Source organism: Xenopus laevis, chromosome 4L (genome assembly GCF_017654675.1).
Source record: "Xenopus laevis strain J_2021 chromosome 4L, Xenopus_laevis_v10.1, whole genome shotgun sequence".
NCBI classification, from domain to species: Eukaryota; Metazoa; Chordata; class Amphibia; order Anura; family Pipidae; genus Xenopus; species Xenopus laevis.
The window spans coordinates 63436372-63497319 of record NC_054377.1 but is presented as its reverse complement, the minus strand read 5'-3'; the positions used below and the strand labels follow the sequence as shown (position 1 = coordinate 63497319).

The window sequence follows — 60948 nt, the reverse complement described above, 5'->3', positions numbered from 1 at the left end:
GATCAAACCCCCAGCCCCTGCTTTTACAATAAAATGTTAGCATGTACCTTTGTATACGTCTGTAGTTGTCATTGGGAAGACATAACATAAACTACACAGACCTGAACACACACTTACAATAAGTGTGCTATATATTTAGGAAGTGGTTGCCAAGCAAGATCCCATTCACACTGTACCAGACCCCACCCAATTTTATTCTTGAACCAACAAGTCTATTTTTTAGCTGTAATATTGATGTGGAGGCAGCCATCTCCGTGTATTTTGCCTGATCCTGAGCTCTGAGAAGGAGCCAGCACTTTTGAGACAGCTATTGTTTCTCCTCTTCCCATTTTATTATACCACAACCCGAGGTAGTGTTTGCATTGCCCCACCAAGTTGTACACATCGGAATAGCACCCATGCAGGAAAAAGCAGCGATTTTGCACTTTTAGCAATGCAAAAAAATCCTTCAGCACAGGTTTCAGATAGCTATCTGGATAACTACCCATTTTTCTGCAGATGCGCTGCTATGGAGGGGGGTTATATCACTCCAACTTGCAGTAAAGAGTGACTGAAGTGTGTCAGAGCACAAGTTACATGACCTGAGGACACCTGGGAAACTGACAATATGTCTAGCCACATTTCAAAATTAAAAGGATTTCAGTGCAGAATTCTGCTCGAGCAGCACTGTTAAAGGCAGTGTAAAGGCAAAAAAATAAAATCTGATTTTTCATTTTCTTTAATGAAAAAGAAACCTATCTCCAAAATGTCTATTGTTTTTATGAGAAACCTGACTGTATGAAGTGAGATTCTCCCTTGATTTACTTGCTCTGACTGTTGTTGATAAGAAATTTCAGGTCCCTAGCTGCATGGAAAGGATCATACTTTCAAACAGCAGGGGAGCCCCCACCTTACTTCCCAGCCTTGCAGAACTCAGCAGCTTTGTTTGTTTCCCTGTAGAGCAGCCGGCTACTGTGTAGAGATTTGTATCCACAGAAGTCAGAGCAGAGAAATGAAGGAGGAATTTCACTGCATACAGTCAGGTTTCTCATAAAAATGTATGGATTTATTATTGGGGATCAGTTTCTTTTTCAGTTAATAAAGTAAAAATATTTTATTTTTGCCTTTACATCCTCTTTAATGTTTCCAACTCCAGCTGCAGGGTCAAAGATCATGGAGCTAGATTTGGGATTCAGTTTGGAGTATTATTTTACTGCAACCACTGGTTCTACAGCAGGGCTGGAACTAGGGGTAGGCAGCGTAGGGACGTGCCTAGGGCGCAAAGCTTAGGGGGCGCCCAGCACGTACCTTTAACTGCTGCCTACCCCCGTCCGGTCTTCATTACTGTTCTTTCTGCGCATGCGCACACTCCTTTGAGACAGGAATGTGGCATGTGCGCACCTAAGTGAGAGTGGCGTGCGCTGTGACGCTTTTGTCAGCGTGCCTGCGCGCGCTCAGTGTGGGGGGCGACGTGGCAGGTCGGGTTGCCTGGGGCACCTGCCCAGGCTGGCAGGCCCTGTTCTGCAGAGTTGGAGAAAGCTTGTATTAAACAATACAAAAACGATAAAATCCACATTAGATTACATGACCACACAGGACCCAGTGCAGTCTGCATATTCAAATCTCGGATGTTCTCAAACAGCACACAATCCAAAACCTCAATTTATAATTATCAAAGCAAAGTTAAATGGTAAACCTAGGTTGAAAGGATGTTCATCCAAAAATAATAATCTTGGCATACTAGAGAAAAATTTATTTTTAAACAACTGTCCAGTATATATTACATTTTCAAGGATTTTAAAATGTATTTGTAAATGAAACTGTAATTGAAAGCTGTTATTCTCTGTCCTTAACTATTCACTTTTTGGTTTACCACACTAAAGAAACCATATCCGAAAAAAGCTGAACTCCAGGCATTTTCCACAATACCGTGCATGTTCTGTAATTCTCAGTGCTGCAAAGGAGAGTAACAAAAGCATGCTAGGCATTGAAGGACCTTTGTCTTGAATGGCAGACAACTGCTTTATGGTATTTTAGGGAGAATGAAGGGTGTAAACCACCTTGTGAACTTTTCAGCCCTGTTCCACACTTTACACCCAAAGTGCTAGTCACTCATGAGTGCATTGCCACCATGAGTACAAGTAGGGTTGCCCCCTGGCCGGTATTTTACCGGCCTGGCCAGTAAAAATGATGGTTGATCCCAATGTTATTAGTAGGAAGGCCGGTATTTTTTCCCAGAAAAGGTGGCAACCTTAAGTACAAGTGATATACTGTATTCATAACAGGCACATAAAAAAAAATACTGAAATGTTCCTTTCCTGAGACATAACATGGCAGTGGTCACTAATGGGTTAATACCCCATTGTCATGTGAGGACAGAATATCAAGCTTGATTATAAAACCACCACCCCTTGACTCCCACCTTGTCTTTGCTATCCTGTTGCTCCAAAATAATCTAAAATACACGAGAGGGATCGTGACCACTGCCATGTTACGTCTCAGGAAAATTTCGGTAAGTATTTTGCATAAAAATTTTCTCTTTTCCTGATTCTCAACAAAATAGATACCAAAACTTTGCAACCAAAATTAGCTTGAGCCGCTGAGAACACATCTATTTTGTAATGCTTGATAAAAGTATTAACGGAAGACCATGTAGCTGCATTGCGAATCTCTTCCGGAGTAGCCTGAGCATGGAATGCTCAAGACGCTGCAAAAGCTTTTGTAGAATGGGCCCTTATGGTTAATGGACTAGCCAATGCACTTAATGAGTAAGGCTTCTTGATGCATTCTTTGAGCCAATGAGCAAGAATGTTTTTAGATGCTTTCTTTCCTTTCTTTACACCTTCTGGGCAAATGAACAGTGTGTCTGATTTCATTAGAGCTTCTGTTCTGTTCAGATAACACTTCAGACACCTTACCACATCCAGATTCTGCCAAAGAGCTTGTTTCTCATTATGAGCTTCTTGAAAAAACATGGGCAACACTATAGATTGGTTAATATGAAATTCCGAAACTACTTTGGGTAAAAACTTGTCACTTCAGTTTCAACACTTTTCAGGAAAGATCGATATAAACCCTGTGGTCACCGATTATGCTTGTAATTCACTGATTCTTCTGGCTGATGTTACTGCCAATAAGAAAACAGTCTTAAATGGCACTTGTTGGGTTATCCCCAACCAAAGGTGCGGGCTAATAGAGGCAGGGAGGGAGCTCCCGGTGCAGGTAGTGTAGTGCTGGCGGGGGGCTTTTTTTTTTCTTTTTTAAAACTACTGTTATCCCCAACCAGAATGCGGGCTCTATTGGCCTGCACCTTTGGTTGGGGATAACATTTTTACCCAACAGGTGCCCTTTAAGCGTTAACATTTTTAGGGTAATTTCTTAAATGGGTTCAAATGGAGAATTCATTAAGCAATTTAAAACCAAAGGTAAATCCCATGGTGGAACCTTCTCTCTAATTTTAGGTTTTAGGACGGTGATTGACTGCTTGGCAGAATCTGATTACAAGAGGATCCATAGTCCACCGTATGCCTGGAAGTGCTGATAAGGCTGAGATTTGATTGTTTTAGAGTACTAGTTCCAAGCCTTGCTGTAAGAATTCCACTATCGTTTCTGCATTAGGTCTGAGAAAATCTTTGTCTTTATCTTTACACCAGTTATGGAACGTTTGCCATATTCTGTAGTAGGATTTTGAAGTGGACTCTTTCCTTGATGCCAGCAAAGTATCAATAGTGTTTTCTGAAAGCCCTCTTTCCGTCATTATCTGCCTTTCAACCACCATGCCGTCAAAGCTAGTTTTTGAAGTTGCGGTGATGACGTGGCCCCTGTGTCAGATGAAGAGCCAGAGGCAGCTTGAAAGGTTTCTCTAGGGCAGGGATCCCCAACCTTTTGAAGCCGTGAGCAACATTCAGAAGTAAAAGGAGTTGGGGAGCAACACTAGCATGAAAAATGTTCTTGGGGTACCAAATAAGTGCTGTGATTGGCCATTTGGTAGCCCCTATGTGGATTGTCAGCCTACATTGAGGCTCTGTTTGGCAGTGCACCTGGTTTTTATACAACCAAAACTTGCCTCCAAGCCCAGAATACAAAAATAAACACCTGCTTTGAGGCCACTGAGAGCAACATCCAAGGGGTTGGAGAGCAACATGTTGCTCACGAGCTACTGGTTGGGGACCACTGCTCTAGGGCCATAAGCTATGATCACATCCACACAATCCAACTGTATTTTTTTGATCACCTGAATTATGGCTAGCGGAGGGAACACGTAAGCAAGGGTAAAATCCAATTTCTTTAAAAAAACATCCAGAAAAAGAGCTCCCTTCTGAGGAAATCGGGAGCAGGAAGTTTCCAGTTTCTTGTTTTTTTTTTCTTCTGTAGCCATCAAATCTATTTGTGGCATACCCCATTTCTTGACTAATAGAAAAATATCTCTTGATCCAGTTCCCATTCACCTAGGTGAACTACCTGATGACTGAGAAAATGCTCAATCACATTCTGTTGACCTGGGATATAGACTGCAGTAATGTCGTTCAAGTGTCTTTCTTCCCAGTAAAGGATCTTCAACGTAAACTTGAGTAGTGTCTGGCTCCTTGTTCCTCCTTGTTTGGAAATATACTTCACCACTGTCTGATTGTCTGAAACTATTTTGACTGACTGCTGTGCCAGTTGACCTTGAAAGCAAAGAAGAGCTTGCCAAACTGCAGTTCTTTCCTGTTGGAGGACCATTTCCTCATGTCTTCCGTCCATACTCCCTGAGTGTAATGTCCCTCAAGGTGAGCTCCCCAGCCTTTTCCACTTGCATCGGTCGTAATCATTCTCCAGGCTGTTTCTTTTAGAGAAGGAAATCTAGTTGGAGAGTTCTGACATGGCTCCTTGCCCATTTGACAGCTTCCATGGTGGTCTGTATTCCCCTGAAGGTTTTTCGTGGAGGAATAGGATAGAGTAGATGCCTTGAAATCTTTCTTGTTTCTTCACTTTCTTGGTGATGTTTTTTTTCCAGCAATTCTATCAGTATATGTTTGAGTTGGTTTCTAATGGATGTAGTGACAGGGGATTTTGATCTGATATTTTTGAACACATTTTTTCAAACTTTTGCAAGATTCTTCTTCACCCATTGGTCTGAAATAGTTGTGGCCCATGCCTCTTGAAATGAGGACAACCTTCCTCCTATCACTGGAGGCAGGACCTGTGTACCTTCATGCTTGCTTCTTATCCCCTTTTTCGCCTCTTTTGGGGTTACGAAAGGAAGACCCCTGTCAAGAAGACTGGGTAAAGTTTATTCTTCCAGGTTTGTATTGTCTAGCTTCTTTAAAAGACTGTTTGTCTCTGAAAGATCTAAAAGCCCTCTTTCCCCTTTTTTCTTGTGGTAAGAAGCTTTTTCCAGCTGAAGCTTTGGAAATTATGTAATCTAATTTAGCTCCAAAAAGCAATTCCCCTAAGAAAGGAAGTTTGCTTATGTTTAGAAAGATTATCTGCCTGCCAATGTTTAAGCCATGGAGCTCTGTGGGCTGCAACTGTCAGACCCATGCTTTTAGCTGACCACTTTATTGCATCAAAAGATGCTTTCACAATGTATTTTGTAGCCACTTTAATTAATTGTAAATCTTCCAGCATAACTTCTCTGCTAGTTTTGTTGACCAGATTATCTAAATTATTCAGCCGTAGATTCATAGCTCTTGTCACAGAAGTAATGGCTACTGCTTGTATGCAAATAGCTCCCCCTACTGAATAGGCTTTTTTCAAGGTGTTGTCTTGCCTTCTCTCCATTATATTTTTGAGGGAAATACCTTCATCCACCGGTAAAGTTGTTTTCCGTGCTACTTGAGTATTGGCTTCACCCACCTTGGGGGCTTCCTCCCAACTCCTGCTTTCCTCCAGGTCAAACGGATAAATTTTGTTAATTTTTTTGGTGAAAAAGAATTTTTGATTGGGTTGCCCCACTCAGCTTTTTATCTCGTCTTTGACCACCGAATGGATTGGAGTGCCGCATTCAAAGGTTCCACCTTTTCCAAATCAAAATCATTATCCTTGTCAGGGACCTCTATAACTTCATCATCACTGTCAAACTCAGATCTCATTTCCCCGGAGCCAAGTCAGAGAGTACAGCACATACTTTTGCGGGTTTAGTTGAACTGAGTTATGCAGCCTTCATGGCACTTTCTGTTCCCTTAGAACAGTGATCCCCAACAATAGCTCGTGAGCAACATGTTGCTCTCCAACCCCTTGGATGTTGCTCCCAGTGGCCTCAAAGCAGGAGCTTATTTTTGAATTCCAGGCTTTGGGGCAAGATTTGGTTGTATAAAAACCAGGTGTGCTGCCAAACAGTGCTTTAATGTAGGTTAACAATCCACAAAGAGGCTACCAAATGGCCAATCACAACACTTATTTGGCACCCCAAGAACATTTTTCATGCTTGTGTTGCTCCCCAACTCCTTTTACTTCTGAATGTTGCTTACAGCTTCAAAAGGTTGGGGATCACTGCCATAGAAATAGCCTTTTGTACCCTGCCATCCATTTACCCCAAAATCACAGACATGCCCATTTGACCAATGGGATTGTGCTATCTCATAGTATTGGAGAACTACTTAGCAGTGCATTGTTGCAATAGAGATAAAGAATACCTAGTAAATGCTCCCCTTAGTTTTTTAGAACTAGCAGAGCAAATAGTTTTTAAGTGCATTTTTACATTTTGAAATAATTATGTTAAAAATGTATTTCTTTTGTGTATGTATAGTGGGACGTTCAGCCATATTGAATATAGAAAAAATTATTTCCAGACTGGCACACACTATAAAAAATGGACGGTCTGGAAATAATTTATAAACATGTTTCAGTGGATCATATGGCTTAAATTTATAAGGTTATAATTGAGAGACTATTCGTAGATTAGTGTATTATATAGTTAGCTAATGAAATGCCCAGTAGCACAGATTTTTTGTTGTTGGGGGTAGGCAGAAAGAATCGGAGGCTATGGACTGTGCAGCTGGTAAACTGTAAGACAAGAGAATAGTGTACAATGATGGGGGTTGGCATATAGTGATGGACAAGTAGGCGGAACCAAGAGCTGCAAGAGAGAGAGAGAGAGAATGATTTGCTTATTGTGGAGTAGGAGGGAGGGAGGGAGTTAGGGATAGAGGGCAAATTGACTCACAATTTTGTCAAAATAAAATAAAAAGGGGAACAAAACCTTGCTTGCTGAAAGTATTACTAAATGTGGAATCCAGATTACCTGTCTTTGCCAGGCGTCCGTCTCTGACAAGCAGAGAAAATCCTTCTGTTTCCACATTAAAGGAGTACTTACTGGGAATACAACCCCCCTTTTCAGGTCTGGGCCTGGCATGGTTGCCAGGGTGACTAGACAGCAGCGCAGTCATCACACACATTTTCTCTGAGCAGGATTCAGGAAATCAGACGGTGAGTAGGCCAGCATTGTGTCGTCCCTGCATCACATTGTCACCCACACTGCTTACATTCTCTTGTGTTATTCCAAGCACTGTCATTTGATTATTAGGAATGTGAAGGGGGTTTCATAGATTCCCTTTAATTGAACCTCTAAGTGCATGTGCTATTGTTAATGCTGCTCTCTGTAATAGCTTCTGAGCTACTCTGTGGTGTGTGCAGCTGAACTAATCACTAATCAGCACTAGATCATGTGCACTTTATAGGTGTCTCTTCTTAAGCGATAATCTGCTTGGGTTGGAAATGTAAATATAGACACATAACGTAAATATTTCAACTGCATCTTCAGCCCTGTTTATGTGTCCCATGCAGCTGGCAAGCAGGGCCTATGGAGAACTGGCAAATATAAGTGTGAGTGCTTGTGTTCTCACTCTTTTTGTGTGAGTGGTTGTGAGCTGTTTGATAACCATTTTCTGTACAGGTTGTCCCTAGGTTTGCAGTTTATGCACCTGGATAGTAACCATGATATCTGATGCAGTTTTTTAGTAAAAAGGACAAAAAGGCCCAAGATTTTTCTAGAAAAGTTGACAACCCAAAAGTCGTTATGGCTATAAAGGTGAAATTAGATTTAGAGTGTTGTACTATGCTTGCATCGGTGTACTAAATACAGATGTGCTCTACATCACGGAGCTTTCATTTGCACTTGGTGCACTAGACATACTGTATGGTAATGTGAGGTGTTTTTCCTTTTTACTTTATGCTGGTTCAGAGAAGTCAACTAACCCCATGTCTTTAGGGTAATGACTGATTGGACTGGGTGTCCTAGGCCCAACTTCAAGTGCCCCCTCCTGATGTCCAGCCCTGCATAGCATAATCTTTACCTCCTCCTGAACTTACAGCTGTGATTGGGCAAGAAGGGGTGAGGGAGGAGACCTGAGTCAGTAGGCCCATGAGGGCCAGGGCCAACCAGGTTTTTTTTTCCTGGTGATCTGCCAGCCCACTAGCCCAACCCTGCATTTCTGATGCCTCTGGGTTTATTTACTAACAGTGCAAAGGACTAAATTCGGCACAGAACTGAGCATGCATCAGCACTATTCAAAAAGGTACATACCCACATATATGCTCCTATATGCACCACTTTATGCTGCTCTAATGCCTGAACTGACGCAACAAAGCACTGCGTATCTTGACAGCGCTATATAAATAAATGATGATGATAACAAAGCCCAAGAATTACCATCAGCCTGGAGTCTGGACGTAGCAGTAATTCCAGCAGGAGTTCGCTTAGGTTTGGTTAATAGCTACTCAGGCCCGGATTTGTGGGAAGGTCACAAAAGGCCTAGGGTGGCAAGATTTTAGGAAGGCCGGTATTTTTTTCCAGAAAAGGTGGCAACCCTAGTCCCAGGACTGTTTGGCTTAGGAGCTCCCACATCATAAATCCAAGCCTGCTGACATACATATTAAAAGTCTGTGCAGGATAAGTGGCACTGTTTGTCCCAAATGCAGTAGAAAAAAACTTTACACAGATGGAGAATTCTATAAATAATAATTACCAAAATCAGATCCTAATTTTTATAAATTGGTGCATCTTGCTTGACGCTGCTTAGTGGCTGCTCCCCTGCTTATACTGGAATACATTGGAAAATATACTGAAGTTTAAAAAAAACGTTTATTTTGCACATTGTACTGTGTCTCTAAATGAGCACCAGGCCCGGACTGGCAATCTGTGGGTTGTGGCAAATGGCAGAGGTGCTGCTATAAGGTGCCATAGAAAGTCACTATTTAGTGAGCTGGTGTGACCTGATTAGGCCGTTATGTGACCTGATTAGGCCTATTTTAATTCTCAGTCCAGACCTGATGAGCACTCTTACATCATAATCCTACATAGACTGAAAAGTAATTTATTATGCTTTACACTCATTATCACAGTAATGACATGGAATTAATGGGCGTGTCTATTTTTGTATTGCAAAATCCTATTGCCCTAGCAGCTGTTACTAACAGACTGTTTGAATGGGAAAGCAGAATAGCAGGTCTACAAGCTAGAAGCACCGGCCCCCAGTTTCGTCTTTGGTTTGAAAGAGACTCCTCCATTCAGTTAACGTAAAAACTAAGAATTTCCCCTCCATCCCTAGCTACTGCAGCTTCCTCTATTCCTGGTGTTGTGAGCCAATCACACTCCCTCTAGTAGCTTTCGGTCCCGCCCACTATCTGCCTCGGCAAATCACAGTTTGTCTTGGAATGTACTGATCTGTAGTCGTTCTGTGTTCCGTTGCTGGGATGTAAAATTCATGTTCGCAGACTCCACTGCCCTTAATATTAGCCTATGCCGAATGTGTGATATGCGTCACAAAGAGTCCCGTAATTCTCTGTGTGTGCTCTTTTGCTCTCTTGTGTGCGTTACGGTAATAAACATGCAAATACATGGGGTGTTTGTGTTACAACTTCCTGGGCCCCCTTACAGCTATTGCTTGGTTTGTAGATGGCAAATAGCAGCTTCTCATGATAATAGAATTAAAGCAGAAAAGTTAATTAAATGTGCTTAGTAATCAGGATGGTGTATTTAGATCTGGTCACTTGCTGTGGAACTTGCATCAGCTTTTAACAGAAAAAGGATGAATTCCACCTCAGGAAGCGAATTTTAACAGTGTAAAAAAGTTGTTGCTCACAATGAAAGGAAATGTGATTCCATTCCAAGCAGCTTTCTTTTTTTACCCTAGAATTCTTTCTGTCTTAAAGTTATTTGTAAATGACATGTCAGTTGAAAGCCCTAAATCCTGTCTCTGGTTCTGACTGTTCAAACAGTGTAGCAGAAGTCAGTTCTCCTGGGTCAGGTGGCTTTTGCTGCATTGTTTCAGGAGTCAGAACCAGTAATGCAGATATTGTAAACAGAGATACTTCTTTTATTAGCAATTACATTTACAAAAAACTTTTAAAGCCACTGAAACACTTTAAGGGTCTGGCCACAGAAGCAGATTCGGGGAGATTAGTCGCCCCAGCGAAAAATCTCCTCTTCTTCGGGGCGACAATTTCCCCAAACTGCCTTCCCCCTGCCGGCTAAAATGAAAATTGCCTGCAGCAATGCACACACGGCGCTTCGTTTTCCAAAGTCGCCCGAAGTGCATTGCCGCAGGCAATTTTAATTTTAGCAGGGGGAAGGTAGTTCGGGGAGATTGTCGCCCCAAAGAAGAGGAGATTTGCCGCTGGGGCAACTAATCTCCCCGAATCTGCTCATGTGGCCAGACCCTAATGTATATTGGACCTGAACAGTAATACTATTCCAGTTGCTAAAAATAATAAAGGTGGTTTCAGCCTTAGTACAAACAGTAGGGTTCACACATCATTAATACTTGCTTTCCTTCTTATTAAATGCACTGCCAGGTACCCACTGGATCAGAAGGCTCCCAAAAATTCTAAATAAACAGGGACTCTATGGAAATGTATATTTTAAGCACAATATATTGCAGTCTTTCATAGCGACTGTGAGTTTCCTTCTTAATTAGTCATCAAGGAAAAAGCTGTGCAAACTTTGGCTGTATTTTAATAGCACAAGGGAAAAGATTCAATGGAAAAAGTTTTTAAAGGGGTGGCATATCCCCTGTCAACATCAATTCAATAAATAGGGCTTGAATAGGGCTTGCGTTGAACATACTTTTGCCTATTGTTATAATCATGAAAAATCTATGGTTTATGTTAAGCTAAACATAACACTGTAAAAGCTACTCCATGGTTGGTCCTTGCGAGGTAGATAATTAGATTACCAGCGTACAAATAATACACCTGTATAATAGACACTGCAAACAAAACAGTCATGACAAAGGTTGATCGGGGGGGAGGGGTAGTTTACTGGTAATCAAATTATTTAGCTTGCAATGACCAGATGTGGAGTAGCTTCAGTTTCCCTGTTTTCTTCAAGGACTAACAAATAAACATTTTTTTTACATGATTTGTATGCAAAACATATGTTTGGCAGAAGCCCTGTTCATTGACTCAAGTTGCAAAGGGGTAAAATGCACTTTTAAAAGCTGTTTCTGTTAACAGTTTTCCAGCATTCGTTTCGTGAGTTCAAGAATTTCCTGCCCTCTGCCTCAACCTAGGTCTCCTGCCTCCTGGGACCAAAGTATCTGAATATTTTATAGACAAGCATCTGACCCTCTGTTGATGTCATAGACAGACAGGGACATTGTTTGATGTCACCAGCAGGGCAAGACCATGCATGATGTTAGGCCTGAAACCTGTCTGTGACCCACTGCTAATTTTTTGTCAGCCCAGAATCACCCAACCATTGCGTTCCAATAAAAGGTAGCTATGGGCAACGCATAAGCCAGACTTAGAAGAACAAACTATCCACATCAAGGATGTCACCCTGTTGCTTTTAGGCTTGCAGTTCTACAACAGTTGTAGGGCCAGTGACTAGAAACCCTTGATTTGAACACTTCACATTTGTAACAGTCACTACAAAGTGTATTAATATGCAATTATTTTAGAATCAGAAAAAGTCTCTACCTTCTAGCAGAATGTGGTGATATGTTTGTTTTTTGTTTACTCTTACAGAAATCAAATTGAAGAATACTATTTAAGATTTCTTCATACAATGACTACTGTACGGCAAAGAAAGAGAACAAATGCTTCTGAGCAAAATCAGATTAACTCACACACTGAGAAAAATACAAAGCCAAACATCAAAGAGATTTCTGGTAAGCAGCAGTGCAGATTCATGCATCAATCTGAAAAGCATGCTGTGATATGGATGTAAAGTCATAAGGCTGGCTGGCATGCAAGCTTTAAGAAACAATATGTTATGTGAGAGCTGCATTCTGGTATCATACATTATGTACAACTAGTCCATCACTTCTCTTTTGTTTGGGTTTAAAGCACCAGCAGAGGGTGGCTAAAACAGCTGTCAGGTGCATCATGGCTGGTACTTTGTACTTTCTGTGTGTGCATATGTCCTGACCAACTAGCTTACATACTATGGGGCAGATTTATCAAGGGTCGAATTTCGAAGTGGAAAATACTTTGAAATTCGACCATCGAATAAAATCCTCCGACATTCGAAGTCCGAGGATTTTATTCATCATACGATCGTATTCTGATCGTACGATTGTACTCCGATCGTATTTCGAATCGTATGTTTCGAACGATTTTATTCAAATTTTTTCATTCAAAACTCAAAAACGTAGAAATATGCTCTAGCAGGTCCCCATAGGCTAACATAGCACTTCGGCAGGTTTAAGTTGGCGAAGTATTGAAGTCGAAGTTTTTTTAAAGAGACAGAGATTATGATATTGTTGAATAGTCGAACGATTTTTACTTCGAATCGAAGTCAATTCGAAGTCGTAGTATCCTATTCGATGGTTGAAGTATCCAAAAAATTACTTCGAACTTTTTTTTACTTAGAAAATTCCCTCGAATTCACTTCGACCCTTAAATCTGCCCCTATGTATTGGGTTAAAGGCCACGGTGCCAAGCAGTTATGCTTAACCCTCTAATTGGTCTCAAATTCACTTATTCATAATGCATTTATTTTGTTTGTCACTAAGGCCAATGGTAGTTTTTTCTTACGGAGTATTTACACCATGGAAGAACAGCCAATCTACAGCCTTCTGCATCTCTTATATTCATGGACAAGCACTGAATCAGCCTCTTAGTGAACACAGAGAAAATGGATATTGGTGCCAAAATGGACACTTAAGCACTACTACGCCAATATGTACTCTATGGGGCTAATTTATTAACCCGCCAATTTTTTGCATAGGGTTTTCTGATGCCAAAAATCCGTAAAAGTTGCGGGGGGAAAAGTGCGTCTTTTTCAGGATTTATTATGCAACAAAACTGCGACAATTCCAAATAAGGAAATACTCCAGCTAAATCCTGTCGAAAACATGTAGAAGTCAATGGCAGATGTCTCTTTAGAGCCAGAAGATCTTTCTTTGATACATGGTTTTAGAGGTTTTCAGTTATTTTTGAGGCTGCCGTTGTTCGAAATTATGACAAAAGTCGTAATTATTGTGCGACAACTCGAAAACTTTTTTTATTTGGATTTTTTAATAAATGTCATGACATTCGTGGTTTAAGAGAAAGTGAGTTTAGTCATGGTTTCAAAACACTCTAAAATCTGACCTTTGATAACTAGTCCTCCATTAGTGATGTGCGGGTCGAAAAAAACTCAAACTGCACCTGACTCAACCTGAACCCGCCCGTACCCGCCTCCTCCCTTCTATATATAGACCTGCAGGGCTGGATTTACATAGTGGGTGCCCCTAGGCCCACTGCCATTCGCCGCCCCTGTTCCCTCCCCTTTATTCGTGCAAATTTTCATCATCTGGACCGGAGCAATGGGGATTGGCGCATGGGAAATTTAAAAAATGATTGTATCTCCAGCGCATCCCCACTGTTTTTGAACCAATGTGGGTGAGGTTGGGCAGCATGCTGCCCCCCTAAAATCCTGCTGCCCTAAGCCTGGGCCTAGGTGGCCTTTCCACAAATCCGGGCCTGTAGACCTGCGCTGCCCTGCCCCACCAATGATGTCACAAAAGGGGTGGGGAAAGCTCAAGAGTATTAAAAAGGATGCAGGAAGCTGGCAGTGTAAGGTCACAGGCGAGGAGAGCAGGAAGAAGAGCTCAACCCACGACCTGCAAAGGGTATGCTGAGGTCGGGTATCAGCTGACCTGCACATCACTAGCCTCCACGTGTTTATTAACAAGCCAGCTCCCTACATATCAGTGAACACATAATTGGTGCGAAAGGCAGCAGATCGGCTTTTCATTACTATTAAAGTGGTTGTTCACCTTGAAATTGACTTTTAGTTTGATGTAGGTAGTGATATTCTGAGACAGTAATTTTTTATGGTTTTTCAGTTAAATTAGCTTTGTTCAGCAGCTCTCCAGTTTGGTATTTCAGCCCTAGCAACCAGACAGTGGTTTGAGTAAGACATTAAAATAAGTATAGGAGGGGGCTGAATAGGAAGATAAGTAATAAAAAGTAACAATAACAATACAATTGTTGCCTCGCAGAGCAATAGTTTTTTTGCCTGCTGGGGTCAGTGACCCCTATTTGAAATAAGTAGAAGAGGAAGGTAAATAACTCAAAAACTATAAAGAATAAATAATGAAGATCAATTAGAAAGTTGCTAGGAGTATAGAATTCTATAACAGGGGTGTCCAAAAGGTAGATCTTAGCCTTAGCTGGTGATCAGTAGATCTCAAGACATTGTCAACAAACAGCTTGTCTAAATCACCCTCCTATTTCATGTTTTTCATTCAGATATTTATTATGTTACAGTTACAAAAGAAATAGTTATTAGTTAATTATAGCAATATACATTTTACCATGAATCAATATTTAAGTAATATATATATATATATATATATATATATATATATATATATATATATATATATATATATATATATATATATATATATATATATATATGCTAACAAAGGTTTTATGGATGTAGATCATAATTGGAATTGGAAGTCATGACTTAAAGTAGACTTTGCATTAGTAAGGTATGGACACTCCTGTTCTATAACATACCAAAAGTTAATGTAAAGGTGAACGACCCCTTTAATACTCCAGAGGAGAAAATGACCTGTCTGCCATTGCCCTAATGAATTGTAAACTGACTTATAAAGATCATTTTGCTTCTGTTTTACTGTTTTCATTATTAATGTGTTTTATCTATTAAAAAATTAAAGTTTCAATATAATTTTAAATATGTAAATGTTATTATATTTAAAATGCATTTCATGTGTCTGTTTGTATGCAGGTCCAACAACATGGAAAATTCTCAGTCAGTTTATTGGAATAATGATGGCTGTAGTTCTTGGGCTCTTAACAACATATTATGTTGCTATACTACATGAAAATGATTTATGGTTCTCCAATATTAAGGTATGAAACTACAACATGTTCATTTAGGAAGACTACAAGTAGTATACAATAATTTCAGAGTACTCTTAATGTTATGCCTCAGATATTATGATTTATAAAATACAAGTAACCTGCTTTTAAAACATAAAAAAAATCTATTCCTTTTTACCTATTTCCCTCTTTTCTATTCCTAATAAATGTTGGGCCCCAGGTGTCTTTTTCCTTCCTATGAATCATATAACGTGCTGTTTAGCAGATTTAAATTGCTAATACTCCAGAAACCATAAAAATAAAACATATATGTAAACTGCAAATGTTCTCAGAGGACCACTCTGTATTAGTTTAAATCAGTTAATTTGCTTGGTCTTATAAGAGTAGCTTGGTGACATCACTGCCTTTGTCCCCAGGAGGCTCAGAGTGCTTGCTTTAAAGGGGATCTAAACCCAAAACCTGAATAGATGCAAACTTGGTTAGAGTGTTTTTCTGAGCACTTTTGTAATGAACATTCATTTTAGCAGTTTCTGATATTTCCATTTTTAGAGTTCTAATAGCAGGCTTTTTGGGTCGACTGAAAGTCTGAACGAGTCAGATTAAAAGAATTGTTTACCTTCTAAACACTTTTTCAGTTTATTTTTGACTGTTTTTTAATATTAAGGTTTTTCATCTTCTCTCGTCTCCCTAGAGCAGCTCTGGGAGGGGGGACATCGACTGAGCAATATGTTTTAATTCGTACATTTGATAGTTGAAGCATTTCGTATCTTTGTCCCTACTGAGCATAATCCTGGGTTTCAGACCTGTTCAGTGTTTCAGGCTTGCCTGCTCATCACTGATGCTAGCATTCCACAGATACGGCTAAGAAATTTATCAACTAATGTAGCAAATTGTAATAGTTTGGATTATGAACCTACTAATCTGCAGGACTGGAACACCAGAAACAGGAAAATTAAACTTTAAACCTCAATTTTAGAAAAACAAAAACTAGAAAGTAACTGAAAAAACTCTTTATTTGTGGTGTATTAAAATAAATAAAAGTAGAAAGATGTTTGGAAGGTAAAGTGTGTTGGCAGTAACAGACAGATTTATCAAAAATCATATTGGCATCTTTCCTCGGTTTTATAAAAAAACAAGGTGATTAAACAGGAACATGAATACTCACACAAGTGTTTTTTAAAGATATAGAAGTCAATTGAAACATTCTCTAACAACTTTATTCACTTATTCATATTCCTAGTTAATTAAAATATTTGAGTTTTTCCAGCCAGCAAAACCAGCCTTTTGGGTTTATTTATTGTTTAAATGATTTTGTAGTAGACTTAAGGAATGAAGATCCAGATTATGGAAAGATCCGTTGTCCGGAAAACCCCAGGTCCCGAGCATTCTGGATAATATGTCCCAAACCTATACTAACAAGAAATTATGTTTTTCAGGAAGTGGAAAGGGAGATCTCTTTCAGGACAGAGTGTGGCTTATATTATTCATACTATAAACAAATGCTTTATGCCCCAACTTTCAAACAGGGTAAGTGTCCCAATCGTGTTAATGAGCATAAACCAAATATAACTTCTGAATTAATGCGATATAGTTGAATCAGCCTTTAGTTCCTCTTTAACTTTAGTTAAGGTAAATGTAAGGTAACATACCATATGAGCAATATCATATAACATTTTTACTTGGCAGCAAACAGAAACAGAAATGTATTTTTCTATACCCTAACAATAGCATTTCCTTTTACTATCTTATTTAGGCATTACTGATTTAATTTATGACAATAAAACAGAATCTATGAGAACAATTAATATTCTAGAGAGAATGAATGTGTACCAGGAGGTTGTCCTTGCCGTCATTTACAAATACCTGCCTTTTTGGGTAAGTATTTTCAGCCACAGGCATTCAGATGCTAACTATGGAAACAGTAGTTTTGTTATTTGTACCAATGTAAGCACTAACATTAGTTTAAAGCTCAGTTCATCATTTAACAATGCAAAAATACACCCTCTTTATTGAATTTAATAAATATTACAGGCAGCAGTATCCCATGAGTGTAGAGGGAATCATTTGCAACAGGAAATGGGAAAACACAATATACTTATAAACTTATACTGTATATGTTGTGTGGGTTAGGCTCTTGGGATCATTGTCATTTTCCTTTAACAATGAACTCAAACATGATAGAAGGCCCATTACTAGCATATGTGCAAAATGGCACTAGTGCTTTTGCCAGTAGAAATTAGCTTTAAACAATTTACTGCAAGTTACACATACAAACAGAGTTTTCATGTAATTTGGCACATTTTGTTTTTGGGTTTAGACATATACAAAGCACATTGTTATTTCTTACACTTTATTATGACAAATCTTTCAGTTGGGTAGTTACATCATGGAAATCGGACTCTGGCTCAACTAGAGCAGGTTATCCCTCAGCAGTTTAAGGGATTGTAAACCCTAACATTATTTTAAAAAAAATTTAAGCAGCTTTCCATATACATTCATTACACATTTTGCATGTTATTTGGTAATGTGCAGTATACACATTCTGTCTCCTGATGTTAATTAATGAACTCAATGAAAGTTGTTTAGCATGACTACTTCTTAGGCAAAATTTTATTTTGGCTTTACATCCACTTAACAGATTTCTGCAATGCTATGGGGAGACGATGGGAGGCAGGTGCTAAATCCTTAGACTGAGACCTACAGTATAAGAAACAATATAAGAACTGTTTTTTGATTGCTCTTTTGAAAACATTGCATAAAATGTAAAACTCTACAACAGTATAAGGTAGATAGGCCTTGCAGTACTTAGTTTGATTCAAACCTGGGGACTATTTGCAAGGTCCTTGTATATTTTCCTTTTGTCTAGATGGCTATACTCTGGCTTCTCTGGTTTACCTCCCAAACATACCGGCAGTTTCATTGGCTCCTGATGAAATTGACCCTGGTGTATGACTTTGATAGCTTCCTTAGTCAGGGACCAATGTCAGTGATGAACAATGTATGTAAAGCATTGCAGAAATGGGTCAGTACTTTTCAAACAAAGAATCATTAATCTTTAATGAAAAAAAACCTCTTAAAAAAACTTTCCGGCAGATGCACCCTTTATTTCAAAGTGTCGATTTCACAGTTATATTTCAAAGTATTAGTAAGTAATGGCCAAAGACCATCTCAAACTAACCTAAGACATCACTATTTCACAAATTCTATTGAATGCTTCTATCCATCTTTAACAAATCTCTTTAGGTTTTATATCTAGGCAAATTTTTTTATATAACACAAGATATCTTATTCTTACAGAATTATTTGGAGCCAGTTTACTTCTACATTTACACTCTGTTTGGGCTTCAAACCTTGTATGTAACTGCTCTCTACATTAGCAGCTGGTTGCTCAGCAAAACATGGCTTTCTGGGTTACTAACAGCATTATGGTATATTGTTAACAGGTAAGCAAAGTGTCACAGCTCTCAATCTATGGTTGATGTGACACACTTGCGTATAACAAGCATGCAGGAAGAATTGCGTATGCATGTGACTGAACATGGCTGTCCTCATCATGAACTTGTGTGGGAAGCTTAGTGTTTGCAGGGGGCAATTAAAACAAACAATTGTTTCCCCCAACGAGAGAACCCACCCAAACTTTTTTGACAGTGGGTGTACCGTATATACTCGAGTATAAGCCGAGTTTTTCAGCCCCCAAAATATGCTGAAAAACTCTACCTCGGCTTATACTCGGGGAAAGCGCAAAAACGGTCACCAGCGTCTAAGAATAGTCGCCGGCGTCCATGAATAGTCTCCAAGAATAGTCGCTGGCATCCAAGAATAGTCTCCAAGAATAGTCGCCGGCATCCAAGAATGGTCGCCGGCGTCCAAAAACGACATGCTGGCACCTCCAATGGGAGCAGAAACCCTCAATTTTTTGATTGAAACTTACCAGAAGCTGCTGCATTTCTCACCCTAGGTTTATACTCGAGTCAATAAGCTTTCCCAGTTTTTGGAGGTAAAATTAGGTATCTCGGCTTATACTCGGGACGGCTTATGGTAAATATTTTTTATCTTGCATAAGACCTTTGAGTGCTCGAGTAATTCATTTTATATATAAATATATACCAAAAACAAACATTAAGTATAGTGCTTTCATGTCCATATGCAAAAAGGACTCTGTGTCTTGAGTCCAACTTCTTCCTCCCAAGGGGCACCATTTTTTGTTTCATTGGAAAATTAGTATATACTTATAAATGGATAATACTATTTCATTGAATGAATGGGATGTTGCATGTTTTTTTTACAATGTGCCAAATAGTTTAAATCAACAAAACAACAAACAGCACTTTTCTGAGACTAGTTAATTACAAATTACACCAAATTACACCATTTAATCTGAAATGTAACATTGCCTTTAGCACTGAAAATACATTGCATTGTAATGGTTTCATTATTTAAATAAACATTTAAAGAACTTTTATATAACTTATTTGGAATAGCTAGATATTTGCCGTTAATGAATCGTTTAATTGGAAGTATCATGAGAAATTAAATTAGGATTTCTTAGCTTGAGCTAAGAGGCGCATACTTTATCTAAATGCAGTCAGCCATATAAAATACAAGAATAGGCAGCAGAAAGGTGCATGCAATAGTATATATTACTGTGTGGATGAAACAATTAAACTCCAAATTATTCACGGCATGATTTTTTTGTGGGTTGAGATTTGGTTATATTTTTCTATTACTGTGTTTCTTCATGACAGTCTTCTTTTGAAAGTAGTTGGCTCTTTTTTGTAATCAAACACATTAATTTAACAATGAATGCTGGTGCAGATAATACAGATGAAGGATTATTCAAAGAACGTAAAGAGCCACTTGCAAGAAAATACCTCAACAAAAAAAGTTTGAAAACACTTTTGACCTACTTCTGTGTTATATCTTTCAGGGTTGATACTACAAGAGTTGAGTTTACAATTCCTTTAAGAGAGAATTGGGCACTACCATTTTTTGCTGTTCAAATAGCAGGAATTACCTATTTGCTCAGACCTGATTTAACAGCTCTTAGGGAAGTAAGTACAAGAGAAATGATTGAAAATAATTGAAAAAGATATTGAAAACATGTTGGACTTTAAACGTTATAAGTTGCTTTCATTCCCAAATGTCTATTTGTTTGCATTCATTTGAAGTGGTGCTGTCATCATTTGAACCTGCGTCTAAAATAATAAAGAGTAATGGGCTTATTTGTCAAAAATTTAATAGTGAGTTTACTTCAAATAAACTCGCAATTTAATAAAACTTGAATGTTTGCTTATTTATTGAAAAATCCAAATATAAGAACCTCGATTGAATACAATCGTGGAAAAAACCTTGAATACCTTGATATCATGAGCCTTCAAGATAAAAAAAAACCTCAAAATTGTGAGTTTGCATGCTTGAACTTTTGGGGGAAAAATCAAATAATCAAAGCAACACAGCAATCAGAGCTGCATTCCAACAATGTAGAGTCACATTAGTCAGAAGAAGACTGGACATAATTTGTTGTCATGGAATTCCCTTGGCCTGTTGGGGAAAGTTTCCAAAGTGCAAACTGAGCAGACAAACCCTAGTGTAAGAGGTAGATTAGAGATTGAAAAGTATTGACTGTAACTACTGAATATTCTAACAGAAACAACAAAATCGACATTTATGCTGCATAAAGTTTTAAAATGTTAGCAAAGTTAGAGAACAAAGTTTCACCTTAAAGAAATGGTATAGTATAAAAAATAAAATCTGGGTAAATAGATAGGCTGTGCAAAATAAAAAATGTTTCTAATATAGTTAGTTAGCCAAAAATGTAATGTATAAAGACTGGAGTAACTGGATGTGTAACATAATAGCCAGAACACTACTTCCTGCTTTTCAGCTCTCTTGGTTTCCACTGATTGGTTACCAGGCAGTAACCAATCAGTGACTTGAGAGGGGGCACATGGGTCATAACTGTTGCTTTTGAATCTGAGTGGCTTGCTGAGAATAAATTACAAACTCACTGAACAGTTATGTCCCATGTGGCCCCCCTTCAAGTCGCTGACAAACTCAGAGTTAGAGAGCTGAAAAGCAGGAAGTAGTGTTCTGGCTATTATGTTACACATCCAGCCACTCCAGTCTTTATACATTACATTTTTGGCTAACTAACTATATTAGAAACATTTTTTATTTTGCACAGTCTATCTATTTACCCAGTTTTTATTTTTACACTGAACTGTTCCTTTAAAAGTAATGGGCAAGTGACGCTCATACAGGGGATGTTTTTTGAATTGTTAGATTCCAAGCCAGGACTTTAAAATACACAATTTATGGACAGCAAGAACATCTTTGTGAACATTTCATATCTCCAACTTGGTTGTCTTATATCTGACTTTCATTATTGTGTTTCTTGCTTATGCAGAGAATGGCCTTTATTGTGGTCTTTATTTCAACATTCATCTTTAGCATTACTTGGCAGTTCAACCAGTTTGTTTTGCTACTCCAAGCAGTTGTCCTGTTTGCTCTTGATTGTGCGGACATGATTCCCACTATAAAGGTAAGTTCTGAACAAAGGTGAATCAGACATTTTGTAAAGTATAAGAGAAACTAACCTATTGCACTTTAATGAATCCTGCTGGTTGACTGAGAAATGTAACTGTATGGATAACTACACTGATGCAATTAAGCACCTATGTTTGTAAATCAGACCCATAGATATATTTCTATTTTGAGAAAATCAATTACAAATGTAAATACCAGACCTACGGACATAAATAGTATATGCATTATATAAGTAATTATCCAAGAAAAAATAAAAAGGATGAATAGGCACACTCTTATTCTTCTCATCAACTTTGAATACAAGTATCAATCATCAATCTTGCCCTGTATGCATTTCTTCCAAGCTGAACTGGGGACATGGATATACTTGTTATGATTGGGTATAAGTGTGGAGGGCTGGCAATTGAAATTCCATATATGTTCACATCTACAATAAAATGCATCAATGAGCAAATATTACTATTTATCAGGACTTCAACCTGCTGAAAAACATTTGTATCTGCACAGCTATAAAACTGAACGTACCTCTCTTTCTCTCATATACATATGCATGTTTATATATCTTAATCCTGTTGTAACTAGAACAAAATCTATTTAACAGTTTAACTCTCAGATTATTTAGGATTATAGTCAGAACAAGTTGTTTAAAGTTGGGTTTAACATGTGTTAACGGTTTCTGTATTGCAGGTAGCAAAACTGTACCTGATACAAGTTACTTGCCTGCTGGCGGTTTGTGTGCTGCAGTTTAATAATACCATGATTCTGGGATCCCTTGTGCTCAGCTTTGTTATTGCAGCAATGCTAGTTAGAAGACTTCAGGTAACAAGCACTACATACAGAATTAATATTATTATTATTATTATTATTATTATTATTAAGGCTACATATCGGCTTTAAGAGTAATACTAAGCAGATTGTACTGTGACATTTTTATCATACCATAAACCATGCATTTGTTCAGTATTTTACCTAATTATTCATTATTATTATTATTAACATGTATTTATATAGCGCCAACATATTGCATAGCACTGTAAAGTAAATGTGATTATACAACTACATCACAGGAATTACATATATAGAATATATGGAGTAACAAACATCACAATCAATACCGGTATAAAAGGTGAGGAAGGCCCTATGCATAGGCATACAGTCTAAAGGGAAGGGAGTAATAAACAAGGTGCGGGAGTGGGCAAGATCGAATTAAGTGGGTGAGAAATGCGGTATTGTATGCGGTGTTGCGTTTGGTAGTTAAGAAGAGTGAGGGTAGGCTTCTCGAAAGAAGTGCGTTTTCAGAGATTTTTTGAAAGCAGAAAGGTTGGGAGAAAGTCGGACAGACCGTGGGAGAGCGTTCCAGAGGAGGGGTACAGCCCTTGCAAAGTCGTAATGCGAGCATGTGAGGAGGTAATGAGAGAAGAGTTGAGTAGCAGGTCATTCATAGACATTTAATGCAAGACTGAAGTATTATTGCCACCCTTTGGCTAAGGAAGAAACCCCATATTTATATAGGTATTAATGCTTGAATTATTGTTATTTGAAAACTGTACTGTATAATGAATAACTTTTTTTTTCAGAGAAACCTAAAAAGGGGAGATCTTCTGAAGAGACTTTGTAATCTCACCATTCATATACTCTTGGTTCTCTTTTTGACTTGGTGCATAAATACAACAATTAAGGTATGTTAGTTTTAACATAATTGGATACCTAAGATCAGGGTAGTCTGAATGGAGGCCTATAGCTGGTTCCTGTGTTATTAAACATTAATATCTATATTTAAAACAAAGTTTTATGTCTTGCATTTTTCATTTTGGCCACAAGATGGCCCTTAGAGTGTACAGAGTTGGTATGAAGTCTTGTAAAGAACATCAGGTTGCCCAGTGAGTCTCTAGGCCTCATTTACAATTCCCCTGGAAGCAATTGCTGGTACTCTAATGGGTGCAAATTTGTGTTTTATAAAAAAGTGCGAAAATAGCAGATTCTGCCTGATTTTTGCACTTTGTACCCTACCTTCCTATTTGTATGAGCCCTAAATTGTTGAAACTGGATTAATTTACAAATTAAGTTTTAAGCAAGTGGGGCAGACAGTTGTGTGTGTAGATTATGTACACTTGTGTGTGTAGATTATATGGGATGGGCAGGTCTGAAACTATGTTTGGCATATTGAACTCCATATACACACCTAAAAAGCCATCTTGTGGCCATATTGGAACATGCAATCTAGTGCCAACACCCGAAGCATTATATAGCTAATATAAAAAGCTCCGGGAAAAAAGATGAAAATTAGTTTTTTACTTCTCTTGTGGTTCATAGATTGCGTTAATGGAAGGGATGTACCATATTTAAACAGGTCGATCATAGATAGATAGATATATAATACATTTATTAGATACTGCTCCACTACAATGATAAGCCCCATTAAGTGTCAAGTGTGTAAATAAATTCGTTGTGTAGGACAAATCCAAGGCAGTAGACTTTGACTGCAATTTTCTTTATTGAGGAGTGATTACACACTCAATAAAGATAATTGCAGTCAAAATCTACTGCCTTGGATTTGTCCTACACAAATTTATTATGCCCTTTTTGGGATATCAGCACAGGATATCTAGAGGCACAAGCTATTAAAAGCAATTGGTGAGCTACACTTACTCTTTAGCCCATTAAGTGTTAAGCCTTTCTATATCTGAAATCTTATTAGCATCTGTTGTTCTTTAGAACCAGGCATGATGGCGAAACCTAAATTCTGCCAAAATTCATCAGTATATTGGATGATTTTTGGACAGACATAATATAGTATAGATACTAAACTCTATAGTTAGTATAGGTATGGGTATATAGAATTTAATTAAAAGTAGGGAGGGGTGTGCGGATGGATGCTGGGTTTTCATTTGGAGGGGTTGGACTTGATAGACTTTGTCTTTTTTCAACCCGATTTAACTATGTAACTATGTAATTACATTATATTGTGCTGTAGAATTACCAGTGGTATGAATACCCAAACTGAGGGACTGCCAACAATGTTTTTATGTATTGGTAACATTTTAACAACAGTGGGACTAAGATAACCTAATTTTAGACTGCAAACAAGGAAAGAACAAACACATGATTTTGGATAACTTATGTACTATATGGCATATGGAGAAAAAAAAATTATTATGATCAAATAATTTTTTTTTGTTTTTATCTTGTTTTGTTGATAAAATATTTGCAGGACTTACAAATATGTAGTGTATTGAATCATTTTATTCTTATTCAACAGAAATTGCTTAACCTGCAGTCTGATGAACATATTTTCAAATTTATTCAAGCTAAAATTGGTTTTGAGAAAACAAGGTAAATCTTCTGTTAATGTATACTTTAATTTTACTGTAATTTGCATGTCTATACTGATGGTATAAGGCACAACTGCTACCAGTACACTGGGGTTGCCAATTTATTTCCCAGTAAATAAAATTGCAATCTATTTTCCCCACAATGGGGAAAAATCTGTAAAATAACACACTGACCTGGGGTTACAGATACCCTGTACCACCCAAGGCATGCATAATATAGTAACTTTATTGAGGTTACTTTGCTGCACTTCTCAACATCCCATGAAGAACAGGCATTAAGGAGACTTTTTTTACAGGACAACTGAACTGGCTAGGCAGAAAAGTGTGAAATAAATGTGGAAAGTTTATTAGTTATAATTAGTGTCAGGGAAAGAAAATGCAAACCTCTAAAGCTGGATTCAAAATGGAATCCCACTGACTTTGCCATGGAACCACTTGATTCATAAATCATGCTACTTCATTTAAACAATGACACCATGGTTCTTTATGACACGTAGTATGTCAGTGTGCCTGGTCAGCCTGCAGTTTATGTTGCACTGTGAACTCAATCATTCTGTAATATACACTTTACACACCTCTGCCTTTACATTTACTTTAATTATGATGTAGAGAGACAGTGATATTCTGAGACAATTTGCAGTTGGTTTTCATTTTTTATTATCTGAGATTTTTCGAGTTATTTACCTTTTCATTGAGCAGTTCTTCAGTTTGCTGGGTCCAAATTACCCTAACAAGCATACATTTTTTTTGATTAAGAGACTGTGATATAAATAGGAGAGGGTCTGAATAGACACGTGTAATAAAAAGTAGCAATAACAATAAATGTGTGGCCTTCCAGAGCATTTGTTTTTTAGATGGGGCCAATGACCCCCATTTCAAGCTGGATAGAGTCATAAAAGGAAGGCGAAAAATTAAAAAACTATAAAAATGAGAATTGCAGGCCAAATTAAAAATTGCTTAGAATTAGCCATTACATTAATTGCTAGGAATTAGCTGTTACATTAAAAGTTAACTTACAGGTGAACCACCCATTTAAGAGCTAGAGACATGAAAGCCATGTGAGATGTTGTGAAGTGGAGGAAGTAGCAATCCATAGCCATATTATTGCTTTATTTAAAGTGGCACCAATATGCAATAGCATAAAACTGCACAAAATGATGAGTGAATGATCAGTGAAACATTACATTATATCAGATTTCTTGTACGAGCTTTGATTCAGCTAGCTTTATTAACTTGACTAAGTAATCTAGCTCAGAATACAGTCAGATATAATGGCAACATTGCTACGGGGGAGAATTTCAGATTAGTTGTATTCCATTTTCTGTAAAGGTGCAGCAAAGTATATGGCCAAAGGCTTTATGCAAAAAATTTTTTTTATTTATTTGCATGCCTGAGTGTATTATTATGAGCAGGCCCGGACTGGCAATCTGTGGGTTCTGGCAAATGCCAGAGGGGCTGCTTTAAGGTGCCATAGAAAGTCAGTATTCAGTGGGCTGGTGGTGGCTGTTTGGGCCTCTGTGTGGGCTGAGTGGGCCTCTATGTACCTGAAATGCCAGGGCCTATTTTAATTATCAGTCCAGGCCTGATTATGAGCCAGATCTGTTTCACTATTGATCTCCTGGGGAGTAGAAAATTCTGTAAAAACTGTGCATCCAAAGGCAATAACATCTGAAAGAAATCTCTCTTAGACATGTGGTACATGTGCATTAATCAGCAAAATCATACACAAGAATTAGGATTTCAGATTACATAACGGGTGTGTACTGTATAATGTCTTATTTAGCCAAATGTGCCTGTTAAATTTAAAGCCATGGACTAACTTAAATGGTGTTGTTCTCTGTACCTGTAGGGACTTTGATGCCAGCCTCTACTTGTGTGAAGAAGCTTTCCGCCAACTCCCGTTTGATACTTTTCACAGATTTTCTGATACACTTTTGCTTTATCCTTATCTTTGTGTCCTCTTTATCTTGACCATGGCTGCCTTAGCTACTACTTTTAACAATCTCAGGTAATGTGCTGTTTACATTTTAACTCGAAATAAGCGAGTCGCTATTTTTAATCTCATATTTAAAACCCTTGCATTAACAGTGAAGGCTGCTCCAGACAACTGACTTCCCTTTGGAAATTAATTGTCTCTTAAAGGAGAACTATGGCTAGAAATGCCATGTATTATAAACTGAACTAATTGAACCAGCTTGAAGGACAACTAACGCCTAATTTAAGAATTAGGTTACAAATGTTGTACATTATGTTTTGGGATTCTGTACCAGCCCAAGGCAATCATAGCCCTTTACAAGGGAAGTTCTGTGCCTCCAAAAAAGCCCCAGTAGCTCCCCATCTTTATGCTGATTCACTGCACATGCTCTGTGCTGTAACTAATACAGATAATTGCTTCACGGCAGCACAGAAACCAGTACAACTAGCATCAGAATTTAATAATCAGCCTTGTAGCATCAGTTTATATTACAGGCCAACGGCATTTTCTGCTTGATAATTTGCAATGACCCCTAAACTCAACAGCTGCTCAGAGCCCAATGAGCATGTGAGTATCGCAGACACTTAACAAGATGCTGACCCCCTGTGACAAGTTTGATGTACTGGATCATTGCTGCTATTGAAAACTGAAACTTTAGGCTGGTGCAATAAGTTCATTATATAAACTATGCCATTTTTAGCCATATTCATTTGTAGGGTTTAGTTATCCTTTAAAGGTTCATCATCTCTATAGTAGTAATGATCCAGGCCTTCAAAGTTGTCATAGGAGTTTTCCATCTTGGATTTTGTGAGGAGTGTCTGGGACACACGCACATGCTCAGTGTGATTTGAGCAGCTGTTGTGAAGCTAAGCTTTGGGGGGGGGGGTAGTTGCAAATCATCAAGCAGAACTTGAGTTTTGCCAGTAATATAAGCTGATGCTATAGGGTTGATTATCAAGTTAATCATGCTAAGTGTGCTGGTTTCTGAGCTGAAATGTATCAATAATTGGAATTACTTATAGGGATGTACCGAATCAGTTCGGCCTTTTTTAGCAGGATTCAGATTTGTCTGAATCCTTCTGCCTGGTCGAACCGAATCCTAATTTGCATATACAATTTAGGGACGGGGAGGGAAATCACGTGACTTTTAGTCACAAAACAAGTAAGTTAAAAAAATTTCCCACCCCTAATTTGCATATGCAAATTAGGATTCGGTTCGGTATTCGGACAAAACTTTCACGAAGGAATCCAAAATAGTGGATTCGGTGCATCCCTAATTATTTACTAATCAGAAATTATGACATTGATATGAAATATATTCTGTATGTTGTGCATCGGTCCCTAAGCTCAGTAAGTGACAGCAGCACAGAGCATGTGCAGTGAATCAGCAAAAAAAAGATGGGGAGCTACTGGGGCATCTTTGGAGACTCAGATCTTTACTGCTATGGGCTGTGGTTGCCTTGGGCTGTTATAGAAACCCATAATGTACAACATTTCTTCCCTACATCTCTACTTTAGTCCTCCTTTAATTTCCTCATCATTCCCACAAACATCATTTTGTATGTATTTGTTGTCGGATTTCTCAATCATAACCCGGTTACACATTCATTTTGAATTTTGCAAATACATCCAACTGAGTCGCATAGACAAATGTACACTTGATTGCTCTATGTGTTTGCTAATCTTGTGTACCATTTGAATGCTTCTGAATTACTGTAACCACGTAAGCGCTTGTTTTTCTAATAACTTGTTTATGTAATGCATTCCCTCTGCTGTCTGTCTCTTTACTAGTTCATCAAATACAGAGAAAGAGAAAAAGAAGCAAATCTATGTGAAACCAGATGTTGCCTACAATTTAATGCATACTATTTTGTTTGGGTGTTTGGCTCTCAGCACAATGAGGTATAATATACAATTTTTTTATTTTAAATTCATTTTATTTCATGAATGGTTAGAGAAGAGGGAGATGAATTGACCCTTTTTTCATTTTTTTGTTCTGCAGCTGTTGAATTTGAACTTTAAAAGATATATCAATCCAAAATACAATTTTGCCTAGTGAAAAAATGCAAAGCAACTTAACTCCAATATACTGTATGTTAATTACAAATTTTCTATAATTTATTTTGATTATCTGTCCCTTTCAAGAGACAAAACCAGTGCAGGAAGGACACAGATACTGTTTCCAGTTTTGAGTTTATTACTTATAACCAAAGGTTGCTTAGAATAAGGAAAAAGTGTATATTTGGCTTCACATGCCCTTTAAACTGCTATCTGTCTATAAGAGTGACTGATTTACAAACATGTATCTGGCATTTTCAATGGGACCTCCATATAACCTGTTTTTTGCATAATGAAAGAAAATGTAATTCTAAGCAATGTTCCAATATACATTAACTAAATATTTTCAATTGTTTTAAAGTTATGTATTCGTGTAGTATAATAAGTCAGACATAACTAGAAGTGCACAGAATAGTGAGGCACAATGCTTTCAATGACAATTACTTAAAAATACTTTAAAACCATTGACAGTCAATTCTTAATGTGTATTGGAAAGTTGCATAGAATTCAGATTTCTTTCATTATGCAAAATTAATGTTTAATTTCAAGTGTTAGAGGGGCAAAGTAAAAAAAGGGATATAATAAAACCAACAAGAATAGAAAGAGAATCACACAAACACCAAATATGTTGCAGGTGGGGAACTCCCCTTTTCTTTATTGTGACTACCTGTGCATCAATGTTTCGGGGGGGGATTAACCCTCCCTTGGTCAGGGAAACCAAAACATTTTTGGGCCTGTGTTGTGCTATCTGGGTCTCAGTGTACTAAAATGCCATGGCCAGTCTGTTTTTTGACTTAATAATAATAATAATGATGATAAAAGAACTACAGATTTGCCTCATGTGGCATTTTCATGTTTTTTTAGACTTTCTAAAATCTCCTTTAAGGTTCAGCATATACAGTCCCTAAGTATCTTCATATGAGGCAATGAAAGATAAAACAATATAAGTTGAAATCAATACATATCTGGCAAAGCTGTTTAACATTCATTATAAAGGGTGTTGTTTTCTGATTTATTGTTAGAAAATTGTTGTTAAACATTAGAAAATGATGCTTGAGGCCAATGCTACTTAATAGGGAAGAAAGATAAATATACGGGAAGGCAAGTATTTTTTCCCAGAAAGGGTGGTAACCCTTCAGCTAGTGATTTCTAATTGGTACATATACTTGCAGGATGAAGTATCTTTGGACATCACATATGTGTGTGTTTGCATCATTTGGACTGTTCAGTATAGAAGTCTGGGGAATGCTTTTGAAATGCTTCCGCCTATATACAGCACAGAGGGTGAGTTTTTTTCCCGATATGTTTACATTTTAGGAAATCTTTCTTGTTTTTTCCTGACGCATCAACTGCTATCTGCTAAATTACATGCTCATTAAAGGAATCAGAAAGGACTTCAAATTTGAAAAAAACTCTCATGTTTTGGGATCTACCGTGTTAAATAATATCTATGGCACGTTCATTTTGGTTGGTCGATGTTGTTTTTAAAGTAACAGTATGTAACTAAGGGTGTTAATTATTAACAATAGCTCAGTAAAACACTACTGGGGATTTCAGATCTAGCAATTTATTTTCTGTGCTGTTCCAGCACAAAAAATAATTTTGTTGTGGTCGCGGTTTGCATGGAGTTCAAGGACAGCTTAGTAGCAGAGGACTATCACCCCCCGAAGCAGAATGCCATTTAATTTCTCAAAGCAGTTAAACACATTCTCATAAATGTGTTTGGATCATTTAAAACTTTCATGACTGTCAGGAAAAGTTGATAAACAATATTGAACTGCTATGAATACTTTATGATCCCCCAGTTTTATGTCAGGATTCTGCAGTTTGATAAATTAGCCCCTATTCATCGGTTATCTGCTTTCTTGCCAATGTAGGTGGTTTGAAGCCTTTAAGGTCTCAAGTAGCATGTAGAACTCCACTCCACATTTGATTCCTACTCTGTATCTTTTAATCTGGTCACTAGATGGCACTACTGAAGAGCTTTCATTTACAGGGAAAAGTACACATGCTTTTATTAACAGATTCAATGCCCTTAAATTATACCAAATAATACCCCTACCGCAAAAAAATCCAATTGAGTTTATTTAATGTTTAAATAATTTTTCGCAGAATTAAGTTCTGCTTAAAGGCCCTTATCTGGAAGGTTCCAACCATTCTGGATAATAGATCCTATACTTGTATTATATTGTTCAACTATCTTAACAGGGGAGCATGAATATGTCCAATAGCACTGGAGACTGATAGGTCAGTAAATGCCCTCAGTAAGGGTGACACAGTGAAAATTATCTAGGAAGCAGAAGAGAGAAGATGCGGGTGCAGCAGAGCAAGCCAGCAACTACATATACAGGTATAGGATCCCTTATCCGGAAACCCGATATCCAGAAAGCTCCAAATTACGGAATGGCTGTCTCCCATAGACTCCATTTTATCCAAATAATCCAAATTTTTAAAAATGATTTCCTTTTTCTCTGTAATAATAAAACAGTCGCTTGTACTTGATCCAAATTAAGATATAATGAATCCTTATTGGAAGCAAAACCAGCCTATTGGGTTTATTTAATTTTTAAATTAATTTATAGTAGACTTAAGGCATGAAGACCCAAATTACGGAAAGATCTATTATCCAGAAAACACCAGGTCCCGAGCATTCTGGATAACAGGTCCCATACCTGTATATGTACAGACGCATTATTGCTTATGTTATCCCCTTTAAACAGAATATAAGGTAGGATGAGTATTCTGATGCTGATCACTGTTGTGTTGTGGGGAGAAACTGTGCAGCACCAGTGCTAAGCTAAAGAGTAATTAATAAATGTGCATTTTAGTATATTAAAGGAGAAGGAAAGCTTCAATACAAAGGGAGGGGCGCAAAATGTAAGGGCACCCCCAAGGATTGTAATGACTTACATGATACCCTCCTCCTTTTAGCACAAAACTGCACTGGCCTGGGGCACTTGCAAGTGAGACATTATCTTCCTTTTTTCATCACATGGGGGTGCAAGCGCAGGAGAGTTTAACTGATAAGCCGGCCTTTTCACTCTACTGCGCATGCATCGACTGCTGGATTTTGAAGAAAGAAGAAAGGAAGAAGAGGATCGCCCTTGGATTGGAGCTTTCCTTCTCCTTTAAAAGAAATTAAAAGTGTGGTGACCAAACCCAAGTTTCTTAGTTAACATGCACGTTCTCATGCTGAAGTGGTACATATGATTCAAGCAAAGGAAAAATCTTTGTTTTTCAGGCCAACATTGTGAGATATTCTGTGTCTATCACTGTTATCATTTATCTGATCTTAAAGGTAAGTCATTTCCTTCCTGGTGACTTTTTGGCCTCAATTGAATAGACTGTTATAGATTGGACCTCATGCCGTCTGTGTATTGAAACCCCTTTAATGCCTTTAAGTATTTATTATCATTTGTAATGTCTATACCCCTGTTTGTGTTTATTGTTTGTAAAGCATTGTGTATCTTTGTGGTGCATAAAGGCACTGTGTATGTAATTAAACTTTTCATTTTGTGAGTAAAAACAGGCTCCATTCGTGCAATCCTTGAAAAAGCACTCTGTGCAAATTATATTGTAAACATTGTCTAATTAGCAGTATCACATTGCTAAGTACAATATTCACTCTTTTATCCACATCTTGAAATTGGTTTGATAAAACTGTACCATATGTTGTTCAATTAATCCCACTGTATGTGTTTGAGAATGAAATGATTACTTTGTTTCAGTTCTGTCCAAGGATAATGGAAGAGCTCTCTGAATTGCGAGAATTTTATGATCCTGATACCGTGCAGTTAATGAACTGGATCAAGTAAGTATGGAATCATTTCATAAGATGACTCTAAGTTGTGTATCATACTTCTAAGGGTTAGTTCACACGAGGAGATTCGGGGAGATTTTGTCGCCTGGCGTCTAATCGCCTCTTCTTCTTGGCGCCAATCTCCCCCCGAACTGCCTCCGCATGTCTTCCCATCCGCTATAATGAAAAGTCGCCTGCGCTTAAGCACACGCAGCGCTTTGTTTTCCGCAGTCGCCCTAACCCTTAGAAACGGAATGAAACTTGGGTCACAGAATTAATTTGAGGTTTGGAATTCTGGCTGCAAATTTACACAGAAAAAAAGCCACAAAATAGAATAAATAGCAAATAGCATTTATACAATTTGGGGCATATTTATCAAAGCTAAATAATTTTTTTTCTCAGGTTTTTATGGTTGTCTTTATTCAGAGATGATATTGTCATTTTTGAAGGTCTTCTGGATTTTTAACCTTGTATATTTTTAAGGCAGAACACCCCAAAGAATGCAGTATTTGCTGGGAGTATGCAGTTGCTAGCTGGAGTGAAACTTTGTACTGGGAGAGTTCTAACCAATCACCCACATTATGAGGACAAGACACTCAGAGAAAGGACAAAACAGGTAGGCAAACCTTTTTACTTCATTGAAGTTAATAGCCTCCAGCATTATGCACAATTCAATACAGTTCCAATAGGACAGCTGTGCAGATACACTTTGTTGTGCATATGCTGAACTAGTAGCCATGATGCCTATGATTACGTATCGTTGGATACAAAACACGTTAGGACGTGTAACTTTTAGCAACATGGAATAAAGAGTGCGTGTTCATTCATTGATTGTGTTTTCGCCTAAAGCTACGGGTTCGGGGCACGGCACTCGGGCCAACTATCGGATTTGGTAAATGCGCTATTGGCTGACTTCATTATAAAAATTGCCAGTTTGAATTGAAAAATCTCAAAGTGTCGGACCTGGGATTTTTACACCCAGGTCACTTCTCCCATCGTGTGAGCTATAGTTCCACATTGACTTCTGTGGCTATTTTAAGAGTGCAGAGAATGGTTCTGTACTGCTGATATGCTAATGAAGTTGTAGGAAGGATTAGAGCCGGCTACATTTCAGTTTTTTGTGTACTTTTTTGTTACCCATCTTTCTACTCGGGCCTCTCCTATGGATATTCCAGTCTACTATTCAAATCAATGTTAGGTTGCTATGGTAATTTGGAACCCAGCAACCAGGTGGCAGAAATTGCAAACTGGAGAGCTGCTGAATAAAAAGCTAAATAACTCAAAAACCACAAATAATAAAAAATTAAAACCAATTGCAAATTGTCTCAGAATATCACTCTTTATGCCATGCTTAACGTTAACTCATTGTTGAACAACCCCTTTAAGGTGAAACATTTTACAACATATTGAGCCTCGTTTGCAAATTTAGCTCATGGTGAAAATTGCCCTTTTTGTATGCAGACCACCCTATTTTTCCCCTGTGTGTAGCATTATTTCCCTGAATTCCAGCATCATTTGGAGAATGGGGACAACATCACTTCCAGAACTCCAATGCATGTAATAATGATAGCATTAATGCTTGATTTCCTTGCAAAAGTCAGTAGCAGCTATTTGCAGCACGTTTAAACCTTTTTATTACATAACCCTAATTGAATCTGTAAATCAAAAATGTGTGGAACAGACTTTGTATTCAGGCTGATTTCTTATCTCAAAATGTGCTTTATCATTATCAGGTATACCAGGTATATGCAAAGAGGTCTCCTGAAGATGTGCACAGCATACTGAAGTCATTTGGAACAAATTATGCAATATTAGAGGACAGCATATGCTATGAAAGACGACATGGTAGAGGCTGCAGGCTGCGGGATCTACTGGATATTGATAATGGACATGTACGTAATCAGTGACATTGTTTAGGCCGTTGCACCCAGTTCTCTCAATAGGCAATGGTATTATAGCAAGCACAAAGTTCCAACACTAAGGGGCAAATTCATCAAGGGTCGAATTTCAAGGGGTTAAATCCCTCGAAATTCGACTGGGGAATAGAATCGAATAGGCAATTCGGGCGAATTTACGCGCTGGCGAATAGTCGAATTGGCGAATATTCGCCAGGCGAATAGGCGCTCGATCGAATATTCGCTCGAAGGATTTTCATTCGATCGAATGCCTTTTTATTTGATCAAAACCTTGGAAAACAAGCCTATGGGACTTTCCCATAGGCTTTTAAAGCAATTCGGTAGGTTTTAGGTGGCGAAGTAGGCAGTCAAAGTATTTTTAAAAGAGACAGTGCTTCGACTATCGAATGGGCAAATAGTCGCAGCGTTTTTGCGCTCGATCCAGTACTTCGACTATCGAATGGGCGAATAGTCGCAGCGTTTTTGCGCTTGATCTATTCGAATCATTCTACGCCAATTCGATAGTCGAGGAGCACAAAAAACTACTCGAAATTCGAAGTTTTTTTACTTCGAATCCTTCACTCGAAGTTAGTGAATCGGCCCCTAAGGGGGTTATTTACTAAACTCTGAATGCTAAAATCACGAAGAATGTGTGGTGGTTTTTTTTTTTAATAAAATCGGACTTTTCAAAGATCAGGAATTTTTCGGAATTTATTAAACCCAGATGATAGAAAAGTCAGAATCAGAAAATCTGGCATCTCAGACCTGTCGAGGTTGCATATAAGTCAATGGGAGAAGTCCCAATGATTTTTTTGATGTACTCTGGGTTAGGTGCAATATCCCTGAGTTTTCGGGCAAAAATCTGCGTTTTCGGGTGTAAAAATCTGAAAAAAATCGGATGAAAAATATGATTTTTTTTCCCGCAAAGCAAATTTTCGGGAAGATGTAATAAATAAGCATAAAAAACCTGAGCAGATTTGATCAGAGTTTGTAGCAGAAAATATTGAGATAAATTCGGACTTTGATAAATAACCCCCTTGGGGCAGATTTATCAAGGGTCGAATTCAAAATTCGAATTTTCTAGTTTTTTTTTATGGTCAAAACTGTCAACTTCGATTAGGGAGTTATTCAAATTTCATTCGAGTTTTTTAAAAATTAGATTTTCGAGATTTATCATACTCTAGCCCTTTTCAAATTTGACTATTCACCACCTAAAACCTGCCAAATTGATGTTTAAGTCAATGGGAGAGGTCCAGGGATCAATTTTCCTGACATTCAATTCTAATCGCTTTTTTCTAATCCAACTAGAATCTGATTCCAGTTTTCGGGTCGATTACATTCATCCGAGATCACAAGATTGCATTTTTTTAATAAATTTTGATTGGTCAGAAATTTCGAATTTATGGGAGTATAGGGGAGTTTTAAAAACTCACATGAATTTGAAATTCGACCTTTGATAAATGTGCCTCCCATATCTGTCTGCGTGTTTGTGTATATATAGATATATTCATTTATTTATTTCTTCCCAGATAATGGATGGTCCTGGAGACAATGACCCTGATTTGCAGCATGCGCCCTCTCCCCGTTTTTGTGATGAAATAAAGAAAGACCTGCCTTCCTACTCCAAATATTTCACCAGAGTGTTTAAGAATAAAACGTTTCATGTGTACAGATTAGCACGGAAAAGTGCACTGAAATAGCTGCTTCCTGTTCTGGACTATTTGGCCAGTGTTTCCCCGTAAAATTCAGTGAGGCATTAATTGTTTACTTGTATCGTTATAGACTCAGAGCCAATAACCAGTGACACATCTGTGACAGTATTATTCTTCTGTATTGTGCTAAGATCGGAGTATTTTATTGTGCTTTTTTCGTGCCGTTTTTGAATACAAATCTAATTGCTTTGGGGTAGGGATGCACCGAATCCACTTTTTGGCATTCGGCCGAATCCTTGGCGAAAGATTTGGCCGAATACAAATTCCTAATTTGCATATGCAAATGAGGGCAGAAAACGACAACATTTTAAAAAATTCTTCTTTTGTGACGAGAAGTCACGTGATTTCCCTACCCGCCCCTAATTTAATATGCAAATTCAGATTCGGTTCGGCCAGGCACAAGGATTCGGCCGAATCCGAATCATGCTTAAAAAGGCCGAATCCCGAACCGAATCCTGGATTCCGTGCATCCCTACTTTGGGGAGCAGAATTGACCAGTACTACATATAGTTACACTGCCAGCAATTTCTTAATCTTTGGATTGTTTGCAAAGATAACTGTACTCCGTTTATAGAAATATTTTGTAATATGTGTGTGACTTTTCGTTACACATTACCATATTTCCTTCCTATATAATGTGCCAAATGTGGGGGCGGAGTTTGACTCTGGTTCTTATTTAACAGGGATGTTGGAACTTTCTTACTGCTGTGAAAGAGTAGAACCCAACTGTCGTGCCTACTGTCATGCTGCAAGTGATTACTGTGCCAGTTTAAGGCAATATATATTATATTTTACACTCATAAGTATACAGCGAGGCTGGTGATTCATAGAAACTGGTGGTAAGATGATCAAAAATGATCACAAGTAATTTTTAAAATGTGTTTGATTTTTTCTTTTTTGTATTTTTTTTTTTTTTTTTTTATGCCTGTGGCCGATTGAACAAATACATGCACTGTGTTTATAAACTATACTGCTACCTTCATATTTATTTGTCTTTACAAATTTAACACTGTGTCTGTACATACTATAGTTTCTGATCTATGAAGATCATTTAAAAGCCATACAGAAATACATAAGACTTGACAGTGTTGTAGTTTTAAGGTTTGGAATTATGTAATAATTGCATTCTCTAGTGGGCGAAAATCCACTTTTTATCCAGGCCTTTCATAGATGTACCGGGGGTTACACCATATATTACACTTTTTGTTATTGCGTGGGGGTGCATTTACTGGTGCTCATGTGGTTATATCAAAAACAATGGCATTGAGTCTAGATATACTTGCACAATCACAGCAGTGAACCTCTTACGAGAACAACAAAGCAACATTAAAGGGATACTGTCATGGGAAAACATGTTTTTTTCAAAACGCATCAGTTAATAGTGCTGCTCCAGCAGAATTCTGCGCTGAAATCCATTTCTCAAAAGAGCAAACAGATTTTTTTTTTTATATTTAATTTTGAAATCTGACATGGGGCTAGACATATTGTCAGTTTCCCATCTGCCTCCAGTCATATGACTTGTGCCTGCACTTTAGAATGGAACTGCTTTCTGGCAGGCTGTTATCTCTCCTATTTAAAATAACTGAATCAGTCTCAGTGGGACCTGTATTTTACTATTGAGTGCTGTTCTTAGATCTACCAGGCAGCTGTTATCTTGTGTTAGGGAGCTGTTATCGGGTTACCTTCCCATTGTTCTGTTGTTAGGCTGCTGGGGGAGAAAAGGGAGGGGGTGATATCACTCCAACTTGCAGTACAGCAGTAAAGAGTGACTGAAGTTTATCAGAGCACAAGTCACATGACTGGGGGCAGCTGGGAAACTGACAATATGTCTAGCCCCATGTCAGATTTCAAAATTAAATATAAAAAAATCTGTTTGCTCTTTTGAGAAATGGATTTTAGCGCAGAATTCTGCTGAAGCAGCACTATTAAAGGGGTTGTTCACCTTCAAACAACTATTTGGTTTCAGAAAGATCACCAGAAATAACGTCTTTTTCCAATGATTTTCTATGTGTGACGGTTTTTTTAATATTGAAATGTAAAGTGTCATTTCTCTCCTTCTGAAGCAGCCCTGGGAGGGGGGTCGCCGATTCTGTAAACTGTTCTAAATGGATACATTTAGTTGATACATTTCTTATCTCTGCCCCTGCTGAGCAGAATCTCTGGGTTTCATTATAGGCAGCTGTTAGAATTGATACAATAGTTGCTAATACTCCAGAGATGCTGCTGAGAAATGTATCAACTAATTGTTGCAAAATTGTAACAGTTTAGAGTTCTCACCTGAATTACTGAGCTGCCAGACTCAAACACCAGAGACAGGGACATTAAACTTTAAATTTAGATTTTGGAAAAAACGTAAAAAATTATAATGGAAAGTAATTGAAAAAAGTCTTTATTTCTGGGGAACAATCTAAAAACAACTGAATTGAAAAAAAGTGTTTGGAAGGTGAACAACCCCTTTAACTGGTGCTTTTTGAAAAAAACATGTTTTCCCATGACAGTATCCCTTTAAAGCTTGTGTAAATAAAATGGCATAATAACTGTTGGGTCAGTAATATGAAATAAGATCAAGGGGGTTATTTATCAAGCTGCAAATTTATCTCAGTATTTCTGAGATAAAAATCCGAGCAACTGTGAATTCCCGAATGGGAATCATTCAAAAAAATAGTTTAGGGCAAACTTCGGACCTTTTCTGCCCAAAATCCCCGATATCATCGGATATCGGTACTGACAGCAGCGCAGACACGGGGACCTTCCCCATTGACTAATACCGGACCCCGACTGCTTTGAGATTCCTGGTTTTCGGATTCGGAGTTTTCATACCATTGGACTTTAATAAATCCCGAAAAATTCAGATTTTTTTTTAAGGTCCGAAAAATCCGAGTTTTTTCGTATTTCGGGTATTCGGAGCTTAATAAATAAATAATTGTGCATTTATTCATTCATATAGTGGCCTATATGAAACTGTATGTGCACTCTCTCAAAACACACAATAATTAGAGAACTCCTCCCCCAAACCTCAGATGCCAATTGCCCATTCATTAACATAACTAAACATGTAGAGGCCTACTCACCATAGTTGACAGCATTGCTGTGGCATCTTCAGGTGGCAGTTGCACCCCTGGTAGCTCTTTTATTTTAGTTAATACATGCTTAAATATGTATCAGCTATATATTATTACCATTATAGTGTAACCCGTGGAGACAACCATTTGCAAGTCTCCATTGAATGTAAACCCTCAAAATAATTTTATGTAAAATTACACAGTGCTCTTACAATTGCAATTTACGTTAATCGTTTTGTCTAAATTTCACTATACTAGTAATTTTTACACTGCTGATATAATGAAATTGACACAACTGTGCCACCTGCTGAAGTTGCCAAACGAGCAGATCTTTCCCCCTAAATGCCCAACAAAGTGATGTCGGGCTAATCTGATCATCCCTAGGACCAAACATTCAGATTACAGTGGAATAGGCACAGACGGGACGGGGCCTGAATCAACTAGCCAATGCAGTCCTCGATCGGACGGGAAAATCAAACCTGGCCATCGACCTACCCAACGGAGGGCCCCATGCACGGGCAGATCTAAAGGACTGTGAATGGCCACCTTAAGAAGAAGAAACTCTGATGTTACTCGGTGTAGGAATGACTGAAGAAAAGTCATCTGACATCTGTTCTTTTCTAAGAAAAGAAAAATCAGAATAGTTTGTTCTTTGTTTCAAGGGTTTACACCCACAATATCCACCTTTATGATTGTATGGAACTTCCAGTGCAACTGGTTACATTTACAGTGTGCTGCACAGTGCAGTTGCAATAAATGTCTGCCATAGAGATGAGGAGCCATTTACGTTGACCCCTGGTAGGACAATTGGGGGCCTAAAATCAACCCTTAGTGCTTATTCAATAACCATTTGCGTCCAGGGTCTTATTGCAAAGTCAAACCTTCTTAACTTCTTCCTTGCTAGTCTTACTTCTTCCTTGCTAGCCTTAACTGAAAAATTGATCTGATGATAGGATATGCTTAATGTAGGCCCTGCTGCCAACAAAAAGCCTTCTTACATGTGAATCAAAAAGAAACAAAGGCACACTCCACTCAATGCTCACAGTTTTGTGCAGAAGAATCAAGTGGAGTCCGCTTTTGTTTCTTTTTGATTCTCTTGAGGCAAAATGCAAATGGCAGCCATATCCTTACCACCTCCTATAGGCAGACTAGCTTTCTAAACCGACCAATTGTGCAGTTATTGGATTGCAGTACATACACTGGTGGCAGGGCAGTAATGTAGAAATGAGTTTAGTTGCAGGCCTATGGTGTAATTTCTTGGATCCTAAACTGCATGGGTGCAGTCCTTTGATAGTAACCCCCTTGCATTCATTTTGGAAGATAGCTACAAGAACCTTGCTAAATATTCAAGATTGAGTTGTTTAGATGCTCCTGTAATTGCTTGCAATGCCATTTTGTGACTTCACTATGCAATAGTCAGTCAACGTAAGAGAAGAGTAAAGCATTAGAACAGGAAGGCATCTATTTGGGGTTTTTAGGGTGCTAATAAAACTGACATTCAAGTCATGCCTAGTCTGAATGACAATTGCTATTTAAAAAAGAAACCGTGCAGCGCTTACCATGTATCAGAACCTTGGGAAGCCTCCCTGAGACAAGTCACATGTCAGGTAGACACCCGTGCTGAAAAAAGCATGTTGGTTCTTTAAAAAAGCTTGTCAAACAAACCCACAGTTGTGGCTGTCTGAGTGGGGCTATGACTTATACTTAGAGTATAGATTACTGGTATTTTTGATGTATTCAGCTGTTGTGAATGTGGCACTGTAACTGTTAATGTTTCTCTTGATATTTGGTAATTACAAAAAAAGGAAGCGGACATAGATAGGGGTGGGCTAATATTTGGTCTTTTTCTTATGCTGCCATCAATTTTTGACAAGTTCTGATTAGATAAATGCAAATAATATAGATATGAATGGGCCCTAAATTAATTATAATATTCATAGAAATGATTTTAGATTAGGGTTACAAGTGACACCTGAAGAGTATAATTCTTAATACTCTGGTCTAATTGTACTTAAGAAACTCGATGATTTGTACGTTACAATGTACAAATAATGTTTACAGCTAAATATACAATGATGTTAAAAGGGACCTGTCACCCTAAGAAAGAATTCCAAATCCTTTTCTATCATGTTAGATGAACAAAAGAAACTTTAATTACACTATATATTACACTATTCACATTTTGCAGAGTAGAAACTGAAAGTAAATGTCACACGTTTATGCCTAAGGCATAGAGGCAGGACAGTCAAAATATGATTGACAGCTCAGATATTTAAATAGATTTATAACAGGAAAGGATATTTTCTTAAAAAAAATAATAATTTGCAAAGGACTTTTATTATACAGCTTGTCATGTCTGGGTCCCCTTTAAAACTTTGTTTTGGCCATATAGAGAGATACATTGCAAATGGGACTGCACGTGATTTTTTTAAGCTTAAAGGGCATGTAAAGGCAAAAAAAACAAAATCCCATTTTTTACTTTCTTTAATGAAAAAGAAACCTATCTCCAATATACTATAATAAAAGAAAGTGTACTCTTTTTATAAGAATCCTGACTGTATGCAGTGTTGTGGATAGGAAATGTCAGGCGGTCCCTAACTGCTCTGCAGGAAAACAATCACTTATGAATAGCAGGGGGAGCCCCCACCTTACTTCCCAGCTATGCAGAACTCAAGCAGCTTTGTTTGTTTCCCTGTAGAGCAGTGGGTGACTGTGTAGAGATTTGTATTGGATTTTATTTTTGCCTTTGCATCACCTTTAATGTTTTCAACTCCAGCTACAGGGACAGAGATCATGGAGCCAGATTTAAACAGATAAACTGGGATTCTATTTGGAGGATTATTTTGCTGCAGCCACTGGTTCTGGAGAGTTGGAGAAAGTTTGTATTAAACGATACAAAAACTACAAAATCCACTTTAGATTACATGACAACACAGAATCCAGTGCAGTCTGCCTATTCTGATTATTAATCAGTCTTGCTGTATCGGCTTCTGGCAGATATTATGGGGCAGATTTACATATGGTCGAATATCGAGGGTTAATTAACCCTCGATATTCGACTCCCGAATGTAAATCGTTCGACTTCGAATATCGAAGTCTAAGGATTTACGGCAAATAGTTTGATCGAACGCAAAATCGTTCGATCGAACGATTAAATCCTTCGAATCGTTCGATTTGAAGGATTTTAATCCATCGATCGAACGATTTTTCTTCGACCAAAAAAACATTACAAAGTCTATGGGGACCTTCCCCATAGGCTAACATTGCACCTCGGTAGGTTTTAGGTGACGAAGTAGGGGGTCGAAGTTTTTTTTAAAGAGACAGTACTTCAACCATCGAATGGTCGAATATTCGAACGATTTTTAGTTCAAATCGTTCGAGTCGAAGGTCGAAGTAGCCAATTCGATGGTCGAAGTATCCAAAAAAAACATTCGAAATTCGAAGTTTTTTTTATTCTTTTCCTTCACTCGAGCTAAGTAAATGGGCCCCTACTTGTCTTGTGCTGTTTTGATAATTTATGACAATCCCTAAGAAGACCAGACCACACTGAGCAGGTGCGCAGTCTTGGTCTTGCAAAGATGTTTAACAAAGTTACAAGATGGTGACCCCCTGTGGCCAACTTTGAAAGCATAAATCATTTGTTTGATTAGGCTTGTGGTGCAATAAGTTCATGTTTATGTTTAGTATACAAAATACAGCATTTCTAGCCTATTTTAGACTTTACTTTCCCTTTAATAGCATAATAAGAGGAACAATATTTAACTATTAGGAATGCCTAGGTGAAGCTACCCGTATTCGCATTGCTGTACTTATGCCTTTTTTAAGCTTTTGCGTCTGTATTAATACAGATTTGTGTATAAAGCACAACTACATATTTTACTCATTACCCAGGAAATGTCCGAATTGTCAACACAGAGTTGGAGATTGGAAAACTGAAAGGGAACATAAGGGAATGCTTCTTTATGGAAAGGGAGATAAATATAGGGAATAACCTTCCTGCAGATGTAGTGAGGACAAAACAGTAAAGAAAATCAATAGTCCATGGGACAGATACAGAGCACACCCTTTTTTTTCAATTAGCTCATTCAGTTGTAGAAAAGGTACATAAACACTGAACTTCCAGATATAAATATATATTTGTTTACACAGACATACCTGAATCCACTGATTGTTACTCCAATCAACCATTTCCCAACATCCCTTAGGATGACAGTTTTATCCAACCCCTCGGTCCCTTTGTTCCATTGTGACATAATAGATGAAAAAGCAAAAGGAGTTCAAGTCCCAGAACCTATCACTTGAGAGTGGAATAAGGTGAGGGGGAATAATTGATGAGGGTGCTAATCTAAGCACTTTTGCAGTTTACATTCATTATTTTTTTGTTTAATTCCAAGATGTTGTTATTATTATTAATATATGTAGTATTAATATGAATTAATTTTGTTACAACAGCACCACCTGCTGGTCAGTTTCTGACCACCAAGTAGTCAAGGAAGTTGTCAGAAGAAAGAAAGAGTCTGGTCTGGTTAGGAAAGATTTGAGAAAGGTTTCTAATTATTTCTTTGTTTCTTTCTCCCGACAACTTCTTAGAATAACGCCCTCATCAATTTTACATTCACTTATTTTAAAGGTTTACTGATTCTTTATGGGCTTTTTCTTCATAAGCCCAAGTATATGAGCTCATATCAAAAAGGGGGGTATATTATCTAAAGCACAGCACATAATGGCTGGGCCAAGTGATTTTCTGCATCTATGTTTTCTGTTTCTTTGTTTCTGAAAGATTGCCATTGCATGGCGCAAAACTGTATAATTCAATTCCTGCTATGATTCTAGGTATTGTTTGTAGAAAAAAATGGAACCTGTGTACAATACGAATGCAGATCAATTGGAAAGCAGGCCCAGCTCATGGGAGTGACTATATGATTGGCATATCTTGCAGGGAGGTACTATATAGACAAGATAAAGGTATGTACAGTATGAAAATGCTTTCAGTGGAGTCTGTAAGGTTCTTTGAGGGACATTCCCAGTGGCAGCTAGTGCTGTATGATAGTTTAACACTTAAATAGAGGATGAATGTAGTTGCATCCTATTATACACATCCTGAAGTATCTGCTGCAGATTCTAGCGTGTATATGTACCTTCATTTTCACCTCTTTTTAACTTCTCACAATGGATGATCTGGTGCATCTGTCACCTGCTGTTCTCCAACTAATCTCCTGTAGAAACAGGCTTGTTATAGTGCAGTCGAACCTGGGAATATAGAGGCTGCCAATCACTGGTCCATTGCCTTGAAAAGTTTGCGGTTTTCTCAGTAGGAGGGAAGGACAAACATTTGATCAGAAAAAGCTAAAGAATGTTCTGAGAGTTCAGTTGAATTGTCCTCCGTTGGGTTTTTACATTGGGGGTTTTAGGCTTTTTTTCCTTTTTCATAATTCTGTATTTCATGACACATACACTAAAATAAGTACAATAAAGTGATTTCTTCCTGTTTCTTTTGCCTATATGTTCTTCATTGCTTAGCAACAGTGATTAGGAGGGTTGTTTTAAAAAGGGTTTTGAGTTAATTTTCAGTACACTATAGAGAGTGATATTCGGAGACAATTTGCAATTGGTTTCCATTTTTTATTATGTGTGGTTATTTTAAGCTTTTTATTCAGCAGTTTGTAATTTCAGCAGGGTAAATATTCCCCTAGCAACCATGCGTTGATTTGAATAAGAGACTGGAATATGAATAGGAGAGGCCTGAATAGAAGGATCAGTAATAACAATACACTTGTAGCCTTACAGAGCATTTGTTTTTTTAGATGGGGTCAGTGACTCCCATTTGAAAGATGCAAAGATTAAGAAGAAGGCAAATAATAAAAATAAATAAATAATGAAGACCCTTTGAAAGGTTGCTTAGAATTGGCCAATCTATAACATAATAAAAGTTAACTTAAAAGCGAACCACCAAATTTTTGGGACAAAATAATTTTAAAAATATGCTAAACCATTATTTCTAACGCAAAAAAACACATATGCAAAGCAGCGGCAGTTCAACTAGGCACAAAATAAATGAATGGCTGGTGACTAGCCCTTTATGTGACTTAAGGTGGCCATACATGGATAGATCCACTCGTTTGGCGATGTCGCCAAACGAGCGGATCTCCCTCCGATATGCCCACCTTGAGGTGGGCAATATCGGGCAGATCCGATCGTGGGCCCTAGGGCCCAACGATCGGATCCTAGCATTCGGCAAACGGGCGGTCGGATCGCGGGACCGCATCAACGAACAGATGCGGCCGCAATCCGACGGGATTTTCTGTCCCATCCGATTGAGATCTGGCCAACTTTCGGCCAGATCTCGATCGGGGAAGCCCGTCGGGGGCCCCCATACACGGGCCAATAAGCTGCCAACACAGTCTGTCGGCAGCTTTTATAGGCCCGTGTATGGCCACCTTTAGACCGTTGACTCTACAGCATTGACATGGAAGTACCAGTTTGCCAATGCCATGGATACTAGATTTTCAGGTTAAGGGTCACAGGCAGATTCGGGGAGATTAGCCGCCCGACGACGCTCTTCTTTGCGGCGACTAATCTCCCCGAACTGCCTCCCCTGCCTTGCCGCCTGCTAAAATGTAAATCGCTGGAGGGATGGCATTCAAAGTAATTAATTTCCGAAGTTTCATCGTGAGGCAACTTCGGGCAACTTTGGAAGACAAATCGAACCAAGTGCCATCCCGCCTGCTGAAATGGAAATCGCTGTCGGGGATGGCAGTTCGGGGAGATCAGTCGCCCTGAAAAAGAGGAGATTTGTCGCCGAGCAACTAATCTCCCCGAATCTGTGTGCCCTGACCCTTAGGATAACTGTTGCCTATAACAAATGCATATCCTAAATAGTTAAAAAAAAATGTTGACAAACAGCAAGCTGGCATGTGGCGTATGTGCACAGGACACATCATCAGAAAGAAACCAGGTCTGTGTGATGCATTTGATAAGTCTGATGTTTATGATATAATTATTATGCACGAGTGGAGCCTTAGCACAATGTAATCTTTACCTCTCCCTCCAACAAAAGGAGTCCTGCTGATTTCACAGTACATAACTACAAAGACTGAGTTCTGAAATGATATTTAGTGCATTTATTATGGCTTTAGAAAATACATGTATGCACAGCCACATCTTACATAATGTTTGCTATACGGGGAAGCTCCTTCCAGGAACTCAATGCACACAATGGAATAAGATTTGTTATAATCAAAAACAGATAAAAAAAAAAGGGATACTGGAGAAGCAACATGAGATCACAGACCCACACAGCATTCAGGAAAGAACTATAGGCTCCCCATTCAGTGGTTTGGCACATCAAGGAAGAAACTGCACTTACAATTTAAAACATGGGTAGGTATCTTTATTTCACGCTCATTTCCAGATCTGCATGGTGTCAAACAGGATTTGTAGGAGACAATTCAATAGAAAAAGGTTACTAGCTCATCTTAGTTTTCAGGGAGGGCTTTTAAAACCCAGTTCAATCAACTCACTCAGTGCAAATTGATCTTAATTTTCATACTACGGGTATGGGATCTGTTCTACGGAAACCCGTTATCCAGAAAGCTTTGAAGTACAGGATAGCCATTTCCCTCCCATAGACTCCATTTTAATCAAATAATTCAAGTTTTTCAAATCATTTCTTTTTTTCTCTGTTATAATAAAACAGTAACTTGTACTTGATCCAAACTTAGATATAAGTCATCCTTATTGGAAACAATAAATGCTAAAAAAATCTGGAAAACCCCAGGTCCCAAGCATTCTGGATAATAAGTCTTATACCTTTATTAAGGTAGCCCTGTTTAACTGCATTTTATCAGCCTCACAGATGATCTGGTAACCATGTATAGGTTCTCATTGGTAAGTGGAGAAGAACACGTTTTCATTGTTTCAGGAAGGATCATGCATTATTCATGGGACAATTCCATACAGGAGATAAAGGTTTGTTCATTGGAGTGTAAATTCTTGTAAGCCTGGGGCAAAAAGGTTTTATTTCTTTATTAATCAGATCAACCACACAGTCCTGGGATATGTACAAACTATAAAATGTGTTTTAGTTATAGGCTTTTGTTTGTGTTGGCCATTGCACGTCAAGTAGTAGACGGCTGCCTCTGTATACTTCATCTGGACCTCAGTCCCAACAGCCATCTCATCTCATCCATCCTTAGTGAAAAAGGAAATATGAATGGCCATTCCAATCCAGAAAATCCCATCAATCTTTAGGCCTCCAACTAAACTCATAATCTGATCTTTGGGCTGAAATGTTGGCACTTGCACAGTCTTGCCAGAACTTTTATATTAGATCTGATTTCTTTTTACTCCCATTGTTACCTTGGCTAAGCATTCCTGTGCATCGGCATCACCAGATCCGTTAATAACCATACAAGGTAACAGCCCGCTTTCATTATAATAAAACCTTCACATTTTATGGGACTATGGATACAATGATTCCATCTAAGCAAGAGGATATAAAGTTGTAAGTGGGATTTCTTGTGTCTTAAAGGAATTCCTTTCAGGCTCATTACCATCATGGCTAAATGATTTCACTGGCGTTGGCAATAGTTTTATTTGCAGTTGATGACATGTGGTATAAGAAGTCTGCTGACCCCTTATACATCTGGCTGCTGATTGTCAGACCCACTTTTCTCATAGTTCTATAAAATCCTTTGTTTCACTGTAGATCATCTTCTTCGGTGTAGGAGTAGAGTTTGCTCAGCTTTCCAAACTTTGGCCCCCAGTCATTTATATCCTCAAACACAAGATCTTCGTCTACTCCAGATGATGCCAATGTGCTGAGGCTGCTGGCTACTGAACCGTCTCCTTCCATGTCGTATACCTTCAAGCTGTCACAGGACAGAGCCTGCTGAATGTAAGTGGTATCCTTAAATATATCGTAAAAATATTGGCCAAAATCTCCACTGGTAAAAGAACAGCTCGGCTTTGATGGAGGGAGCTGTGACGGCTCCTCCTGGCTGACAGACGTATGATAGTCACAGCTCAAGGGGCTGTTTAAATGTATTGTTCTCATGGTCCTGCAGAGAGTGTTTACAGGGCTGCTCTGAAGGGACAGCTGGAGCTCGGTCATGTTGAATGCATCCTGTAGTGAACAATCACTCTAATTAAACCTGTTTGGCAACTCATATAGTTTTTTTTTTTTACTTTTAAGCACAGCAGTTCCTTACAATATATTCCTCCCAGAAAGAAAGTATTAATTAGTTTTAAAGGAGACATATAGGATAAATGAAAAAAAAAACTACTTTTAAGTAATATATATGGTGTTGCTTTTACATGGTGCTAAAAATAATATTATCTTTAAAAATAGCCCCTTTACTGGAGCTCCCTATAGATGTTCACTGGTCCATGTCTGTGTTTCAAATGAGGGCGTGTCCTAACAGTCCCTGCCAGAAGCACAGTAGGAGGGGGACAGCCAATCAAAGCCCTGCTGTCACACAAGCAAAGAAAGGCTTTAGTTCCCTATCAGGTCCTGCTATCTGTTGATTGGTTCCTGTCCTACAGTGCAGTGAGCTGAGTGCCGTCGGCTCCACTGCACAGCCTGGGAATTCAGGAAGCAGGAAGAGAAGGGAGGGATTATTAGGGTTTTTGCAGAAATATTCAATAAATCAGCCTGAAACACTACTTTTTTAATCACAATTCTTCTATATCTAAATGAGTATAACGCACTAGTACTTTCTTATTTTTTACAAAAAACGTCTCCTTTAATCATAGAAAAGCTAGGGTAGACGGGCAGTGGGATTAGTAAGGGGTCATGGGGGAGGAGTGAGGGGGCATACCTTTTACCAGCTAAGGAGTTCCCTCTGTTACAAGGAAAACAGAATAATGCTTATTTAACATATAATTCTCCACTAACTAAAGTAAAAGTAGTAACCTCTGCTGTATGCTGGCAAATGCACGGAGTTTGTCAGGTAAAATGGGAGACCTAGAATTAATTGTATGCTCTAAAAATTATGATATAATTGGTATCACTGAGACCTGGTGGGATGAAACATGTGACTGGACTGTGAATTTAAATGGTTACACTCTTTTTAGGAAGGACAAAGGGATTAAAAAGGGTGGAGGAGTGTGTTTGTATGTAAAGCCTGAATTAAAGCCATGAACTAAAGAAATAACCATAGATGGCACTGGTGAGTGTGTAGAACAAGCTAAAATTGATATGGAAAAGGATATTGCAGCAAGCAGTAAAAAAAATTCCAAAATTATTTTTTAAATATGTTAATAGGAAAAAAATGAATTAGGAAGGGGTGGGACCTTTAATATCAGAGGAGGGTCAGCTGGTTGATGAAAACAAAATAAAAGTGCAGATTCTGAACTCATATGTTTCTGTCTACACAAATGAAGAACCAGTTAATAGTCCCAATTCTAGTAATAAAACTAATGATGCATGGTTCACACATGAGGAAATTTAAAAGAGACTAGAACATGTTAAGATTAACAAAGGTCCGGGGCCAGATGGTATTCATCCCAGGGTACTTGGCGAGCTTAGCTCTGTGATTGCCAAACCTCTTTACTTAATTTTTCGGGATTCATTAAGGTCTGGCATAGTGCAGAGAGACTGGCGAATTGCTAATGTGGTGCCGCTATTCAAAAAAGGATCCTGTTCTCAGCCTCAAAACTATAGGCCAGTTAGTCTGACGTCCATGGTAGGAAAGCTTTTCGAAGGGTTAATAAAGGATAAGATAGTGGACTTTATAGCAAATCATAATACTATGAGTGTGTGCCAGCATGGTTTTATGCGTAATAGATCTTGCCAGACTATCTTAATTTCTTTTTATGAGAAGATAAGCAGGGACCTTAATTCTGGGATGGCAGTGGATGTGATTTACTTAGACTTTGCTAAAGCATTTGATACAGTGTCACACAAAAGGTTACTGGTTAAATTAAGGAATGTTGGCCTGGAACATAGTATTTGTACCTGGATAGAGAACTGGCTAAAAGATAGACTACAAAGAGTGGTGGTAAATGGAACATTTTCTAATTGGACCAGTGTTGTTAGTGGAGTACCGCAGGGCTCTGTACTAGGTCCCTTGCTTTTCAACTTGTTTATTAATGACCTGGAGGTGGGCATAGAAAGTACTGTTTCTATTTTTGCAGATGATACTAAATTGTGCAGAACTATAGGTTCCATGCAGGATGCTGCCACTTTGCAAAGTGATTTGTCTAAACTGGAAAACTGGGCAGCAAACGCTAAATGCAAGGTTATGCACTTTGGCAAAAATAATATAAATGCAAGTTATACACTAAATGGCAGTGTGTTGGGAGTTTCCTTAAATGAGAAGGATCTAGGGGTCTTTGTAGATAACACGTTGTCTAATTCTGGGCAGCGTCATTCTGTGGCTACTAAAGCAAATAAAGTTCTGTCTTGCATAAAAAAGGCATTAACTCAAGGGAAGAAAACATAATTATGCCTCTTTATAGGTCCCTGGTAAGGCTTCATCTGGAGTATGCAGTGCAGTTTTGGACTCCAGTCCTTAAGAGGGATATAAATGAACTGGAGAGAGTGCAGAGACGTGCAACTAAATTGGTTAGAGGGACGGAAGACTTAAATTATGAAGGGAGAGTCAAGGTTGGGTTTGTTTTCTCTGGGAAAAAGGCGCTTGCGAGGGGACATGATTACACTTTACAAGTACATTAGAGGACATTATAGACAAATGGCAGGGGACCTTTTTACCCATAAAGAGGATCACTGTACCAGAGGCCACCCCTTTAGACTAGAAGAAAAGAACTTTCATTTGAAGCAACGTAGGGGGTTCTTCAGAGTCAGGACAGTGAGGTTGTGGAATGCACTGCCGGGTGATGTTGTGATGGCTGATTCAGTTAATGCCTTTAAGAGTGGCTTGGATGATTTTTTGGACAGACATAATATCAAAGGCTATTGTGATACTAATCTCTATAGTTAGTATAGGTATGGGTATATATAATTTATGTGAAAGTAGGGAGGGGTGTGTGTATGGATGCTGGGTTTTCATTTGGAGGGGTTGAACTTGATGGACTTTGTCTTTTTTTAACCCAATTTAACTATTTAACTATTTAACTATGTAAAAGGACCCAGTCTCCATTTCCAACATCTGCTAAGTGCTATAATTAAAAAAATTATTGTTGGCTGGATATTCCATTGTTGGTCCTAATATAGTAAAAACCACAATGTTCTCAGAAGGTCTAGTAACCCATAGCAACCAATAAGAGTTTACTTTCACCTTTCATTACATTACTCCTATTCTGCAGATGAGGGTCTGGAAGGACAGACAGATGTTTGTCTTCCTACCTGCACTAGACCAGTTAATGGTAACTACTGCCGAATGGTTTTGTTTTTAACGGACTGACATTATTAAATTCGATATCTGTGTCAGTTTGGCAAAATGTGTTTAAATGTTATGAGCAGGCAAATGCCATTCTACTTTATGGGCTGGTAGTAGTCTCTATCACCCTTTCAAATCCTTGCTCCCCAAAGCATATTGTATGTGGGAAGAAAGGATTGGGATAATTCTTTTCCTACAAGCAAATCATTTCAGAATGAAAACGAAATGATTCAATCTTGAACTGTATTGACCAGCGGAGAAGTAATATCTCCCGCTCTCTCTCAAAAGGATATTTGAATGTCAGAGTTTACTATTATTTTCTCTGAGTCGAAGCATAATTCAAAGGTAATCTGGGAAACAATGGCTGTAAATAAATCTAAACACAATAAATATCATTAGTATATATTCATCTTACTTGGTCCTCTTCCCCGCCGCCTTCTTCATTATATTGAAATATATTTTGCCTGGTGTCTTCCAGCTCATCATTATATGCAGAGACATGATACACACCTTGATTCTTTCTCTTAACTTTGCAGCGAGACCACAGAAACACTCCAAGGAGAACAGCTAAGAACCAGTGAAAGAAAATGAGTTCAAACCTTCATAATTCGTCAAAATGCTCCCAAAAAAACGAAATAAAGAGAATATCTGGACAATGTATATGTTAAGGGCCCTTACTCACGGGCATTTGAAGCTGCGCTCCCCTGCGTTCCGGTTTTATGCATTGAGCCGCAGGGGAGCGCAGGAGTAGACGCGCTGAATTCTTTTCAATGCGGCTGTACTCACACAGACACATGTAAGCGCCGAACGCAGGTTGGGACGCAGCATGTTGCATTTTTCCTGCGTTCGGCGCTTACATGCGTCTGTGTGAGTACAGCTGCATTGAAAAGAATTCAGCGCGTCTACTCCTGTGCTCCCCTGAGGCTGAACGCATAAAACCGTATCGCAGGGGAGTGCAGCTTCAAATGCCCGTGAGTAAGGGCCCTAATGCTGTTAGATTGGAGGTAACAGAATCACCCCAATAACAGGGACACTGATTAGCATAGCACTTATACGGCTTCCTTGCAGCCCTGACAGGTTCATTTGCAGTTTTTCAGATGATCCAACAACCTTATCCAGATACATTGTGATTAAATAAATGCAAGCTGCTGAGCTTCACTGCTTTTAAATTAAATGCAATTGGCGCAGCCCTTTCAGCTGGATTTTCATTGACGTTTCCCTGATTTTTGGCTTGATCTAGTAACCTTATTATAATGTGCAAAGATGCTGCAAGAACAAATCAGTGAGTTCACTCAAACTATGTCTGTAGCAAATGGCATTGCTGGTTTAGAGCCTTCGGAAGAAATGGCTGCCTAATTATAGATTATAGTCTATGCCATATAATAGATAATAGTTCATGTGGGGTGTTTTGGGAAGTCATTATTATGATGATATTTTTTTTTACAGCTTTTGTTTATTTAAAGGTACATTTTTTATTGGTTTTAACAACACAAACAGACAAGTACGATACAATATCTGGTAGAATGACATTGGATTAGTGTCGGGTCAAGTACAAAAATATACAGACAGAAGAATGCAATCACTTAGAGTTGCAATTGTTGATATGAATGTGGGTGTAGCTGGGGAGGAGCCCATCAAACCCAGGGGTTTTGTTGCTCGGGAGGATCTGGATAGCCATTTCGATTTCCTCAGTCGTTATGGGCAGGTCAAGGCAGACGCTTTCTGCGGGGAGTAGTGTGGGTTTTGGTATGGGATGTTGAGCGTGTGGTTGAGGAACTATAGAGGTTCCCATAATATTTGGAAAACGCTTCGGGGTTGGTAAATCATTTGGCCCCCTCAGATTGGATGCAGGGTAAATTTTTTACAGCTTTTTAACCAAATGTAATTTATTTGTGGATCAGAAGGTAAAATAACATTCTACAATAGGTTGGTTATACCGGAAGACTGGCAATAAAACTATTAGTTGGAAACACTGTGGAACTACCTGGTGCATGTCCTTCAGATCCGACGCAATGAGAGGAAGCGCATCAGATGTGCCAAATTTAATAAAAAGTAATACAAATGTCGCATCTACAAACTAATTGAATCCAGCACGACACGACTGTCAGATGCGACCGCTGCACGTTGGGTCTTCATCCGACAGTCGTGTCAGATGCAATCAGTTTGTTGATGCGACATTACTTACATTAGATTCGGCGCATCCGACGTGACGCCTACGCTTCCTCTCATCACGTCGGATCAGAAGGACATGCACCGAGTAGTTCCAGCCTCAAATAACAGAAACTATGAATTCATCATATAAGCTCATGTAATATCCACTGGTACCTATTAAGCAGAGGACGCAAACACCGATAGCAAGAAAGATGCTAAAGCCAAATCCTGGATCAGATGTTTGAAGTAATATGTCACACTTGCTTCCTGCATATCCTTCGGAGCAGTGGCAGAGGTAGTCAGTGGGCGACTGTGCAACACAAGTCCCATACTTACAGGGAGTCCTCGCACATTCCGTGTAGATGCAGCCCTGTGTGGTTGCATTCTCTATGTGCAAGTAGCCTGGAGGGCAGCTGTAGAAACAATTAAAAAAACAAACAATGGGGAGGGGGTTCCGACATTTTATAGTTTAATTATGCTACTCTGCATTTTCCACATTACATAATGTTTTTCATAATCCTGGAGGATCATACAAAGATAAAAAGGACACAGTAACTGCAGCAGACATTTGGCTCTATAGTTTGAGATCTGTGTAGTTCTCTAGTTCTTTTATTTTGATCTTTTTTTTTTTGTGGATAAATGCACAGAAAGAAAAATAAAATATAGTTTTTAATTGGTGCTATTTTGATCTTCATTCTTTTCCACTTGAACAGCTGCAATCATATCCAATCCAATTTAGGAAGGTGGATAGCATAGCTTTAATATGATTAACCCCTTAGATACCCCAACTGAGAAAGACTGCAGTCACATCCAAACTACTACAGGTATGGGACCTGTTATCCACAATGTTCGGGACCTTAGGCTTTCCAGATAATGAATCTCACCATAATTTGGATCTTCATACCTATAAGCCTATTAGAAAGTCATGTAAACATTAAATAAACCCAACAGGCAGGTTTTGCTTCCAGAAAGGATTAATTATATCTTAGTTTGGATCAGATACAAGGTACTGTTTTATCAAAAAAATTAGAATTATTTGAATTATTTGGATAAAATGGAGTCGATGGGAGATGGCCTTTCCGTAATTCGGTGCTTTCTGGATACTGGGTTTCCGGATAACAGATCCTATACCTGTCATCGTAAAAATAAGCAATCCAGAATATAGGGCCGGACCTGATCTCCATTTAAGTAAAGGACTCAGCAAGCAGAAAGGTAATAAAACATATAAAACAAAACAAAAATGATGTAATAAAAGAATTTTTAAAAAATGCATGGTTCTTTTCTTCATATGTTCTCCCTGTGTCTGTATGGGTGTTCTTCTGGGTGATGCAGAATACGTTGCCACAATTTAAATAAATACAAAGGCAATTCATTTATTAAAAACCTACAAAGATCCCTGGCCTAGCAAAACTACCAGAAAACATGCGGGAAGTTCCCAAACCACAAAATTGCAAAAAGTTGCCTATACCTGCTCTAGTGTTTGCTATTTGTATCTAAATATGCATGGTGTAGGAGCAATAAACCACAGAATTTATCAAATGCTTAAAACAAATCCAACTGTAAATAAAACATGCTGCCATTTTACCTGCATTTGTGCATCATCCATAAGTCAGTGCAGATAAAATCTTTGCTACATGGGTTCTCTTTGCATGCTTTTGAAATGCATCCTTCCTTCACACCATGGATATTTATGATAGTCACAGTAGAGGTGGTATGATTCTCCATGGGAAGCCTGTAGTTATTCAGCCTTGCCTCCTTCATGCAACCTAGTAAAAGATTAGTATTGCAAAGTCTCCTTAAGTCATCAGTTCCGGCCACTGATCTCACAATTAAAAACAAGTAAATTCCCCTGGTAACAGCTGAGAAATAAAAACCTATTTCAAAGAGATATGTGCCCGAATTAGAATTTTCCTTCTATTATATGAGAAAGAGATTTATGGAGTATTGATTATAGGGTACACAATCTGCTTATTTGATCTATACAAGAATAGAAGCTACAGTAACATACTAATGCTTATCTCTTTAGGCAGCGTTATTCTCTTTAGACAACTATAGATTAAAGGTTGGCGACAAGGTGGTGCTCGACTACTGGTCTAGCCATTTAATTGGGCAGAAAATAATATATCATATGTTTTCACCTTCTCTCCTATTGGTAACGTTTCTCTGGTAGGTAGTTCATGTGCTATACAGTACTGCTGAACCCTAATACCCTTATCATACTATAATTAAACTATAATATAACTTTTTGGCTTAAGCATTGGCAAAAAAAGACTCCATTTTAAAACTTACCTTGGAAACTAAGGAACTGGGGGCTGGTAGTGCCCAAAATGATGCTGTTTGGATCAACTTTTATTTCTTTGTATGTCCCAGGTGCATCTGTAATTTCTCTCTGTCTGTTTCCTTGATTTGCCCGAAGTGTGAACTCATTCTGTATTCTTTCCATGGTAACCTCATTCCATTCCCCTGTGTCAATCTTATGATCTGCTAGTTGAACCATAAGGTCGCCATCACCAATATTATAGGAAACTGTTAAAAGTCCAGCCATCATCTAGTCAAATATAACAGCATTCCATAAATATCATGAATGATAATCGTATTCTTGACACACACAATGCCAAGCCCCAATTCAAGTTCTGTAGTACCTGCAGTTGGATGTATTCTGTCCTGTCTGTTGAAGTCAAGCTGAGAATAATGCTGTTGGCGTGGCGTGTTCTCACCATAGCACTGAAATATGTCCTCTGTGTGGGAAGCATATGAGGAAGCTGGTAATGGACAGAACTTCCTAACTGGAAATAATATTCCTTGCCATCTACAAAACAAGCATACATTTAACTGAATGAGGACATCACAATACTTTAACCTGCGTACGCATCAGCCCCACTAAAGTGTTCCTTTCTCCCATTTGCAATGTAAAAACAAGTCAGCGAATCATACATATGCACCGATGTGAATAGAGCAGCAGACGCACGATTAGGAGTTTCCACTTTTACTTTCCTTTTTAAGGAATGCATACAGAAAAGAAATTCATCCTTCCGAAGGCAATTTCCAACTTAGAATTATGAATCACTGTAAAAGGAATTGCTGAGGTCCAGCACAAAAAGAATTATGCAATTTATCATGAAAAAGTAATAAACACAGCTCCTTACATATAGGAGTTTGGTGATGTGAGTGGGCTTAACATCATCGTTGGAGGGGTCCCACTCCTGAAATCGCACCAATGGCCTCTGGCTATACCACTGCCCATAAATAGAATTTCCTGCCGTGTAATCTAATGCTGTACAAGGCTAGGAGCAATTTTCTGTTTAGCACAAGTACAAAGAGAACAAGTTTCTTTATTTCCTCTGAAGACATTTGTGGTTCTGCAAAGGGCATTTCATTTTAAGTGTGAACTTATGTGTTTAATGCTAGAAACCCTCATGAACTGAGATACGGCAGTCCCAGAAAGCTCCATATGATGGCACACTCTCTGATCAAATAATTGCTTTCCCTATACTGGCTAGATTTGGGAACTGATAGTGAAACACAGAAGGTGCTTCCAGTAGAATTCTTAAGTGAGTGTTGCCATCCTCCCCCAGCTTAGCTGCCCCCGGGGAAATGCCCCTATCTTTTTTACTTACCCCCCGGTGCAGATTCAGGAATCGCAGTTCACGGGAGCCATCATCCGGGTCTTCAGTAATCTGAGACTGGTGAATCAGTACATGCGGAATTGGAGCAATTTTCCAGTTTGCAACAACTGCGCATGAACCGAAATGGACGGAAATTGCCGGAGCTCCAGAAGAAGACACATAGACATGGAAGATGGCTGCGGTGAACTGCGATGCCTGAATCTGCACTGAGGAGTAAGTAAAAAGTTAGGGGCATTTCCCCAGGGGGCAGCTAGGCTGGGGGGAAGGAGGGAGGGGGTCTACGTAGGGTATGGGGGTAGGGTTTTTTTAGTTAAGGGTTGCATTCTCCTTTAAAGAACAAGGAAAGATCAAACTTAAGCATGCATAGTAAATTCAAATTGGAAAATGTTACTCTACTGCACATGCACAAGTCCAAGCCCAAGCAAGGGATGACTGGGAATAAGGTAAAATTGCAGTGCAATGCACTGTAAATTATTTTCTCATGCCAATGCAGTTTTTCCTTTAAAGGAGCAACCACCCATTGGATTCACTGGTGGTGTCTACCATATTGGTACCGCTAGTGAACCCATTAATGCCATAAAGTGACAATATCCATTTCTGAAAGAAAAAGAAAGGCATAATAACTGGGGGAGTACATCTTCATCTTCTTATTGTGAGTTTATTCTCTCCCCAGCTCTACATAAGGTATGTATGCCCAGAAGAGAAAAACGCTGGCTTTTTGCTTCTAAGTTTGGGAACAACTGTTGAAGCACCACATCACCATCTCTCTCCTAGGGATTCCCCCCTGCCAATGTCTGCACATGCACAGTAGAGTAAGAAGCCAAAATTAGAAGCAAAAGCAAATGGTTTGCTCTACCGCACATTAAACCCTACTCAGGGTTGTAGAGAGGATCAACAAAGAGTGTTGATTAAAGAAGATGGTGATTTGGTGCTCATACAATAGTTCCCAGGCCCAGTGCAGTTTTTACTGAACATGATATCAATTACAATCACTCGGTTCCTAAGTGCCTAATGAATTGACACCCCCAATGATTATGATAAAAACTTGGTAAATAAATCGGCTGTGCCAAATAAATAATTTTCGAATATAGTTAGCAAAAAATGTAATGTATAAAGGCTGGAGTGACTGGATGTCTAACATAACGGAACACTACTTCCTGCTTTTCAGCTCTCTAACGCTGAGTTAGTCAGCGACTTGAGGGGGAGCCACATGGGACATAACTGTTCAGTGAGTTTGCATTGATCCTCAGCATTCAGCTCAGATCCAAAAGCTACAGTTATGGCCCATGTGGCCCCCCTTCAAGTCACTGACTAATTCAGAGTTAGAGAGCTGAAAAGCAGGAAGTGGTATTCTGTTATGTTAGACATCCAGTCACTCCAGCCTTTATATATTACATTTTTGTATATTAGAAACATGTTTTATTTTGCACAGTCTATCTATTTACCCTGTTTTTATTTTTATACTCCTTTAACGTTTGTATGTGCCTAATCTAATTTATAGAGAGATCTACATTTTGTGGTTCTGAATCATGAATGGCATTTGAGTCCTGTTTATCTACATCAGAAATGATCATTGCGTATTCATGGGTAAATGGAATATCAACATGAAAAAAGTTGCTGCACTGTATTCTGCCTGCAAATTCAGTATTTGTTCAGTATTTTGACCCAGATATTGTTGTAAAGCACAGATTTCAGAATAAGTATTAAGTGTTGCAGATTTTGAGACTTAAGTTCCAAACTTTTTCTGGTACAAATATTTGTAGTACCTTTTTCACATTCATATCCACTTCCGTTTGGTGAACAGTCACAGCTGGTTAAACCAGGCTCCCTGCTGCATCTGGGAGGAACCTCACATGTCGATGCTGAAGAACAAGCTGGGTCCTTTATGGAGCAGCCAGGGAAGCTATTAATGGATTCCAGTGAAGCTCCAAGATCATACATCTGTATTGTTAGAAGAATTGCATTGAAACATTAGCAATAGCAAATTCTGAACCACTTTCATTTTGATGAGAAAAACGTAAGATAAATTCAAGTTTACAGTAAATAATAAAGCTGCGTGTAAACATGCAAAACCGCACCAGAGTGAGCTTTGTAAATGCACGTAGGAGAGAATGACAATGGTTAAATCAATGAACTTTTTCCTGCTTCAGCTCCTTAGAGAACCTTGGGCCAGTCACTCAATACCCTTGTTGCTCCATTACCAGAACTTACATGAAAACAGGGGCAGGGATTCATTGGTCTGGAACAATTCAGTGTTGCATAACATTAGTAGTGCTGTAGAAGCATAAAAATAAAATACTATATGTAAAAACATCTCCCTCTGATGATTAATTATATATCAGAGCTCACTATGCAATTTCTGAAATACCGCCATAAAGTCAGTGTTTCAATATATTTACTGCATATAAATATATTTTCCTTCTCTTCATGTACTATCATTTTTAAAAACCCAGTCAAGCTCATTTACTAATAATGGCACATTTGCAACCCATAGCAACCAATCAGTGATTAGCTTTGTTCAATCAGCTGCAGAAAGAATTAAGGCACACAAATAATAGCTTCCAGGCTTTTCCCCAGGATTCTCCAGCACACAATCAAGTAGCATGACTGAGCTTCACTTACTTGCTTATTGAGAAATACATTGCGCAGGCAGCCCTTAAAGTGCTGGTATGGTAGCTGCCGATACGAAGGCGGTGTGGATTCCTTTACACCACCCAACTGCAAAACAGAATGCGGATTCCAAAACCTTTTAAAGAAAACAGGGTTTTAATACTCTCAGCTGGACCACATTTAAAAATTGATAGCAAAAAAACTGAATCATGATGCCATATGTTATCCAAATCTGAAATTCACTAAGAGGTGATTTATTAAAAATTGCTAATTGTCATTTGTGGCCAAAAACTTTTGTTCTTCTACCCCTTACTCTTCTCATCTTACATTTTGTAGCTCCTGCAGTTTTCTTTGCCCCCAGCTCATTGTTCTATATCTTTCACGCCCTCCTCTTCCCTTTGCCCTATGCAGTAACATAGTAACATAGTAAGTAAGGTTGAAAAAAGACACATGTCCATCGAGTTCAACCTTTTCTAAACTTCTTTTATATGTCTACCTCACCAGTCTCTTGACCCTGCACCTGCATCAAGCAGCAGCTAATTCTACATGGTTCTAATTTAAAGACATGTGTGGAGCTCATGGTTGGCTTATGAATCTA

General features: G+C 38.4%; 2 protein-coding genes across 3 annotated transcripts in view; one reads left to right on the top strand and one right to left on the bottom strand.

The window, feature by feature from the left end:
* Positions 1-7085: 7085 nt before the first annotated feature.
* Positions 7086-36877, top strand: LOC108714124 (probable C-mannosyltransferase DPY19L3). 2 transcript variants are annotated; one of them, XM_018258037.2, is made up of 19 exons: positions 7086-7389; positions 11929-12071; positions 15149-15273; positions 16680-16770; positions 16997-17118; positions 18541-18686; positions 20171-20294; positions 21650-21784; positions 22477-22608; positions 23367-23468; positions 25049-25122; positions 26971-27129; positions 28888-28998; positions 30327-30438; positions 32396-32452; positions 32883-32965; positions 33437-33569; positions 34687-34845; positions 36378-36877. In XM_018258037.2, exons 2-19 carry the CDS (start codon positions 11969-11971, stop codon positions 36546-36548), a joined length of 2139 nt encoding a protein of 712 aa, XP_018113526.1. In that variant the 5' UTR covers positions 7086-7389; positions 11929-11968; the 3' UTR covers positions 36549-36877. The 2 variants fall into 2 exon arrangements, with proteins under 2 accessions (XP_018113526.1, XP_018113525.1); XM_018258036.2 differs by lacking the exon at positions 7086-7389 and adding an exon at positions 8371-8477.
* Positions 36878-46995: 10118 nt separating this feature from the next.
* Positions 46996-60948, bottom strand: part of LOC108713511 (neural-cadherin-like) — a 57577-nt gene continuing 43624 nt past the window's right edge. Inside the window, exons 25-32 of the mRNA XM_041590226.1 lie at positions 60363-60486; positions 59507-59681; positions 56757-56923; positions 56404-56662; positions 55700-55880; positions 54289-54527; positions 52379-52530; positions 46996-48746 (exon numbers count right to left, since the gene is read on the bottom strand). Coding sequence (XP_041446160.1) covers positions 48321-48746; positions 52379-52530; positions 54289-54527; positions 55700-55880; positions 56404-56662; positions 56757-56923; positions 59507-59681; positions 60363-60486 — 1723 coding nt within the window. The 3' untranslated portion in view covers positions 46996-48320. The remainder of the gene's footprint in view (positions 48747-52378; positions 52531-54288; positions 54528-55699; positions 55881-56403; positions 56663-56756; positions 56924-59506; positions 59682-60362; positions 60487-60948) is intronic.

Coding starts and splice junctions, on each gene's coding strand:
- LOC108714124 (XM_018258036.2), top strand. CDS start 8,455: ATGCATCAGCACTATTCAAAAAG. Junction 15,274..16,679: donor TATGGTTCTCCAATATTAAG/GTATGAAACTAC, acceptor TATGTTTTTCAG/GAAGTGGAAAGGGAGATCTC. Junction 32,966..33,436: donor CAGTTAATGAACTGGATCAA/GTAAGTATGGAA, acceptor TATATTTTTAAG/GCAGAACACCCCAAAGAATG.